Raw genomic sequence first — 72,089 nt, 5'->3', positions numbered from 1 at the left:
CCCCTTGCAGACTTTTAGGGATGTGCAGCAGGGACGGATTTGTCCCATTCAGTATTCGTATTCTTTGGGACACAAATCCCTTGCATCCGTTCTCGGGGGACCCTGATCTATTCATTAGTTACATATGTATTTGTTTCCCAAAAAAAACCCCATCACAACCCTTTAAATTTAATTAACTACAACCCCCACCCTCCTGACCCCCCAAGACTTGCCAAAAGTCCCTGGTGGTCCAGCGGGGGTCCTGAGCGATCTCCTGCACTTGGGCTGGCAACGGCCTGAGTGCAGGAGATTGCTGGCCATCCATTGCTCCTACCATGTGACAGGGGCCATCCAATGGCACTGGTAGACCCTGTGACATAGAAGGGCAAAGGCTATCAGCACCATTTTTAAATACCGGCAGCTGAAGGCCCGAGTGCAGGAGATCGCTCCAGGACCCCCGCTGGACCACCAGGGACTTTTGGCAAGTCTTGGGGGGGGGGGGTCAGGTGGGTGGGGATTTATTCGTTAGTGATACATTGTATTCGTGGGGGTTCATCATACGTTTCATGAGCCCCACGAATACAACAAATATGACATATACGTTGCAGATTGCCAATATGTTGCAAACGAATGCACACCCCTACAGTCTTTTCTTCATTTCCATCCTCTAGCCATTAGGCTTCCACAGTGTTTACCCCATGCCCCTTTGAATTCTTTCACTGCTTTTGTCATCACCACTTCCTCCAGAAGGACATTCCAGACATTCATCATTGTCTCGTGAAGAAAATATTTATTGGCATTTGTTCTGAGTAATCTTCCTTGTAGTTTCATTTCATGAATTACTGATTTCTTTCCAATGGATAGGATTTGACAATTGTGCATCATTAAATCTTTTCAGGTATCCGAAGGCATATATCATATCTCTCTTGCACCTCTTCTTATCCAGGGTGTACATACTCAGATCCTTCAGCCTCTCTTGATAAGTCTTCTAATGCCGACCCCACACAATTTTGGTTGCTTTTCTTTGGACCTCATCCATCCTGTCTGTATCATTTTTCAGATACGGGCACCTATACTGAATGTAGTACTCCAGGTGAGGTCTCAAAAGGACAATGCAGAAAAGCATTCCACCTCCTTTTTGTTACTGGTTATTCCTCTCTATATGCAGCCCAGCATTCTTCTAGCTTTAGCTATCACCTTGACACAGTGCTTCACCACCTTCAGATCACCAGACACTATCATCTCAAAGTCTCTTTCCCAGCCAGTGCACAACTGCACATCAGTCTTTCATCACCCATACAGCTCTTTTGGATTACCACAACACAGATGCATGACTCTGCAGTTCTTTGCATTGAATCCCAGCTGCCTAATCCTTGATCAGTCTTCAAGCTTTTTTAAATCACTTTTTATTTTCTCTACTCCTTCAGGTGTATCCACTCTATTGCAGATCTTAGTATCATCCACAAATAGACAAATTTTACCTTCTATCCCTTCCACAATGTTTCTCACAAAGATATTGAACAGAACCAGTCCCAAAGTCGATCCCTGTGGCACTCCATTTAACACCGTTCTTTCTTCAGTGTAGGTTCCATTTACCATTGCACTCAGTCTTCTATCATTCAACCAGTTTTAAATCCATGCCACTACCTTGGCACCCACTCCCAAGTTTCTCATTTGGTTCACGAGTCTTCTATGTGGGATTGTATGAAAAGGTTTACTAAAATCCAAGCAAATCATATCAAGCGTTCTTTTCTGATCCAATTCTCTAGTCACCCAATCAAAAAAATGTATCAGATTTGTCTGACAGGACCTTCCCCTGGTGAATCCATGCTGCTTTGAGTCAAGCAACCCACTGAATTGTAGATAGTTCACTATCCTTTAGGGATGTGCAGCCGGAAAGTATTCGATGGAATCTGGATTTGTATTCGTCGGGGTCCAGATACGTTGCATTCGTCCAATGGCACCCCCGATACGTTGATACGTGCATTCATTTTCCAATTCCCATTAAAGTCAATGGGGGAAGTATTTGCAGCCTATTTTTGGCTGCAGAATTGGGGTTTTATTATCAATTTTGATGAAACTTCTGGGGAGCAAACATCAGAACAACAAAACAGCTCCAAGGTACATAGACTGTGATAAAAAGTGGAACCAAAGTGGCATGAATAGCCTAAGGTACTTTAAGGGGGCAAAGGGGTACCAGGAGTGGCAAGAAGAATGCTTTAATAGAGGTGCAAAGCAGCAGCGAGACTGTCAAAAGCACACCACAGCTTCAAAAGAGAACACCGATAACAGATGCATGAACCCTCGAAGGCAGCATGACAGGCAAAGCGGCAAGACAAGAGGCATCAACATCCTACAGCACAATGAAGGAGGAACATACCAAGCAGAAAGACTAGCACCAACACACTGAGCAACTATGAAAGTGGCCAGAACACCACAAGGAGTTGAGTGAGTCATCTGGTGTATGGCAGCAAAGCACAGAGGCAGAGGGTAGATACAGGCTGGCTACACCCGGGGAGAGTTCCCTTTCCTTTGTGCAGAAAAGGGCTCCCTAGAATGGGTTCGCCCCTAGAGGGGGTGTTTCCATTGGCGTCTAGTGAGCTCTCACTGGTCTTTTAAAATCTGGTGGAGTTAGCAGATATACAAACAAGAATTTTCAAGGCCGAGGCGGAGGAGGGTGCATGTGAACAACGGTTCAACATGGGTCAGAGTGTAGATACAGGCTGGCTACACCCAGGGATAGGTCCCTTTCCTTTGAGCAGGAAAGGGCTCCGCAGAATGGGTTGGCCCCTAGAGTGGAGCACGAGCCTTCAAAGTGTGGTGACCTGGAGCAGGGTGCCATGTGAACAGTAGTTCAACATGGGTCAACAGGTACTAAGAGATAGGCTGCAATACCGGGGAGAGTTCCCTTTCCCAAGAGCAGGAAAGGACTTCCTTGGAATGGGTTGGCCCCTAGAGTGGAGCACGAGCCTTCAAAGTGTGGTGACCTGGAGCAGGGTGCCATGTGAACAGCGATTCAACATGGGTCAACAAGTACTAAGAGATAGGCTGCAACAGCGGGGAGTGTTTCTTCTTTGAGAAGGAGAGGGCTATGCGGAATGGTTTGGCCCCTAGAGTGGAGCACGAACCTTCAAACGTGGTGACCTGGAGCAGGGTGCCATGTGAACAGCGATTCAACATGGGTCAACAGGTACTAAGAGAGAGGCTGCAAACCTGGGGAGAGTTCCCTTTCTTTGAGCAGGAAAGGGCTCCGTGGAATGGATTGGCCCCTAGAGTGGAGCACGAGCCTTCAAAACGTGGCAACCTGTAGCAGGTTCTCACTGTGAGTATGGTCTCACTGTGTTTACCACAGTCTAAGTACCTTGGAGATCTTTTCTCGTTCTGAACATGGGTCAACAGGTACTAAGATAGGTTGCAACACTGGGGAGAGTTCCCTTTCCTTTGAGCAAGAAAGGGCTCCGCGGAATGGATTGGCCCCTAGAGTGGAGCACGAGCCTTCAAAGTGTGGTGACCTGTAGCAGGTTCTCACTGTGAGTATGGTCTCACTGTGTTTACCACAGTCTAAGTACCTTGGAGATCTTTTCTCATTCTGAACATGGGTCAACAGGTGCTAAGAGATAGGCTGCAACACTGGGAAGAGTTCCCTTTCCTTTCAGCAGGAAAGGGCTCCCTGGAATGGCCTGGCCCCTAGAGTGTATAATGGTACAAATTGTTAGGATTTAAGGATTTCCAAACAGATTATGACTTCATAAGCAAGACGGAGGAAGTTCTCTTCTCTGCCCTGAAAATAAAGAAAACTGTTTGTTTTATTTATGGATCTATGCTGTGAAGGATTACTAGTTTGAATTTCCAGAGACTGAGGTTTCCCTTTGCAACGAGGGTTCAGCCATTAGGACTGGACATAAGGCCTGGATGAACAGGCACAGCAGTCGAGGACAGAGGTCATGCGCCCACCTAGGGACATAAGGCCTGGACGGGCAGGTGCAGCAATCAAGGACAGAGGTCAAGCCTACCTAGGGACATAAGGCCTGGATGAACAGGCACAGCAGTCGAGGACAGAGGTCAATCCCACCTAGTGACATAAGGCCTGGACAAACAGGCAAAACAATCGAGGTCAAACCAGTGTAGGGACATAAGGCCTGGACAAACAGGCACAGCAGTTGAGGACAGAGGTCAAGCCCACCTAGGGACATAAGGCCTGGACGAACAGGCTCAGCATTCGAGGACAGAGGTCAAGCCCACCTAGGGACATAAGGCCTGGATGAACAGGCAAAGCAATCGAGGTCAAACCCTTGTAGGGTCATAAGGCCTGGATGAACAGGCACAGCAGCAAGGACAGAGGTCAAGCCCGTCTAGGTTCATAAGGCCTGGATGAACAGGCACAGCATTCGAAGACAGAGGTCAAGTCCACCTAGGGACATAAGGACTGGACGAACAGGCAAAGCAATCAAGGTCAAACCCTTGTAGGGCATAAGGCCTGGATAGACAGGCACAGCAGTCGAGGATTGAGGTGAATCCCACCTAGGGACATAAGGCCTGGATGAACAGGAAAAACAATCAAGGTCAAACCCTTGTAGGGCATAAGGCCTGGATAGACAGGCACAGCAGTGAAGGATAGACGTGAATCCCACCTAGGGACATAAGGCCTGGATGAACAGGCAAAGCAATCAAGGTCAAACCCTTGTAGGGACATAAGGCCTGGACAAACAGGCACAGCAGTCAAGGACAGAAGTCAAGCCCACCTAGGTTCATAAGGCCTGGATGAACAGGCACAGCATTCGAAAACAGAGGTCAAGTCCACCTAGGGACATAAGGACTGGATGAACAGGCAAAGCAATCAAGGTCAAACCCTTGTAGGGACATAAGGCCTGGACGGACAGACTCAGCAGTCGAGGACAGAGGTCAAGCCAACCTAGGGACATAAGGCCTGGATGGACAGGCACAGCATTCGAGGACAGAGGTCAATCCCACGTAGGGACATAAGGCCTCGATGAACAGGCAAAGCAATTGAGGTCCTACCCTTGTAGGGACATAAGGCCTGGACGGACAGGCATAGCAGTTGAGGACAGAGGGCAATCCCACCTTGGGACATAAGGCCTGGATGAACATTCACAGCAGTTGAGGACAGAGGTGAATCCCACCTAGGGACATATGGCCTAGACGAACAGGCACAGCAGTCGAGGACAGAGGTGAATCCCACCTAGGGACATAGGGACTGGACGGACAGGCACAGCAGTTGAGGACAGAGGGCAATCCCACCTAGGGACATAAGGCCTGGATGAACATTCACAGCAGTCGAGGACAGAGGTGAATCCCACCTAGGGACATATGGCCTGGATGAACAGGCACAGCAGTTGAGGACAGAGGTCAAGCTCACCTAGGGACATAAGCCCTGGACGGACTGGCACAGCAATTTATTTTTATTTATTTATTTATTTATTTATTTATATTACGCTTTTCCAGCACATCATAGTGGATTACATTCAGGTACTCTAGGTATTTCCCTATTCCCAGAGGGCTTACAATCTAAGTCAAACCCTTGTAGGGACATAAGGGTAACTATTTACAGGGAACCGTCGTTCCCTGTAAATAGTTACCCAGTTTCCTTTTGTTGATGTTTATCTCTTGTATGCAGAGTTTACTGTTCTATGTAATGGAGTGCCAAAAGTTCTATATAATGACACTGTCAAAAAGTTTTAAGTTATCTGTAAACCGATACGAGGTGAAAACGGTTGTCAGTATATAAAAAACCTATAAATATAAATAAATAAGGCCTGGACGGACAGACTCAGCAGTCGAGGACAGAGGTCAAGCCAACCTATGGACATAAGGCCTGGACGGACAGGCACAGCAGTAGAGGACAGAGGTCAAGCCCACATAGGGACATAAGACCTGGAAGGACAGGCACAGCATTTGAGGATAGAGGGCAATCCCACCTAGGGACATAAGGCCTGGACGAACAGGCACAGCATTCAAAGACAGAGGGCAATCTCAACGAGGGATATAAGGCTTGGACGGACAGGCAAAGCAATCGAGGTCAAACCCTTGTAGGGGCATAAGGCCTGGACGGACAGGCATAGCAGTCGAGGACAGAGATCAAGCCCACCTAGGGACATAAGGCCTGGACGAAGAGGCACAGCATTCAAGGATTTTCTTTGTGCAGGTATGTTGTGGTTTGACCTGTCACTTCTTCCTGAACTGGTTCACTGCCAGAAGAAAATGGCATCTTTTTCATTTCTGAAACACAATTCATCAGAGGATGCTTTTAGAGCAATATAGACTAAGGATGTGAATCGTGTGCCCGATCGTCTTAACGATCGTGTTTCACTAGACGGCGAAAAAAATCTGATCGGTGGTGATGTGAATCGGAATAGGTTCCGATTCACATCGTTATTTTTTTTTTAGTAAGGCCCGACACTTTAAAATTAACCCCTTACCTTCCCCCCCCCCCCCCAACCCCCCCCCCAAAAAAAAAAAATTTACGATTACCTGGTGGTCCAGTGGGGGCACGGGGACCGATCTCCCACTCTCGGGCCATCGGTGCCATTTTGGCTGCCACTCAAAAATGGCGCCGATGGCCCGATAAAAAAAAAAACCCACCGACCCTTTAAAAATGACCCCTTAGCTTCCCCCACCCTCCCGAGCCCCCCCAAAACATTTTTAAATTACCTGGTGGTCTAGAGGTGATCCCGGGAGCGATCTCCTGTTCTCGGGCCGTCGGCTGCCACTCATAAAGATGGCGCCGATGGCCCTTTGCCCTTACCATGTGAGAGGGTATCCGTGCCATTGGCCGGCTCCTGTCACATGGTAGGAGCACTGGATGGCCGGCGCCATCTTTAAAGATGGCAGCGGCCATCTTTACGATGGCGGCCATTTTGAGACGCAATCGCCTTTGCCCTTGCGTCTCAAAATGGCGCCGATCGCCTTTGCCCTCACTATGTGTGACATAGTGAGGGTAAAGGCGATCGGCGCCATTTTGAGTATTGGCATCGGACGGACGGCGTGCACGAGGTCGCTCCCGGACCCCTGCTGGACTTTTGGTAAGTCTTGGGTTCAGGAGGCCCTCCCAAGCTGGCCAAAAGTCCCAGTGGGTCCAACGGGGGTCCCGGAGCGACCTCGTGCATGCCGGCCGTCCGATGCCAGTACTCAAAATGGCGCCGATAGCGTTTGCCCATACTATGTCACAGGAGCTTCCGGTGCCATTGGTCAGCCCCTGTCACATGGTAGGAGCACAAGATGGCGCCGGTGACCATGTGACAGGGACTGACCAATGGCACCGGTAGCCCCTGTGACACAGGCTATCGGCGCCATGATGAAACTGGCAAACGAGAGTGTGAGAATGCAGGGATGGCCTTTGGACTCGCCGCTGGACCACCAGGGGGTTTTGGTAAGTCTTGGGGGGGTCAGGAGGGTGGGGGGTTTAAATTTTTATTTAGGAGGCCGAATAAAACAGAAATCTGTTTAATACGTGGGGAGTCACGATGCGTTTCGCCTCCCCACGTATTTAACAGATAGGACAAAATAAGTTGCGGATTACAAATACGTGGAAAACGGATGCACATCCCTATCTATTACCATTTGTTTGAACAGAGCCCCTTGCAGGGCATACACTATCTCTCTGCTTCTGGTAGATTCTGCAGAAGGGATTCGCCAATCTATATTCAGCAGATTAAAATCTCTAACATGCAACACTTCTCCCTTCTTTCCCACCTTATGGATGTCTTCAACCAGCTCTCTGTATAGTTCTTGGATCTGAGTCTGATGCCTATAGACCACACCAGTAAAAACGGAAATGCCATCTTCTTTTTTTAGGACTGTCCATCATGCTTCTCCTCTACCCCACATCCATTACAATTCAGTTGCTTGGATATTGTTTTTGACAAAAAGAGCTTCTCCTCCCTGTTTTCTATCTCGCTGTCCTTCCTTATCAAGTCATAGCCAGGAATGGCCACATCCCAATCATGAGACTCAGTGAACTAGGTCTCTGTAACAACAACTATGTGCAAGTTCGCTTCCACCATTAAGGCCTGCAGGTCTGCAATTTTATTGCCCAGACTACGAGCATTTGTAGTCATAACATTTTCCCTAGGATTGCTGCTCTTTTTAGTCATCTTTTATGCTATTTTGAGCTGATTGATTTTGTTGTTTTCTTCTCTCAGTTCCTGTATTGCTTAGCAATTTCATTGGCCACCTCCTGCCACCCCGCTTTCTAATTTAAATGTTTGATAGTGTATGCTCTGAATTTCTCACTTAGCATTCTCTTTCCAGCCACTGACAAATGTAGACCATCTTTACAGTGTAACCTTTCACTACTCCAAACATGGCCCCAGCTACCAATGTAACCAAAACTACTTGCTTTACACGTTTTGAGCCAAACATGGATGTATTCTTTATAGCAGGGTCTTTCCTTTCCCTTTCCATGACAAGAAATACTTCTGAAAAGGCAATGTTCTTTGCCATGTGTCTGATCTTCTTCCCAGCACTCACAAGACACATACACATTCTTGTAAATCTAGTGACAACCACTGATCCAAGTATTGCTTCCATTGTTTGGGTACCCTTTCAGACAGAAGGAAACCACCTTGATTTATTATTACTACTTTAATTTATTATAAGGAAAGTGGTTAATCAAAAATATATAATATTGTATAGGAGGTAGTAGGATATAAGATGTTTTATTTAATAAATAAATGATAACTAATAATAAAATCAAATAAACTAACAGACCTTCAAATAAAATTAATATGACATGACACTTAGACTTATGACAGAGACAATGATTTCCCTTTAAGCACCCTAGAAACTCTCCCTGTATTAAAACAAGCTGCTCACTCCACTCACTACTGATGCCAGCATGCCAAATACCAGGTCCAAAAATATAATGAAAGTTTGAATTTGGTGCATTAAATAGCAGGTGTAAAAATGTTTGCACATTCATAATGATTATTATGATGGGCCAGTCATGGGCCGGTCCTGCAACCATCCAACTCACCCCAAGTTGGCTGCCCCAACACCATGCTCCATCCTTTCAGCTTGTACATGCCCATAGTATAGCCACATTCTCTCTCTCTCGCTAAGGGCCCCGCAGTGGGAAACCTGACTCGGTGCCTCTTGATGATGTCATTACAGCTGGGGATGTAAACCCCAGTTGCACTTTCCACCCCACTTCAGTAACAGGTCCCTTTGTGTAGTGCAATGTATGTTTCTCTTTGCCTTGACTCATCCAGCCTTGCTTTGCCTCTTCCAGCCCTGCCTCGTCCAGTGTTACCTTTCCTTGCCAGCCTTGCCTCATCCAGCCTTGCTCCATACCATTCTGATGGCTACAGACGTTAGTCACTTTATCTACTCCCTTTCTTGCTCTCTGGATCTGACCTTGCCTCTAACCCTGACTATGTCATGCCTGCTGCCTTCCCTGTCTCTTGGCCCATCTTTGGTCTCTCTCTCTTGGACTGCCCTCAGGATCCACCTAAGTCCAGCCAGCCTCTGGAACCCAAGAGCTCAACCTGTGGGTAACAGGGATGGTTTTGATGAAGTTCCAGCTTCTCCCAGGCCAGGGCATGTTTGCCAGCTGTCAGCTTGGGCCTAGTAGATTTGCTTACCGGGCTGCCTCAACCTTCCCACAGCACAAAGGCTCACTATCCTCCTTACACATATGGGTTCATTTTAAAATAGCAAAGTATGCAAAAATGTCTATAGTACATCCTGACATATCCCAAACATGCCAACTTTATAGCGCTTACTTTCCAGTGCAATCACATGAGTTTGTGCATATTTTGCATGTTTTTTTAAAATTATTTGTACACTTGCATTTTAAACATATGTGCATGCAAGGTGTTTTTGCATGTGAAACCCCTTTGAAAATTCACTCCAGAATGCCTCCAATCTCTGTGACAGAGTTGCAGTATGTATCATCAGGGATAGCTACCAGTATAGCTGATCCTGTGCTGGTGAATGCAGGAAAGATACAGATAAAGAGATTGGCTGTCTTTTTCTTGCAGTGCTTAGAGTGTTTCTTCACACCATTGACTTAGAAGTACCCTGCTGCTTTCTCTGTGTAAAAGAGTTGGCTAACTTGTGTACTGATTTTTATATGTGTGACAGTAAATTAGACTTATTTTCTTAGTGAACATAGTCTCTCAGAAAGCACGAGCAGTTCATTGTGCTCTACCTGTAACAAAGGTGTCTTGGAGTGCATTTCCTTCTTCTGCTGATGCCATACTGCAAGTTTAATTAAAACTGGATAGCAAACCCCAATGCTTAAGTCCAAAATAAGATGAATTGCTTATCCCACTGTCTTTAATGGAAATGAAAGAAATGGCATAATGAAATAAACAAACGGACTCAGAAACTGAAACCAAACAAACACAAAATGAAACAGAGCCAACAAAACAAACTGAACGGGTTATGGTTTTTTCTATGCATATCACGACTCACTGCTTTTAGCATACAACCTTTAGGATTAGGGATGTGAATCGTTTTTCAACGATTAAAATTATCGTCCGATAATGTTTATATCGTCTTAAATCGTTATAGAACACGATACAATAGAAATTCTAACGATTTATCGTTAAAAATCGTTAAATCGTGTTAGTGCGCACTAACTCCCCGTTAGTGCGCACTAACTCGATTTAGTGCGCACTAACTGAAAATGATACAAATAAACACTTTCCAGGTCACTGAAGGTCAGTTAGGAATGAATATGTGTTCCTATTGGCTGGCTGCCCTCTTATCTATTGATGTTACCAAGGTTACCACTGAGGTGATGGTTGGGGGGATGGGAAATGGAACTGGAAACTAACGAACACCAACAGAAAATGAAACAAAGTGTTCACACTTCCCAGGTCAGTAAAGGTCACTTAGGAATGAATATGTATGTATGTATTCCTATTGGCTGGCTGTGCTCTTATCTATTGATGTTACCAAGGCTAACACTGAGGTAATGGTTGGAGGGATGTGAAATGGAAACAGTTGGAAGCTTGACAAAAAAAGTAATGTAATGATCAGCACTCACGTGACTAGAACTTGTTTGTTTATTATTTTTGTTAGCAGGCACCTGAAATGCTAGTGCATGTTGAATTTGCCAATCACTGTGCATTTTAGAAAGGTGGTCCTAGCTGGAACTGTACACAGTTCAAATATATGTAATTGATTGTTGGTAAGTGTATTTTTTAAGTAGCCACACTGGCACAAGTATGTTTACTTTTCCTCCTACTTAACTCACTAGCTCAGCTTTGTAAGAAGGGCTTCTCTGCTTGTGTGTTGTTTTTGTTTGGTGTGAGGAGAGCAGAAACATCAGATCTTTATTCAATCTACTACAGTCATCTCTTACAGTGCCCTATCCCTATTAATACCAGGAGTGTTGTGATCTTCCTGCACACAGTGCCCTAACCCTGATACCAGTCTGAGACAGCTCCCTCCCTGCATTACTAGTGAGAGGCTGGCTTCACAGACAGGGGGGAGCTGCCTGACCCTCACTCCTGACTTCCCCCATGTCCCAGCTAGTGAATGGTGTGTGGGTGAGGGGGGGGGGAGGATGGTGAAGTCTGAGACAGCTCCCTCCCTGCATTACTAGTGAGAGGCTGGCTTCACAGACAGGGGGGAGCTGCCTGACCCTCACTCCTGACTTCCCCCATGTCCCAGCTAGTGAATGGTGTGTGGGTGAGGGGGGGGGGAGAGGATGGTGAAGTCTGAGACAGCTCCCTCCCTGCATTACTAGTGAGAGGCTGGCTTCACAGACAGGGGGGAGCTGCCTGACCCTCACTCCTGACTTCCCCCATGTCCCAGCTAGTGAATGGTGTGTGGGTGAGGGGGGGGGGAGGATGGTGAAGTTTGAGACAGCTCCCTCCCTGCATTACTAGTGAGAGGCTGGCTTCACAGTCAGGGGGGAGCTGCCTGACCCTCACTCCTGACTTCCCCCATGTCCCAGCTAGTGAATGCTGTGTGGGTGAGGGGGGGGGGGGGAGGATGGTGAAGTCTGAGACAGCTCCCTCCCTGCATTACTAGTGAGAGGCTGGCTTCACAGACAGGGGGGAGCTGCCTGACCCTCACTCCTGACTTCCCCCATGTCCCAGCTAGTGAATGGTGTGTGGGTGAGGGGGGGGGGGAGGATGGTGAAGTCTGAGACAGCTCCCTCCCTGCATTACTAGTGAGAGGCTGGCTTCACAGACAGGGGGGAGCTGCCTGACCCTCACTCCTGACTTCCCCCATGTCCCAGCTAGTGAATGGTGTGTGGGTGAGGGGGGGGGGAGGATGGTGAAGTCTGAGACAGCTCCCTCCCTGCATTACTAGTGAGAGGCTGGCTTCACAGACAGGGGGGAGCTGCCTGACCCTCACTCCTGACTTCCCCCATGTCCCAGCTAGTGAATGGTGTGTGGGTGAGGGGGGGGGGGGGGAGGATGGTGAAGTCTGAGACAGCTCCCTCCCTGCATTACTAGTGAGAGGCTGGCTTCACAGACAGGGGGGAGCTGCCTGACCCTCACTCCTGACTTCCCCCATGTCCCAGCTAGTGAATGGTGTGTGGGTGAGGGGGGGAAGGAGGAGGATGGTGAAGTTTGAGACAGCTCCCTCCCTGCATTACTAGTGAGAGGCTGGCTTCACAGACAGGGGGGAGCTGCCTGACCCTCACTCCTGACTTCCCCCATGTCCCAGCTAGTGAATGGTGTGTGGGTGAGGGGGGGGGGGAGGATGGTGAAGTCTGAGACAGCTCCCTCCCTGCATTACTAGTGAGAGGCTGGCTTCACAGACAGGGGGGAGCTGCCTGACCCTCACTCCTGACTTCCCCCATGTCCCAGCTAGTGAATGGTGTGTGGGTGAGGGGGGGGGGGGAGGATGGTGAAGTCTGAGACAGCTCCCTCCCTGCATTACTAGTGAGAGGCTGGCTTCACAGACAGGGGGGAGCTGCCTGACCCTCACTCCTGACTTCCCCCATGTCCCAGCTAGTGAATGGTGTGTGGGTGAGGGGGGGAAGGAGGAGGATGGTGAAGTTTGAGACAGCTCCCTCCCTGCATTACTAGTGAGAGGCTGGCTTCACAGACAGGGGGGAGCTGCCTGACCCTCACTCCTGACTTCCCCCATGTCCCAGCTAGTGAATGGTGTGTGGGTGAGGGGGGGGGGAGGATGGTGAAGTCTGAGACAGCTCCCTCCCTGCATTACTAGTGAGAGGCTGGCTTCACAGACAGGGGGGAGCTGCCTGACCCTCACTCCTGACTTCCCCCATGTCCCAGCTAGTGAATGGTGTGTGGGTGAGGGGGGGGGAGGATGGTGAAGTCTGAGACAGCTCCCTCCCTGCATTACTAGTGAGAGGCTGGCTTCACAGACAGGGGGGAGCTGCCTGACCCTCACTCCTGACTTCCCCCATGTCCCAGCTAGTGAATGGTGTGTGGGTAAGGGGGGGGGGAGGATGGTGAAGTCTGAGACAGCTCCCTCCCTGCATTACTAGTGAGAGGCTGGCTTCACAGACAGGGGGGAGCTGCCTGACCCTCACTCCTGACTTCCCCCATGTCCCAGCTAGTGAATGGTGTGTGGGTGAGGGGGGGGGGAGGATGGTGAAGTCTGAGACAGCTCCCTCCCTGCATTACTAGTGAGAGGCTGGCTTCACAGACAGGGGGGAGCTGCCTGACCCTCACTCCTGACTTCCCCCATGTCCCAGCTAGTGAATGGTGTGTGGGTGAGGGGGGGGGGAGGATGGTGAAGTCTGAGACAGCTCCCTCCCTGCATTACTAGTGAGAGGCTGGCTTCACAGACAGGGAGGAGCTGCCTGACCCTCACTCCTGACTTCCCCCATGTCCCAGCTAGTGAATGGTGTGTGGGTGAGGGGTGGGGGGGGGGAGGATGGTGAAGTCTGAGACAGCTCCCTCCCTGCATTACTAGTGAGAGGCTGGCTTCACAGACAGGGGGGAGCTGCCTGACCCTCACTCCTGACTTCCCCCATGTCCCAGCTAGTGAATGGGTGTGTGGGTGAGGGGGGGGGGAGGATGGTGAAGTCTGAGACAGCTCCCTCCCTGCATTACTAGTGAGAGGCTGGCTTCACAGACAGGGGGGAGCTGCCTGACCCTCACTCCTGACTTCCCCCATGTCCCAGCTAGTGAATGGTGTGTGGGTGAGGGGGGGGGGGGGGGAGGATGGTGAAGTCTGAGACAGCTCCCTCCCTGCATTACTAGTGAGAGGCTGGCTTCACAGACAGGGGGGAGCTGCCTGACCCTCACTCCTGACTTCCCCCATGTCCCAGCTAGTGAATGGTGTGTGGGTGAGGGGGGGGGGGAGGAGGATGGTGAAGTCTGAGACAGCTCCCTCCCTGCATTACTAGTGAGAGGCTGGCTTCACAGACAGGGAGGAGCTGACTGACCCTCACTCCTGACTTCCCCCATGTCCCAGCTAGTGAATGGTGTGTGGGTGAGGGGGGGGGGAGGATGGTGAAGTCTGAGACAGCTCCCTCCCTGCATTACTAGTGAGAGGCTGGCTTCACAGACAGGGGGGAGCTGCCTGACCCTCACTCCTGACTTCCCCCATGTCCCAGCTAGTGAATGGTGTGTGGGTGAGGGGGGGGGGGAGGATGGTGAAGTCTGAGACAGCTCCCTCCCTGCATTACTAGTGAGAGGCTGGCTTCACAGACAGGGGGGAGCTGCCTGACCCTCACTCCTGACTTCCCCCATGTCCCAGCTAGTGAATGGTGTGTGGGTGAGGGGGGGGGGGAGTTGGTGAAGTCTGAGACAGCTCCCTCCCTGCATTACTAGTGAGAGGCTGGCTTCACAGACAGGGGGGAGCTGCCTGACCCTCACTCAAGCAGAGAAGCCCTTCTTACAAAGCTGAGCTAGTGAGTTAAGTAGGAGGAAAAGTAAACATACTTGTGCCAGTGTGGCTACTTAAAAAATACACTTACCAACAATCAATTACATATATTTGAACTGTGTACAGTTCCAGCCAGGACCACCTTTCTAAAATGCACAGTGATTGGCAAATTCAACATGTACTAGCATTTCAGGTGCCTGCTAACAAAAATAATAAACAAAGAAGTTCTAGTCACGTGAGTGCTGATCATCACATGTCAAGCTTCCAACTGTTTCCATTTCACATCCCCCAACCATTACCTCAGTGGTAACCTTGGTAACATCAATAGATAAGAGCACAGCCAGCCAATAGGAATACATATTCATTCCTAAGTGACCTTTACTGACCTGGGAAGTGTGAACACTTTGTTTCATTTTCTGTTGGTGTTCATGAGTTTCCAGTTCCATTTCCCATCCCCCCCAACCATCACCTCAGTGGAAACCTTGGTAACATCAATAGATAAGAGGGCTGCCAGCCAATAGGAACACATATTCATTCCTAACTGACCTTCAGTGACCTGGAAAGTGTTTATTTGTATCATTTTGAGTTAGTGTGCACTAACTCGAGTTAGTGCACACTAACGGGGAGTTAGTGCGCACTAACTCGAGTTAGTGCGCACTAATCGGAAAAAACGATTTTTAACGATTTTTCAATGAAATAATCGTGCCAAACACGATTTTCTTCTCCTGCCACACGATTTCTATCGTTAAGACGATATGGAAAACGATTCACATCCCTATTTAGGATGTCTTCCCTACTTTCAAAACTGCACATAATACCTGTGGCATGTCTTTTGAAAATAAATCTCTATATCATAATCATGCTTATTTGTTTTATATTACTCCTTTGAGTTTTCATCTTTCATAAAAGGCAAACATTTCCATATAAGCCTGAAAGGAACTCAGATGAAGAAACTGTACAGCCACTACTTTTGGGAAACATGATTTAAGAAAATTCAATCTATAGTAATGAAAGCTGTTTTCTGAGGTGCACCATCAGTATAAGACAATATATCAGTGCACTTGTGCAGATTGCTAGCATCATGATTTATTATAGAAGCTTTATTTGTCATTGCTGTAATCTACTGTACTAATGATTAAAAATGTGCATAATATACTCATAAAAATATGTGCAACAATTCATTACTTCTGGACACTTAGAGACCTATTTATGTCAATTATGGTAGGTTATATTAACAAAAAGTGCTAAGACCATTTAATATCACTCTTGGATAAATAAACCATAGTGCCACATACATGATGCTTTGTTGACTATGCAATGAATGACAAAAATAATAAGACAGCAACATTTAAATCATTAAATATTGTGCAAAAAATAACAATTTACTTTATAATACAGAACAAAATAATTTTATGCTATACTTTCATATAAAAGCATCTCAAACTTGTTCTATAATATATACAGATAATATGGTAAAATAGAGGAGATTAAGATCATATGATATTGACATGCTGGGTCAGACCAAAATCTATTGAGTACAGCAACCTCATCTCATCATCTTCATTGTTTATTTGTTACACACTGTTCCAGCAAGTAAGCTCAAAGCGATTTACGGAACAACAGGACACAGAGGCCAACTTATCAACTTACATAGAACTAGGAATGTGAATTCATTACAAACGAACTAGGAAATGACAATGATATTTCCTATTTCATTTTTTTTCAAATCTAAACAATTGAAAATCCGATGAAATTTCATGTATTTGTACATTTTGTTTAAAAATAAAATAACCCATTGGGCCTAAGTCCAGGCCTGAGGCTGAGGCCTCATTTAAGGATAGGCTGAGGACAAATCAGGGGCCACAGCATACCCCTGACTGAGACACTGGTACCTCAGCCTAAGCCTGGGTCTGACACTGGGGCCTCAGTTGAGATCAAAGCAAAGGCCCAGGCCTGAAAAATTTAACGGGATTGGAAAACTTTCCTACCCCTATTAACCTCATCTATCAGGGAACCAATGATGCAGAATGACACCAACACCTAGGAACAGACCCAAGCCCAGCCAGGAGGCACATTCCCAATGTCGTGTCCTTGGCCCAGGCCCAGACCCAGGCCCAATACTGGGGCCAGGCCTGGAGGTCTGGTCCTGATGCTGGACCTTGCAGGCCAAGGTCCAGACTCAGAGGCCATAACTGAAGCCACAGTGATCCACTTTGTTGTTCTTTGTTCTTTCTTCTTAAAATGACATCCTCTGCTGTTGATACGCTGGAGTAACTAAACACTGGTGTCTCTGCTCAGCAGAGGGCACCATTATGATATACAGCAGTTCATTTAATATGCCATATATCAAAATGGCACCCTCTGTTGAGGAGGAAGATGCTTGATTTAAATTACTCTGGTGCATCCCCAGCAGATAACATCATTTAAAGAAGACACAAAGAAAGAAGTGGATTACTATGGCCTGGTCTTTAGCCTCCAGGCCTAGGCCAGGAGCTGGGCTTAGGCTGAGATCTCAGCATCAGGACTGGGTGTCCAGGTTGTGCTCTGGTATTGGTACCCAGTCTGTGGGACAGGCCCCAACATTGGGCCTGGGCTGAGTTCTAGGCATCAGGACTTGTTCTCCGGGCTGGATCCTGGCATCAAGCCTGGTCCTATCCTTTTAGCTGATGTGCCAGCATCTGGCCTAGGTCCTGGTATTGGATCTAGACCTAGGTTTCAGGACCAGGCCTTCAAGCTAGACCTTTGTGCTATGTCCAAGGCCAAGATTGTGACAACTTCCCACTTCCTAGGCCTACACAAGGCCGATACGTCAGCCTGGACCTAGGCCTTTTCTTTGGATCCTATTACTATGGGGCCAGTGAGCTCTGGTCAATGGCTAAAAGCATCCAGGTACAGCCAGGTTTTTAATTTTTGAGAGAATGACAGGAGGTCTGATGCCAGTTTGATGTCCAGTGGCAAGAAGTTGCAGAAGGAAGAGACAGAGCCTCATTTCCTTGGGGACTGGTACTACCAGTCTGGTGTTGGACAGTGTACTGTGCAATGAAGATGAGCTGGAGAGTAAACAGAGAGATGGCTGTTTAGGTAGGTAGAAACCAAGCCCTTTATTGCCTGAGTTCTGCCTGATTAGGAAGATTGAAAGGGATGGGAGAGGTGATGGGAAGCCAATGATGAGATTTTAGGAGAGGGGTAATTCAAGTCCAGCATCCTTTCTTTGACTGTGGCCAATCCAAGTTTCAGTTTCTGGCAGATCCCATAAAGAATGTTAGGTCTAATTCATGTTACTCACAGAGATAGCAATAGCTTTCTTTAGTATACCTGTCTAATAATGTGCTATGGATTTTCCCCCCAGATACTTATCCAAATATTTTTTAAATCTTGCTATGCTAGTTGCTTTGATCACATTATCTGGCAAAAGATTATATAACTTGATACTCGAGTGAAAAAGCACTTTCTATGATTTGTTTTGAATGTTCTAGTTCTGAGTTTCATGGAGTATCCCTTTGTTTTAGTATTAATTGAAAGGATAAATAACAATCTTGTATTTACCCATATCAACCCACTCATGATTTTATAAACTTCACTCATATTTGCTCTCAACAATAAATATTGTATTTGTTTTTTTGAGTCACACAGCACACTGAGTCAACAATTTCAATGTATTATCCACTTTGACCCCCTACATCTTTTTCCTGAGTGGTAGCACCTAATATGGAACCTATCATCATGTAACTATAGCATGAGTTATTTTCCCCTATATGCATCACCTTGCACTTATACACATTAAATTTCATCTGCCATTTGGATGCCCAGTCTTCGAGTCTCACACAATTCTCCTGCAATTTATCACAATTCACTTGTGAATTAACTACTAGAGATGTGAATCGTTTGCCCGATCGTCTTAACGATCGGGTTTGGCTGGAGGGAGAAAAAAATCTGATCGCTGGAGATGTGAATCGGAATCGGTTCTGATTCACATCGTTAATTTTTTTTTAGTGAGGCCTGACCCTTTAAAATTGACCCCTTACCTTCCCCCACCCCCCGAACACCCCCAAAACTTTTTATGAGTACCTGGTGGTCCAGTGGGGGCACGGAGACCGATCTCCTGCTCTCGGGCCATCGGCGCCATTTTGACTGCCACTCAAAAATGGCGCCGATGGCCCGATTAAAAAAAACCCCACCTGACCCTTTAAAGATGACCCCTTAACTTCTCCCACCCTCCCGATCCCCCCAAAACATTTTAAAATTACCTGGTGCTCTAGTGGTGGTCCCGGGAGCGATCTCCCGTTCTCGGGCCGTCGGCTGCCAATCATAAAGATGGCGCCAATGGCCCTTTGCCCTTACCATGTGACAGGGTATCCGTGCCATTGGCCAGCCCCTGTCACATGATAGGAGCACTGGCTGGCTGGCGCCATCTTTAAAGATGGCTGCCGACCACCACCGGCCATCCAGTGCTCCTACCATCGTAAAGATGGCCGCTGCCATCTTTAAAGATGGCGCCGGCCATCCAGTGCTCCTACCATGTGACAGGAGCCGGCCAATGGCACGGATACCCTCTCACATGGTAAGGGCAAAGAGCCATCGGCGCCATCTTTATGATTGGCAGCCGACGGCCCGAGAACGGGAGATCGCTCCCAGGACCACTACTAGAGCACCAGGTAATTTAAAAATGTTTTGGGGGGATCGGGAGGGTGGGAGAAGTTAAGGGGTCATCTTTAAAGGGTCAGGTGGGTTTTTTTTTAATCGGGCCATCGGCGCCATTTTTGAGTGGCAGTCAAAATGGCGCCGATGGCCCGAGAGCAGGAGATCAGTCCCTGCGCCCCCACTGGACCACCAGGTACTCGTAAAAAGTTTTGGGGGGGTTTGGGGGGTGGGGAAAGGTAAGGGATTAGTTTTATAGGGTCAGGGTGGACTTAGGGGTTGTTTTGGTGTGCTGGTTTTCCCGCCCTCCCCCCAAATAACTCCCGTTAGTGGACACTAATGGGAGTAATGATTTTTCACGATAAATCGTGAAAATTTCTATTGTATCGCACACTGTACCGATTTTTGACGATTTTGACGATTTAAAAAATATCGGACGATTTTTTTAAATCGTCAAAAAACGATTCACATCCCTATTAACTACTCTGAATAATTTTGTATCATCTGCAAATTTGATTACTTCACTCATCGTATTCCTATCCAGATCATTTATAAATGTGTTGAAAAGCAGTGGTCCAAGCACAGATCCATGAGGCACTCCACTGTTTACACTTATCTACTGAGAAAATTGACCATTTAATCCTACTCTCTTTTCCTGTCTTTTAACCAGTTTGTAATCCATGAAAGAACATCGCCACCAATCCCATGATTTTTTAGTTTTCTCAAACTTGGGCTTGCAGCTACTAGACGCATGCCCAATGCTGCAGTCCAGCACAGTTTGGCCAGGTCCTGATGCTGGGGCTTCAGCCTGGACTCAGGCCAAATATCAGGGCCCATCAGGAGGCCGGGTCCCGACGCCTTGGCCTCAGTCTAGGTCAGGGCCTGGATGCAGGCCTGACACAGCACCACATCCAGAGGCTGGGATGGGACACTGGGGATTCGGCTTGGACCCAGGCCCAGTTGAGTTAGCTGCCATACATGAAAATTATGTCCTCTACTGGGGAAGATGATCCGGACTTAATTAACTGTGTTGCAATAACCCCAGAGGACAGCATCAGTTGGTGAAGAAGAGCCAAAGAAAAAAGACACAGAAGCGGAGCTCGGAAGACTAGGCTTTGGGCCCAAACTGAGGCCCGCACATCGGTACCCAAACTTTGGGCCTGGGACCCAGCCCTATCCTAGGCAAAGGCCCAGGTGTTGGGACCCAGCCTCCTGGCTGGGCCACTGTCATTGGGTCTGGGTCCATCCTGAGGCCCTGGTATCAGTACTGGGCCAGGATGTGGCATAATATTCGGTAAGTATGGTAGGGTGGGCTAGTTAGGAAATTTGCTTGGGTCTCGGTCTAGGCCTGGCATCGGGCCAAGGCCTAGACTGAAAACCCAGCATATCGCTTAGGTGTAGGTCATGGACCATTTGTCAGATCATATTCTATTTCTAGGCAAGGCCCAGACTTTGGACCTAGGCCTAGGCTGAGATACTGGTGTCAAGCTCAGGTGTAGGTGGGACTCCTGCTTTCGGTCTTGGCCTATTCCCTAGGCAAGGCCCTCGCTTTGGGCCTAGGCCTAGGCCTGACTTGTAACATTTTTTTTAATAAGTTTTCAAAATGAAATGAGATTCCAATGGAATTTAGCTTGTTCCATTTTAAAAACGATGCAAAACTAACAGTGTCATTTATCAAAATGCCGGTGATATCACCATAATGCATGCGTTAATGCCATAATACATGCAATATTTATGGTAACGCATGGTGCAAATGCAAATTTTTCAAAGGGGTGGGATAGTGAAGGGTTTTGGGTGGGATTAATGAGAACGAGGGGCATTATCACACTGTGCGATAGTGTAATGCACATATCACATGCTTTTAATGCTAGAAATAACTGCACCATTTTTTCCTGGCATTAAGCTGTGCGAAGTGCCCAAACCGGCCATAATACAATTCATGATAAAGATTGAAAATTGCATTTTGGGCATTTTTGTGTTTGGGGGGAAGGAGAGAGAAGTGGAGTGGAGTAGACAGAGAGTGCACGTATTGTATCAGATCACGTAAAAATTTGGAAGCACAACATGTGAAGTTCTCTGACCCTAATACATTGTGAGATGTGAGCCACTTCAATTACTGTTTAAACTTTCAATATTTTAACGGCTCAGCCGATGTTGCGTTTTTGGAGGTGGTGCTGATCAGCGCTGAAAATTTATGCGGGTTAACGGCTATATGTATCTGGTTGAAGTGGTGTGTATACAGAAGGTAATTACACTCTGGCTACAATTGTATCGCGGTGTGGTATAGAGAGATACTTTATATGAGTGTGTGGATACATTGTGAAAGAATTATGAGACACAGTTAATCAACAAATAAAAGCTTTTGTGCAAGATATATATATTATAATGAAGGCTCCGCGATATGAATAAAGTGGTCCACTGTGTGACTAATTAATCCCTGAGGAAGCCTAATCAATAGGCGAAACGAAGACGTCTTTCGTTGGACAATGATGTTAAAAAGAGCTTTAGTTCAATGAGAGTTAACACACCTAAATACGGTATTGATATTGATATTGGTGTACACATATTGAGATATTTAATTGAATGTATTTAATTGAAAATTTACATAGAGTGCTTTTTGTGTAGAAATGTTTTTAAATAATGGGATGTGTGTGAGTGTGGAATGAATGGGTTAGTTTAGTTTTTAATATGTTTATGTAGGTATGTGCTGTGAACTTTAATAAATGGTTATACATTATATGATGATGTGATCTCTCTGTTGTGTGATATGTTTACAAGGATAATCAGAGAGTTTTTGTTAACAATTTACCCTCTGTATTGATTTACCGTGTTAGTTTTACGGAGAAGCATCTGTTAGCCAGGTAGGATCTGAACAATAGGAGGGCGGTGTCGGAGATACCGATGTTTATGAGGCTGGAGATGAGGAGATTGTGGCTTATCGTGTCAAAGGCAGCTGAGATGTCTAGGAAGGCAAAGAGAAAAGTGTGTCCCTGGTCCAGGCCAATGAGTAGGGTGTCTGTAAGGGAGAGTAGGAGCGCCTCTGTGCTCAGGTTCTTGCGGAAGCCAAATTGGGATGCGTGAAGGATGCAGTTGTCTTCTAGGTATTCCATAAGTTGGGCGTTTACGACTTTCTCCATAATTTTGGCGATGAAGGGGAGGTTTGAAATGGGACGGTAGTTGGAAGGGTCTGTGGGGTCTAATGTAGGTTTCTTGATGAGGGGTTTGACTACTGTGTGTTTTAGTGTATCAGGGACTGTGCCAGCGGATAAGGAGCAGTTTATAATGTCTGCTAGGGGTTGAGCAATGATGTTGGGAATGGAGAGGAGCGCTTTGGTGGGGATAGTATCGGAGGGGTGGGAAGCAGGCTTACTTCTTTTGAGGATGGACTATATTTCCTTAGGGGAAGTAGGGTCCAAGGTGTGTAGCGTGTGCTTATAGGGGGGCGGGTGTTCATTGGTCTTGCAATTACTGGGCGAAGGAGTCATGGGCATAGGGGTGAACACGGGAGGAAACCTGCGGAGTAAGTTGGCAATTTTGTTTTGGAAATAGTGAGCTAGCTCTTCACATTTAGCGCCGGTGTCCACATTAGAAGTGGCTGGGGTGGTAGGTTTTGTCAGAGCTGCAACATAGGTGAAGAGGGTCTTTGGGTTGAATGAGTATTGGTGTATTTTGGCGGCGTAGTAGTCCCGCTTAGTTTTTTGGATAGCAAGGCGGTAGGTGTGAAGGTAGGATTTGTAGGAGGAGGCGTTCGAGGATGTGGGGTCTTTGCACCATATTCTTTCTTTGAGTCTGAGGTCGAGTTTCATACGACGCAGCTCAGGGTTGTACCAGGGTTTTTTACTTGAGGGGGTGGGGTGTTGGCTGCGAGTGACGAGGAGGCACAGGTTGTCGGCTATGTCTCAGGTGAGGAATTCCCAGGAATTAAGAGTGGATTCGGGTGTGGAGTGATCAAGCTTATCAAGGGATTCTATAAGTGCTGCTGAGAGTTCCTCGGATGAACAGGATTTGCGGAAGGAGAAGGAGTTGTTTTGAGGGGGGATGTTGGTGGAGGTGGCGCTAAGGGTGAGGTTTGTTTCAATGAGGGAGTGATCGGACCAAGGTACAGGCGTGCATGAGGCTGTAGTGGGGGTCTGTATGTAGGAGTTGACGAAAAGGAGGTCCAGTGTATGCCCTGCTTTGTGAGTGGGGGTAGAGATAATTTGGACAAAGCCAAGAGCCTGCAGGGTGGTTAAGAGGGTTTCACAAGAGGGTGATAGGGGTCGGGAGTCAACATGGAGATTGAAGTCTCCTAGAAGAATGGCTGGTCTTTCATTGTTGATGTTGTTGGTTATCAGTTCAATGAGAGGGGAGGGATTGAGTTCCAGCAGGCCTGGGGGACGCGTAGATCAGGCAAATTTGAAGTTTAGCAGACTTGAAAAGGCCCACTTCTAGCCTAGGTGGGGGGCTGATGTTCAGTGGCCTGAGGTTGAGGGTTTTTTTGGCGACTAGGAGTAAGCCACCACCTTTTCTTTTTGGCCTGGGCAGCGAGAAAATGTCGTGTGTTTGTGTAGGGAGCTGGTTTAGGATCACTGTGTCTGTATCCTTAAGCCAGGTTTCAGTAACTGCACATATATCAGGATTGTGGTCGTGAAGGAGGTCATCAAGGATGTGAGATTTTTTGGTAAGGGACTGGGCATTGAACAGCATAAGGGATAGGGTGGTTAGACCAAGGAGCTGGGTTAGGGGAGAGATGAGGATGGGGAGGAGGGATTTACGCTGTACTTGGGGGGTTGCATAGTTGAGGGAGGGTGGTCTAAGTGAGGGGTAGGGTAAGCGGGGGATGGGGAAGGGTTTAGATGGAATGCAGGCGTGGGGAGGCATTGTGGGGCGGGGGGGGGGGGTAGCCTGTGTGGGATACGTGAGATGAGGGGGTGGTGAGGGAAGGTGTGGGAGGGGTTGGACGCTACGACTTCTCTGGGATTAGAGTAGGTGCGGAAATGTGCACTGTAGTGGGAAATTAGCAGTATGCAGGTGGATACTATACAAGTACAAAAAATGCAGTATACTTGAGCTGAGTTATAAGGGTGCAACCAACACCAACACAATTCATGGTTAATGGGAGAGAGCATATAGGGGTGGACCCCTGTGGTGGGAGCACTTATCTGTCTATGCGAGTCTTAGAAAGTTGAAGTCCAAAACTTCCGATTGGTTCTGTGGGGTGGAATTTGCACACACTTGCGCACACCTACTTAAAATTTGGTGCACAAATGCGTACTGCCAGGCTATTTTATAACATGCTTGCATATGTTATAAAATGGCTGCACCCCTGGGAATGAACTTTCAAGAGATTTGAAAGTTATCATCTCTTTTTATACTTGTGGCAATGGATGGTAAAGTGATTTGCCCACGGTCAGAAGGAGCAGCAGTGGGAGTCATACCCTTGTTTTTCTGGTTTTTAGCCTACTACTTTAATCACTAGGGTATTCCCCCATGCCTGTGAAGGTAATATATGTGCATTCTACAAAATACACATCTCTATACCACAACATACACATGTTCTTTGGCTTACACATTAATACAGGCAATGCATTGAAACAACATATTTATTTATTTAAAATCATTTATTACCTGTCCTTCCTATGCTCAGAGCAGGGGACAATATGAACAAACACAATCAAACGAACAGGAGAACATAGAACATGTGTAATTTCCCTACCAATTTTAAATAACATAACATAGATTAGTTTCAGTTTTTAGTTTCCCATATCCCAGTTTCTTGTATTCCCTGTTCCATGTACTGCCTCCTTGCGAATTCTTTGTTCTCAGTTTCAATGTAAACCGATGTGATTTGTATGTCATACAGGAACACCGGTATATAAAAATTAAAAATAACGGCAACTCCTATCTCTTAGCTATGCTCAACAGCAGTAGAGGAGGACCGGAAGGCTCATCTACATACTTCTCCCAGCATCCCCTGGGAGAGGAGTCCAAAAGTCACCACAAGCGATCCAGGAATCTCAAACCCTTCCATTAACTGAGTGAAGATTGATTTAACTGTGGTTAAAAAGGATTGGTAAGTATAGCTTTCAGAAATTTTTGCACTTATAAAGGTTTGGTGAAAGGTGAAATTAAGGGATATATTCTTTAGAGTTTGTGTGTCTGAGGTAATAAGCAAGCCAGAGATAGTTAATTCTAGTGTCTGTCTTTCCCACCCACTCAACCCTTGATTTTTAGGCACGAGACACTTTCTCATTAAAAATCAATCAGGGTCTTATCTAAATCATACTATTGTACCAGCCCTTATTGAAAGTTTAATTATCCCCTTGTAGGACAGTAGCTGATTAATTAGTAAATTATCTTGTAAATTTAAACTACTCTCAATCCAACTCCCTTATAATCCTAAACTTAACTAGGAACTCAATAAAACTAAGATGAAGGCAGCAGTCCAGCAGCAAGGGGGGGGGGGGGATTTCCAGTCTTTTGCATTGAGTGCCACATGTATAATTTTTTACCCGCCGGTGAGAGATTGTATTTGTGCACTCAGTGCAAAGAGCTCCTGGCTCTCAGGGAACAAGTCCAATCTCAGGAGGCTATAGTAGCAGACTTGGAGTAGCTGAGGGAGACAGAGAGGTACATTGATGATATCTTCAGGGACATAGTAGCCAAGTCCCAAATCCAGTCTGGCAGCCCCAGTGCTGCCTTGGATCAGAAAGGTCTCCCAGTAGGAGAACATCACACTGGTGTAGCAGGAAGTGATCCTGTAGCAAGGACCTGCTCTCCAGGTGATGTATTGTCCTCTCGCACTGAGGTCAAGTCTCCCAGGGCTACTGCCCAGGAAGGAAGGGTTAGGCTGGCCATCATAGTTGGTGATTCGATTATTAGAAATGTAGATAGCAGGGTGGCTGGTGGACGTGAGGACCGCTTGGTAACTTGACTGCCTGGTGCGAAGGTGGCAGACCTCACGCATCACCTAGATAGGATTATAGACAGTGCTGGAGAGGAGCCGGCTGTCATGGTACATGTGGGAACCAATGACATAGGAAAATGTGGGAGAGAGGTTCTGGAAGCCAAATTTAGGATTTTAGGTAGGAAGCTGAAATCCAGAACCTCCAGGGTGACATTTTCTGAAATGCTTCCTTTTCCACGTGCAGGTCCCCAGAGGCAGGCAGAGATCCAGAGTTTCAATGCGTGGATGAGACGATGGTGCAGGGAAGAGGGATTCAGCTTTGTAAGGAACTGGGGAAACCTTTGAGGAAAGGGGAGACTTTTCCAAAAGGATGGGCTCCATCTTAACCAGAGTGGAACCAAGCTGCTGGCACTAACTTTCAAAAAGAAGATAGAGCAGCTTTTAAACTAGAACAAGGGGGAAAGCCAACAGTCACTCAGCAGAGCATGGTTCGGAAAAATGTATCCTTGAAGGAAACTAATGAAACACGAGAGTTAGGGCATCCCAACAGAGAGGTTCTATTAAAAGCAAACATAGTCCATATGCCTATATGTAAAAAATCACCAAAGCTAATGATTTCCGAATTATCCCAAACAACTGAAAAGCAGGTTGTTAAAACAAACAAAAAACACACTTTGAAATGTCTGTATGCCAATGCCAGAAGTCTAAGAAGTAAGATGGGAGAGTAAGAGTGTATCGCAGCAAATGATGAGATTGAAATAATTGGCATCAGAGAAACTTGGTGGAAGGAGGATAACCAATGGGACAGTGCTATATCAGGGTACAAATTATATCACAATGATAGGGAGGATCTTGGCGGGGGTGTGGAACTTTATGTCCGGGAGGGTATAGAGTCCAACAGGATAAAGATCATACAAGAGACTAAATGCTCATTAGAATCTATATGGGTAGAAATCCCATGTGTGTTGTGTAAGAGTATAGTGATAGGAGTATACTACTGTCCACCTGGACAAAATGGTCAGACAGATGATGAAATGCTAAGAGAAATCAGGGAAGCAAACCAATTTGGCAGTGCAATAATAATGGGAGATTTCAATTACCGCAAAGTACACACAGTGCAGGTGAATATTCAATCCTGACAAGATACTTTGAAAGTCATATAAAACATAAAATGTTTTATTATTTCAGTAAGGCAACTCCACAAGTTTATACACACACCGACTTAATGGCGTCGGTGTGGAGTTGCCTTACTGAAATAATAAAACATTTTGGGGTAGATTTTCAGACGAGCGCGAACAGCCTACTTTTGTTTGCGCTCCAGGCGCAAACAAAAGTACGCTGGATTTTAGTAGATACACGCGTAGTCGCACATATCGGCTAAAATCCTGGATCGGCGCGCGCAAGGCTATCGATTTCGTATAGCCTGCGCGCGCCGAGCCGCGCAGCCTACCCCCGTTCCCTCCTAGGCCGCTCCGAAATTGGAGCGGCCTAGAAGGGAACTTTCTTTTGCCCTCCCCTCACCTTCCCCTCCCTTCCCCTACCTAACCCACTCGCCCGGCCCTGTCTAAACCCCCATCCTACCTTTGTCGGGGGATTTACGCCTCCCGGAGGGAGGCGTAAATCCCCGCGCGCCAGCGGGCCTCCTGCGAGCCGGGCCGCGACCTGGGGGCGGGTACGGAGGGCGCGGCCACGCCCCCGTAGCCGCCCCCAAAACGCTGCCGACACGCCCCCGCAACGCCGCACGCTCCGGCCCCGCCCCCGACACGCCTCCCAACACGCCCACTCCGAAAACCCCGGGACTTACACGAGTCCCGGGGTTCTGCGCGCGCCGGTGAGCCTATGTAAAATAGGCTCACCGGCGCGCAGGGCCCTGCTCGCGTAAATCCGCCCAGTTTTGGGCGGATTTACGCGAGCAGGGCTCTGAAAATCTGCCCCTTTATGTTTTATATGACTTTCAAAGTATCTTGTCAGGATTGAATATTCACCTGCACTGTGTGTACTTTGCGATTTTGCTTGAGGTGCAGTACTTGCTCATTGTTGCTTCTTGGTCTCAGATTTCAATTACCCCAATATTGACTGGGTAAATGTAACATCGGGACTTGATAGCGACATAAAGTTCCTGGATGTAATAAATGATTGCTTCATGGAGCAATTGGTTCAGGAACCAACAAGAGAAGGAGCTATTTTAGATTTAATTCTTAGTGGAATGCAGGATTTGGTGAGGGAGATAGTGGTGGTGGCGCCACTTGGCAACAGTGATCATAACATGATCAAATTTAAACTAATAACTGGAAGGGGGACAATAAGTAAATCTGCAGCTCAAACACTAAACTTTCAAAAGGGAAACTTTGATAAAATGAGGAAAATAGAAAAAAACTGAAAGGTGCAGCTGCAAAGGTTAAAAGTGTTCAACAGGCATGGACATTATTTAAAAATACAATCCTAGAGGTGCAGTCCATATGTATTCCACACATTAAGAAAGGTGGAAGGAAGGCAAAACGATTACCGTCATGGTTAAAAGGTGAGGTGAAAGAGGCTATTTTAGCCAAAAATACATCCTTCAAAAATTGGAAGAAGGATCCTTCTGAAGAAAATAGGATAAAACATAACCATTGTCAGGTTAAGTGTAAAACACTGATAAGACAGGCGAAGACAGAATTTGAATTGAAGTTGGCCATAAGGCAAAAACTCATAATAAAAACTTTTTTAAATATATCCAAAGCAAGAAACCTGTGAGGGAGTCGGTTGGACCATTAGATGACAGAGTGGTTAAAAGGGCTCTTAGGGAATATAAGGCCATTGCAGAAAGACTAAATGATTTCTTTGCTTCTGTGTTTACTAATGAGGATGTTGGGGAGATACCAGTTCCAGAGATGGTTTTCAGGGATGATATGTCAGATGAACTGAATGAAATAACTGTGAACCTGGAAGATGTAGTAGGCCAGATTGACAAACTAAAGAGTAGCAAATCACCTGGACCGGATGGTATGCATCCTAGGGTACTGAAGGAACTCAAAATTGAAATTTCTGATCTATTAGTTAAAATTTGTAACCTATCATTAAAATCATCCATTGTACCTGAAGGCTGGAGGGTGGCCAATGTAAGCCCAATTTTAAAAAAGGCTCCAGGGGCGATCCGGGTAACTATAGATCAGTGAGCCTAACTTCAGTGCTGGGAAAAATAGTGGAAACTATTCTTAAGATCAAAATCATAGAGCATATAGAAAGACATGATTTAATGGAACACAGTCAACATGGATTTCCCCAAGGGAAGTCGTGCCTAACAAATCTGTTTCATTTTTTTGAAGGGTTTAATAAACATGTGGATAAAGGTGAACCAGGAGATGCAGTATATTTGGATTTTCAGAAGGCGTTTGACAAAGTCCCTCATGAGAGGCTTCTACGAAAACTAAAATGTCATGTGATAGGAGGCGATGTCCTTTCATGGCTTACAAACTGGTTAAAAGACAGGAAACAGAGAGTAGGATTAAATGGTCAATTTTCTCAGTAGAAAGGTAAACAGTGGAGTGCCTCATGGATCTGTACTTGGACTGGTGCTTTTCAATATATATATATATATATCAATGATCTGGAAAGGAATACAATGAGTGAGGTTATCAAATTTGCAGATGATACAAAATTATTTAGAGTAGCTAAATCACAAGCAGACTGTGATACATTACAGGAGGACCTTGCAAGACTGGAAGATTGGGCATCCAAATGGCAGATGAAATTTAATGTGGACAAGTGCAAGGTGTTGCATATAGGGACAAATAATCCTTGCTGTAGTTACACTATGTGAGGTTCCATATTAGGAGCTACTACCCAGGAAAAAGATCTAGGCATCATAGTGGATAATACTTTAAAATTGTCGGCTCAGTGTGCTGCAGCAGTCAAAAAAGCAAACAAAATGTTAGGAATTATTAGGAAGGTTAATAAAATGGAAAATGTCATAATGCCTCTATATTGCTCCATGGTGAGACCGCACCTTGATTACTGTGTACAATTCTGGTCGCCGCATCTCAAAAAAGATATAGTTGTGATGGAGAAGGTACAAGGAAGGGCAACCAAAAGGATAAAGGGGATGGAACAGCTCCCCTATGAGAAAAGGCTGAAGAAGTTAGGGCTGTTCAGCTTGGAGAAGAGACGGCTGAGGGGGGATATGATAGAGGTTTTTAAGATCATCAGGGGTCTTGAACGAGTAGATGTGACTCGGTTATTTATACTTTCGAATAACAGAAGGACTAGGGGGCATTCCATGAAGTTAGCAAGTAGCACATTTAAGACTAATCGGAGAAAATTATTTTTCACTCAACACACAATAAAGCTCTAAAATGTGTTGGCAGAGGATGTGGTTAGTGCTGTTAGTGTAGCTGGGTTCAAAAAGGTTTTGGATAAGTTCTTGGAGGAGAAGTCCATTAACGGCTATTAATCAAGTTTACTTAGAGAATAGCCACTGCTATTAATTGCATCAGTAGCATGGGATCTTCTTTATGTTTGGATAATTGCCAGGTTCTTGTGGCCTGGTTTGGCCTCTGTTGGAAACAGGATGCTGGACTTGATGGACCCTTGGTCTGACCCAGTATGGCAATTTCTTATGTTCTTATGACATTTCAACTGCCTTCAGTACAGTCAACCATAATCCCCTCATTAATCTCCTCACAGACATCAGCGTCACTGGAATAGCACTACTTTGGCTACAATCCTTCTTGAAAAACAGACACTATAAGCTCACCCTAGGCAATCATGAATCTGACCCTATTTCCCTTAACCACGGCATCCCCCAAGGCTCCTAATTATCCTCCACCCTGTTTAATATCTACCTGTTACTCCTCTCCAAACTCCTCTCAAACCGGAATCACCCACTACATATACACGGATGATGTTCAAATTCTCATCCCTTTCACGTACTCGCCCCAAAAAGCCCTCCAGACATGGGATACCTGCCTCACCTCCATCAATTAACTCTTCACAAAAATGAACCTTGCCCTTAACCCCTTCAAAACTGAATTACTTGTCATTTCCCCTAACCCCCTCATCTACTCTAACCCCCCCTGCCTCCCAATCCCCTCGCCCCACATAAACGAAACCTTGGTATCATGATTGACAATCAACTATCCTTAAAACCATTCATCAAAGCCACCCTAAAAGACTGTTACTTCAAACTCCACGTTCTGAAGAAATTAAGACCCCTATTACACCTTTCTGAATTCCGCACTGTGCTCCAAACCATCATCTTCTCCAAAATTGATTACTGCAACTCCCTCTTCCTCGGCCTCCCCACCTCCACCATAAAACCCTTACAACTCCTACAGAATGCCACAGTCCGAGTCCTAACCAATACTCGCAAGAATGATCACATTACGCCTATACTGAAAGACCTACACTGGCTTCCTATCACCTCGAGAATACAATACAAAACCTTGTCCCTAATACATAAGTCCCTATTGAACGAAAACAACCAATGGCTTCAAGAGCCCCTCCAGCCCCACTCCTCCAAAAGACCTACTTGAACGGCCTACCAAGGAACCTGCCCCTAAGCTTACAAATCTTGCATCTACCAAAAAAAGAGCTTTCTCAGTAGTGGGTCCCTCGATGTGGAATGCCATGTTCCCCGACCTCCACACAGAACTTTGCACAACAAAATAAAAATAAAAAAAATTAAAAACATGGCTATTCCAACAGGCCTTCCCCTAGCCTACATGCACCCTCCACCAAAGAAATTGTAACATCTTCTACCTTCCTCCTGCCACTAATTTGTACTTAATCCAGCTTTCCCTCTAATCTGTACTTAGGCTATCTTTTTCCTCCCCCCCTTCTCCCCCCCCCCTTAACATATTTATTTATCTACCTGGTTATTATGCTTTCCTTATATTTAGTATTATTACATCTCCAGTACTTATGCTATTTGTTACTACGTTACCTGTACATCTACTTAAAGTTATAACTTTTCCAGTACATGTATTTATTACTATTATTTAACAAAGTAATTTCTTGACAAAGTTGCGTTTCTAATTCGCATACTCGCTGTAATTGGATTTCCATATATCTAGGCTTGTTTTTTGTTCCCTGTAAACCCATACGATGTGAAAACGGTTATCGGTATATAAAAACCATTAAATAAATAAAATAAATAAATAAAATAATGTTTCTCCATGTAGAGATCTAATGGGAGAATTGCAGTGAAGTGGGGCTTGATATTGAAAGTCTGTCTATCTGGAATGCTCAAATCTTATTTCCTTAGGTGCTGAAGATTTAAAGGCTCTAATTTGCCTAAGTGGGCTGTTTGAATATTGCCCCCCCCCAAAAAAAAAATGTCACTTTACTCCATTGTTACATAATTCATCAGTTGCTGACATCAAACATGAGGAAGAAAGATTCATTCAAAATCTGAAGTTGATGCTTAGGCAGACTGAGTCTGTTACTATACATTTGTTAAATTATTTGAATTTGTTAATGGGGTTTAATGCAAGGTTTTATATGCAACAGGTGCAGGTAACTTAAAATGCATTTTTTGTCATATATTATAAAGTACTTCTACAGGAGCAATTTACATCGGCATGCAGTGTTTTATTTTCTTTCCATGATATGTTTACCATGATTAAAATACCTAATGTAAAAGGTTCACCGGAGATAATTATCTTACAATTTTATTTAGCTTCTTTTGTTTCCCTTTTAAGCTCCTAATTAAGAATGAACCTAGAATTTCTCTCCATTGCTAAAATCTCTAAAAAAGCAGTCAAATAAGGGTTCTGAAACCATCTGACAACATGTACTGTAGAATGATGTTATTCATATAGGCTGAAGACAGTGAAAATCAAAACAGATGATTTCTTTGGTGACTTTGAACCTCTGCTACATTAATTAGGATGCCTGTAGTCTAGACCTAACTGACCTGCGGTATGTGAAAGCTAAAATAAATGTGGAGAAAAAGAATTGATTCAGCAGGAGGATTCTTTTAAACTCTAACATTTAAGTTTTGTAAAAAAAAATAATCCTTGTCACTTTAGGCAACATAACGGCTTCATGAAGTTGGCAGTATGCAGAACGAAAACACATTCCTTTCATACCTGTCACAGTATTTTCTCAGGGCTTTTTCTGCTAGTTTCTTTTCAGATGTTTTTCCTTTGTTGTATTAACTCAGAAGTATAGCATATAAGGAACATTTGTTACTCAATGCCTTACTGAATTTGTTTTCATGTTAAAACAACTTGTTCTATTTTTGTTTTAGAATTGCCCAAATATGTAGCAGTAAACTGGAACAGCCTAAAACAGATGCTATACTGTATGTGTGTATATAGATAGATAGATAGAGAGAGAGAGAGATAGTTAGAGAGATATAGATATATAGCTATCCAAAAGAAAGGTAAAAGAACACTAAGGTATTCTATCCATCAATTAAAAAAATATCTTAATTAGACAAATTTCATAAAACAGAAATTAAAATATGCAAAATAAAAACTGAAGTTAATCCTTCTTGTAATCTGTAATGCATCACCTTAAAGCTGCATTAATCTACTTACAATTAGAAATGATTTGATGCAGCCGTCAGCTATGTAGCTAAATTCAGGATATTATCAAGTCTAGATCACAACACACGTTGGAAACAGGTAAAGTACAAAACTAATAGTGTGGAATATGGGATAACTATGATCTCAGAAAGCCATGCCGCAGTTCAATCTACCTGAAACTACCACGTTATGTGATCAATGCAACTAAAGTGGCTGTAAAAACCATGCCAACACTTATAACTGAACAGCAAACGTACAGGATCTCTTTGAATGGAAAAAGACTTCCCAAAAGTTAACTATTCCACATTGTAGGTGCAGTCTTTATATTCCAAAATGATTTAAAACTAGAAAATGAAAGAAAACACAACAAAAAATTCAACAAAATTTCCTGATGGAAAAAATGTTTTCTAAAGCACAAGTGATCCGGAACAATTCAAAACCAATCAATATTGTGTTTCTGGAATGTGCAGCTAATCACTGACTTTATCTGTACAAGTGCCAGGCTCACAAAGGGCTTTCTTTTGTAGGGTCATAATGTAAAATGCTATTGGTTTTTATTTTACATTTTTTAATTGATTGGCAGTTTACATTAGTGCTCTTTTTCCTTTCTTTTGGAGTTTTCTCGAATTTGAGTCCTTTAGATAGTATTTAAATTTCTAATATCTAGTGATCTCTCTCTCTCTCTCTCTCTATATATATATATATATATAGACAGATAGATAGATATCCACCAAAGCAAAGGATTCCCCCTCTTCAGCAAGCAACCTGGTCCTTCAAAGCCCCCAACGCTCAATATAATGATGGCTTCCATGGCACCTAACCTCTGAAAAAGCAAGGGTCTCCAGTTCATCCCCAGAAGGAATCAGAGACCTCTTGGACCCTTGTTCCAAAAGAATAAGAGACACCTGTCTCCCCTTCCAACAAAAACATTATGATCTTCAAGAGGGCTATAGTAAGCACCGTCAAGGATGGCTACATCAGAGATCGTTTCCTGAGATCATGTTAGCAACATTTGATTCTTCACATTTTAGAGCCCTCATGTTTTTGATGATTTCCTTTTATTCTTATTTTTGGCAATAGCAGTGAGTAAATCTGCTAGAGGAGACCTCTTTCTGACACTGCTGCAGGGAATGAAACAAGCTAAACAGGACTCACTGTCCCCAGCCAAGATGGTGGGTGGCAAAGCAGAAGCAGGATGTTTCTCTCCAATCGATAATGAACAAAGCTGCTGCAAGTAAAAGATTTGTTAAAAGTTAACTTGGACTCATTGTCAGAAATACAGGCAGATTTGTCAGAGCTGAAGGACAGATAAGGACCAGAAACAACTAAGCAGACATTGAAGGTGCATTCCCAGTTAATACTGGATCTTAAAAAGCAAGTTAGAAAGATTTCATTGTTCAAAAGAATTTGGAAAACCTCAATAATAGATCCTGTCAGAACAACATTTATTTCTTAGAGATACCCAAGAAAATGGATGGTAAAGATCCCATTGGTTTCATACAATCATTTTTGCCAAATTTGCTAGACCTTTAATTTACTCAACCCTTTGAAATAGAAGGCCCACAGAACACCCTCATCTCAATCTATTGAGCCAAATTTCCAAAAGCTTTATTCTTCATATTTGTTGTGCTTGTGGGTGGACCCTTGTCCTGCGGCAGTGGAGAACTGCCTCCTGGTTGGGACCAGGAAGCAACTGTCCCCCGGGGGTGGAGCACTGGAGGAGACAGAGGCTAGGAAGAGCTTCACCACTGGAAGCCCGAGGTCCCTCCAGGAGGAGCCTGTAGGGACCTGGGCTGCTTGGACTTAGGTGGGCCTTGCAGGGTCCCCTGGGAGAATGGAAATCCGGCATGCCCACAAGCAGAAGGGGAGCGCGGTCATGTTCGAGACTGGAGGACAGATGGAACAAGGAGGACCAGAAGAGCGTAGATGATAACAAGGCTAGGAACAGAGCCAGAATCTAGAGACATGGTCAAGCAGGCAGAGGTCAAAGTCCGGGAGTCAGTCCGAGGGATCTATCTAGCTATATACCAATTTTATGTATTTTTTTAAATCTAATTTTAATTTGTTTGTTTTTATACTTTGTAAACTGTTTTGACAAAATCTATTTTAAAAGCGGTATATAAATACTTCTAAATAAATAAATAAATAAATAAATAAATAAATAGGCAGCAAAGCAGAGGTCAGGTACTGGAGGTCAGACGAGGTCACAGGTAGACCGAGGTCAGCAGGCAGGCAGCAGGCAGGCAAGTTGAGGAACAGACTGGAGTCAGAAGGCAAGCAGCAGGCAGGCAGGTCAAGGAGCAAGCCGAGGTCAGTACCAGTGAGACAGACCGGAGATGGACAGACGAACAGGAACAGAAGGACGCTGGAGTACTAGGATGCAGGAACAAGGCAGGAACAGAACTGGAACAGAAGGATCCTGGAACAAGACTTGGAACAAGACTGGAGCAAGAAACAAACACAGTGACAATCTAGCACAAACGCCGACCCGATTGCAAAGACAAGGAAGTGCTAGCAGGAACTTCCTTATAACAGAGAATCAATCAGGGTGTGCCACGAAGCTAGGACCCGCCCTTGGCCCTACAAGAGGCCGGGCGGTCCACGCGCACGCGTGTAGGGGCATGGCCAACACAACCAAGGATGCCGAGCCTCGGCGTGAGGCCTGGTACGCAGTAGAAGGCACGGCGACCGCCGCTGCGGGACGCCAGGGCCTGGAAGCGCTTGCAGCTGCCACTAGGGAGGCCAACCCGGGACCTGCCGTGGATCCATGAAGGTGAGCAGGCCCGTGAGCGGGCCAGATGTGGACGGGATGCGTTACAATATTTTGGGACATTCTCAGGTTTAGGAGATCTTGCAAAAGGCAATACTGAGAGCTCCCCTGGACTTTGAGGGCAGAAGATCATTATCATTCTTGGTCTCAATAAGTTGATAGTTCAGATTAGAAAATAGGTTTTGCTTTTGAGGGAACAACTCAACGCTGTAAACATGTGTAATGGTCTGTTTTTCCCAGCCTGACTGAGAGTGATGGTAAATAATGTGAACAGAATTTTCAAGGACCTGGCTGCTTTACACATATTCATTAGGGATCTATCAGAAGTGGAGAATAATGTACTGTAGACCTGGACACTTTTGCTGTGAGAAAGTGGGATGTGTTTTGCAGTTGCACACTCATACTTTTGAAGTCAGTGGCTGAGATAGAAGGTATATAAAGTTCAGCATGCTGCTCTCCTTTTGACCTTGTTGTGCCATTGGTATAGGTGTTGTCAAGTTAGAGTGCATTTGCTGATTCACAGTATTGGAGACCACCATGGAAGCATTGAAGAGTTCTGGAAGATGGACTGGGTTAAATTAGGGAATGCTTTGTATGTGGACTTAATTTGGAAGGAATATTTTTCTTTAAAACATTTTTTTTCTTTGATAGGTATGTGCATTTCTGGTTAAAATGTTTGGATTAGCTAACAGTGTACATATGAGATAAGGGAGGGGAAAATATTGAATGGTTGAGTTGGTTTCCTGATACATAAGACGTCGTCTGTTATGCATGGAACTGATGGGTAAATGTGTACTAGTGGTCTAAGGGCTGTGGGTGGTAGTATTTCCAGTTATATATTATAGTACAGCTTGAGCTTGGGTAAATTGCTAGTTGTGGAAGCACTATGGAAGGGATTGTATAGTGGATTATTGCAATCGTTATTAGGCAGCTATAAAGGCCTTTTTTTAAGGAAGTTGAGCTCCTCTCTGAGGACTGGCTGCAATTTAAAATGCCCTTGCAGACAGCTCAGGGTACATAAATATATGTATGTGAGTGTGTGTTTTTAAGTAAGGAGTGTGGGTAAAGAAATGAGTTAGAAAAAAGGAGATACTGTATTTGATGTTAATTGGAGTATAGTGAGGAATGATGGATCATTTAATTTCATTATTTTTCTCTTGGGTGGTAAATGGATGGAGTTTGCTAGAATGCAGGTATGTTTTTTATTCAAGTGGTTTGTTATTTTTTTTAGATTGTTAGTGAGCTTATATTTTGCATGCATTTGTAGATACTGATCGCTTTGTTATACTTTATGTGAATGGTAAAGAAAATTACTATGGGTACACTGCCAATAAAGCTGATTGACAGGTGAGTTAAGGATGGAGTCAGCCAATTAGCATTCACTTCCAGTCTAGGCTCCCACCCATGCCCAATCGATAAATCTGCCCATGCACCGCTCACTTCCATACAAGTAAATGGGTGCAACCTAGCGCTATGTCCTGCCCCCAAAGTCATGCCCCTCTTGTCCCAAACCATGCCCCTGCCTGCTCCAAATAATACCCCTATGATGTCATAATAAATGGCTCCTGACCATCTTTTGATGATGTCACTGGAAGTCCAACCCAACCCCTCCCTCAAAATATGCCCCTACAATATAATTAGAAATAACAATAAAATTAATGGACCTTGTCTGCTTTCTGATGATATCACCAGAAGTCCAAACAACTGCTACCGGGGTGGTGACACTGTCAGAAAGAAACAGGAGTTCTTGACCCTGGATATCCAAGTTAATATCTGTGACATAGCAGGAAGCTCGGTATCTTTTTGTGCACAGTGACTGGGAAAAATTTCCCTTCCCTCTTCATCCTGAGAAAGCTACAATTTAAATTCACACGCAGAATGATCCTGTCTTTCCAGCATTCAGATCAAAGTTTGTGCAGATCTTTTGAAGTATACAAAAAGAATGATTAATAGCAAGATATTGGGGGGGGGGGGGGGGGGGGCTAAAAATTCAGCAAATACAAGTGAATAAAAGATACCTTGCGTTTTTTTAAATACAGACCACTGTGTTTACAGCCACACAAAAAAAACATGCCTGAGCAGCTGTTAAAGAAAATACATTATGATCCAGGCACAATAGGGAGTTTGGGTGAGATAAATCGTCTTTTTCTAGCTGCTAAAAAATATAATGAAAGCATGACCAGAAAACAAATAACCAAATTGCTTATGACCAAGATGCTTATTCTTTACTCCGGCCTGCAAAGATATATTTTAAAAGAAACTAAACAATTTTGTCAGACATGGATCCACAATGACAGACTGACTTGTTTGATGTCTGCCTTAATTGTTTACAACAGTGCCTAATATTAGGGGTGTACATTTGTTTGAAATGAAATAGAAAATGGCAATGATATTTTGTATTTTGTTTCATTTCATGATTTAAAAAAAATGATGGGAAAAAAAAAACATTTTTTGTGTTTTTTCTTTTTTTTTTTCAAAGAAGCACTATTTTATATATAAAAAACAAATACTCAGTGGGGTAGATTTTATAAATTTGCGCACACGTGTACTTTTGTTTGTGCACCACAAGTGAACAAGAGTACACGGGATTTCAATAGATACACGCATAGCTGCGCGTATCCATTAAAATCCGGGGTCGGCGTGCGCAAGGCTGCCCAAAATCGGCAGCCTGTGCGCGCCGAGCCGCGCAGCTTGCCGATATTTCCTTTGGCCTCCTCCACCTTCCCCTCCCTTCCCCTACCTAACCCATCCCCCCAGCTCTATCTAACCCCCCTACCTTTGCTGTACAAATTACGCCTGCTCGAAGCAGGCGTAACTTGTGCGCATTAGGCCGGCCGCCGGCGCGTCAGGGTCCGATCCAGGGGCTGGTCCGGAGGCTGCAGTGACTCCCCCAGAACGCACCCGATGACGCACCAGCTGTGACACGCCCCCCAGAACGCCCCCCCAAGGAAATCCCCGGGACTTATGCGTGTCCCGGGGCTTGCGCGCATGGCATAGCCTACTCAACATAGGTTCGACGCGCGCAGGGGGAGTTTGGGCCAGGGTTTTGGGGGGTACGTGCATATCTTACGTGCATACCCCTTTGAAAATCTGGCCCATAGGACCCACCCCCAATACTTTCCCTTTATTAAAGTATTCACCCCAACCAGATGGCCCACCCAAGCCCACCAGGACTCACCAAAATATCCCTGGTAGTCTAGTAGGGGCCCGGGAATGACCTCCCACTTCCAGGTGTGGCAGCTGCTATTATTCAAAATGGCGCTGGCCGTCCTTTGCCCCTTCATGTAATAGGGGCTACTGGAGCCATTATATAGGGATAGCCCCTGTCACATGACAGGGGCAATGGGCCACCCATTGCTCCTATCTTATAACATGGTGTGTTTTGCAGCTATCGGGATTCCCCCATGAGCCACACTATTCATCCTGTTGCTGCCATCACTACCAGCATGGCAGGACATCACCAACTTCCTTTAGCATGTGCGCACATGCCGACACCCAGCTTCTTAAAGGGCCTCAGCAGGTAAACCCCACGATACCCTTAGATGATGTCAGTACCTCCCCTAATAAAAGGCTGGTACAGACACCCTTCCAGATACTTTGTAGTGCATGTTGCTAGCCTGTTTCTGCCTCATCTGCTTAGCATGTTCCAGCCTCATCCACCCAGCCTGAACCTACCTCATCAGCCCTGCTTGACCCAGTTCCTGCTTCGCCTCCCACTCTCCTAGTTCCATGGATGTATACCCAGTACTGACCCCTGCTTGGATCCTCATCTTGCCTGATAGCTGCTTGACACCAGCCACTGCTTGGATTCTTATCTCACCTGATAGCCACCTGTCACAACCTCCGCCTGAAGCCTCACCTTGACTGTTAGCTGCCCAGAATTGATTCTAGTCTGTTCCTAGACTCCACTACCTTGCTTATTCCCAGAGTCCCTTGACTAAATACTGTCAGTCCCAGAAACCAAAGGCTCATTCTGATGGGAATGAGACTGGTATAGGTGAAGCCTCACTTTTCTCTCTGTCACACCAGGGTCTGCCTGCTGGAGGTAAGAACCTGCAGGGCCCCTCTCCACAGGATGAGTCAATCTTGCCACAGTACAAGGGTTCACAGATGCAACAGTTTGCTGAGGCCATAGACTCTTTGGACTTGTTGTTGCTCCAAGTGATTCCAGGCTTGGGCCTCAATTTTCAAGAGCAATAGGCTTTCTTGGGATAACTCTCAGCAAGCATGAACCACCTTAATCTTTGACTGGATGCTCTGACTTTGGCCTCTGCCCTGTCTTCATCTGTGGCCATGCCTATACTTCCTGCATTGGTTAACCGGCCAGGTCCTCAGCTCCCAGAGCATCTATGCTACTCTGGGGACCCGAAGTGATGTCAGGGATTCCTCCACCAATACAGAATGCACTTCTTGCTTCAGGCAGCTATTTTCCACGATGATTAGTGCAAGATAACATACATCCTCTCCTTGCTGGATGGCCCTGCTCTGGCATGGATGATGTTGGGGAGATACCAGTTCCGGAGATGGTTTTCAAGAGTGATGAGTCAGACGAACTGAACCAAATCACAGTGAACCTGGAATATGTAGTAGGCCAGATTGACAAATTAAAGAGTAGCAAATCACCTGGACTGGATGGTATACATCCTAGGGTACTGAAGGAACTCAAAAATGAAATTTCTGAACTATTAGTTAAAATTTGTAATGTATCATTAAAATCATGTATTGTACCTGAAGACTGGAGAGTTGCCAATGTAACCCCAATATTTAAAAAGGGCTCTGGGGTGATCTGGGTAAATATATACCAGTGAGCCTTATTCAGTGCCAGGAAAAATAGTGGAAAATATTCTAAAGATAAAAATCGTAGAGCATATAGAAAGACATAGTTAAATGGAACACAGTAAACATAGATTACCTCATGGGAAGCCTTGCCTAACAAATCTGCTCCATTTTTTTGAAGGGGTTAATAAACATGAGCATAAAGGTGAACCAGTAGATGTAGTGTATTTTGATTTTCAGAAGGTGTTTGACAAAGTTCCTCATGAGAGGTTTCTAAGAAAACTAAAAAGTCATGGGATAGGAGGTGATGTCCTTTTGTGGATTACAGCAAACAAACAACGAGGTGGAATCGGTATAAAATGGACTTTATTGAATCTTGCCCAACTATGGCCAAGTTTCGCTCAACGAGCTGCCTCAGGGGCTTTAGAGCCACTTGAATTGGCTCAGATTAGCACAGCATTTGTTTGAGCGATGAGTATGTGAGTGCTGTTTCTACTAATGTCAGTTTGCTGATTAATGATTCTTGGATTACGGTATATGTGAAGTCCGTGCTAATCTGAGCCAATTCAAGTGGCTCTAAAGCCCATGAGGCAGCTCGTTGAGCGAAACCCGGCCAGAGTCAGGCAAGATTCAATAAAGTCCATTTTATACCGATTCCACCTCGTTGTTCTTTTGTGGATTACAAACTGGTTAAAAGACAGGAAACAGAGAGTAGGATTGAATGGTCACTTTTCTCAGTGGAAAAGTGTAAACAGTGGAGTGCCTCAGGGATCTGTACTTGGATCGGTGCTTTTCAATATATTTATAAATGATCTGGAAAGGAATATGACGAGTGAGGTTATCAAATTTGCGGATGATACAAAATTATTCAGATTAGTTAAATCACAAGCGGATTGTGATGCATTACAGGAGGACCTTGCAAGACTGGAAGATTGGGCATCCAAATGGCAGATGAAATTTAATGTGGACAAGTGCAAGGTGTTGCATATAGGGAAAAATAACCCTTGCTGTATTTACACAATGTTAGGTTCCATACTAGGAGCTACCACCCTGGAAAAAGAGGTAGGCATCATAGTGGATAATACATTGAAATTGTCAGCTCAGTGTGCTGCAGCAGTCAAAATAGCAAACAGAATATTAGGAATTATTAGGAAGGGGTTGGTTAATAAAACAAAAAATGTCATAATGCCTCTGTATCGCTCCATGGTGAGACCACACCTTGAATACTGTATACAATTCTGGTTGCCGCATCTCAAAAAAGATATAGTTGCGATGGAGAAAGTACAGAGAAGGGCAACGGAAATGAAAAAGGAAATAGAACAGCTTCCCTATGAGGAAAGGCTGAAGAAGTTAGGGCTGTTCAGCTTGGAGAAGAGATGGCTGAGGGGGGATATGATAGAGGTTTTAAGATCATGAGAGGTCTTGAACAAGTAGATGTGAATGGGTTATTTACACTTTCAGATAATAGAAGGACCAGGAGGCATTCCATGAAGTTAGAAAGTAGCACATTTAAGACTAATCGTAGAAAATTCTTTTTCACTCAGCACACAATAAAGCTCTGGAATATGTTGCCAGAGGATGTGATTAGCGCAGTTAGTGTGGCTGGGTTCAAAAAAGGTTTTGATAAGTTCTTGCAGGAGAAGTCCATTAACTTCTATTAATCAAGTTTACTTAGGGAATAGCCACTGCTATTAATTGCATCAGTAGCATGGGATCTTCTTAGTGTTTGGGTAGTTGCCAGGTTCTTGTGACCTGGTTTGGTCTCTGTTGGAAACAGGATGCTGGGCTTGATGGACCCTGGGTCTGACCCAGCATGGCAATTTCTTATGTTCTTATGTTCTCTACTCTGGGAGTGAATGGTTCCCAATTTATTAGACCTCCCTGCCTTATTGCAGCAATTTCATTTTGTATTTGAAGAACCCAGTTGAGTGACTTCACTGGTTTCATAATCACTCCACAGTTGCCAATGATCTCGTACCTTGGATGAATTTACTATGGAATTCTAAACCCTGGCCTCAGAGCTCAATTGGCATGATGATAGTCTGCTCACCATTTTCTTGGAAGGTCTCTCAGGGAGGATAAAGGTTGAACTAGCAAGCAGAAAATTAATGGCTTTCCTGGAGGCTCTCATTAATTTTACTGGCAAGATTGATGGTTGCCTGCAGGGGTGGACTTTCTAGACTCATATAATACGCAAGCCCTTCATCCAAGTTCTGCATTTTCAATGCCCGCCTATGCCAGCTCCCACTCTGCCAGCAGAGTCTGCAGTCGTTTAAGAGCCCATGTAGCTGGGTCATTGTAAACTCACTCCCGAGGAGAGCATCTGTTGCAGACATCAGGGGATCTGTTTGTATTGTGCAGTCAGAGGTCACTTCATTGCTTGATGTCCAGAAAGACTGGAAAACTTAAATGCTTAAGCTCTATTGGGGAGGCAATCCTAGGTCTCACTGTTCCCACTCCTTAACTTCTAGTACCTGTTACCCTGGAAATTGGCTTGACCTCTTTCTCATCACAGGTTTTCATTAACTCTGGTGCCAGAGAGAACTTCATCCTCCAGGACCTTGTACAACAGCTCCAGATACCTAAGAACATAAGAACATAAGAAAATGTCATACTGGGTCAGACCAAGGGTCCATCAAGCCCAGCATCCTGTTTCCAACAATGGCCAATCCAGGCCATAAGACCTGGCAAGTACCCAAAAACTAAGTCTATTCCATATTACCATTGCTAATAGCAGTGGCTATTCTCTAAGTGAACTTAATAGCAGGTAATGGACTTCTCTTCCAAGAACTTATCCAATCCTTTTTTAAACACAGCTATACTAACTGCACTAACCAATATGGAACCCAACATTGTGTAATTATAGCATGGGTTATTTTTCCCTATATGCATCACCTTGCACTTATCCACATTAAATTTCATCTGCTATTTGGATGCCCAATTTTCCAATCTCACAAGGTCTTCCTGCAATTTATCACAATCTGCTTGTGATTTAACTACTCTGAACAATTATGTGTCATCTGCCAATTTGATTATCTCACTTGTCGTATTTCTTGAAAAGTAAGGGTCCCAATACAGATCCCTGAGGCACTCCATTGTAGGGATGTGAATCGTGTCCTCGATCGTCTTAACGATCTTCGGCTGGGAGGGGGAGGGAATCGTATTGTTGCCGTTTGGGGGGGTAAAATATCGTGAAAAATCGTTAAAAATCGTTAAAAATCGAAAAATCGAAAAACCGGCACATTAAAACCCCCTAAAACCCACCCCGACCCTTTAAATTAAATCCCCCACCCTCCCGAACCCCCCCCCAAATAACTTAAATAACCTGCGGGTCCAGCGGCGGTCCGGAACGGGCTCCTGCTCCTGAATCTTGTCGTCTTCAGCCGGCGCCATTTTCCAAAATGGCGCCGAAAAATGGCGGCGGCCATAGACGAAAAAGATTGGACGGCAGGAGGTCCTTCCGGACCCCCGCTGGACTTTTGGCAAGTCTCGTGGGGGTCAGGAGGCCCCCCACAAGCTGGCCAAAAGTTCCTGGAGGTCCAGCGGGGGTCAGGGAGCGATTTCCCGCCGCGAATCGTTTTCGTACGGAAAATGGCGCTGGCAGGAGATCGACTGCAGGAGGTCGTTCAGCGAGGCGCCGGAACCCTCGCTGAACGACCTCCTGCAGTCGATCTCCTGCCGGCGCCATTTTCCGTACGAAAACGATTCGCGGCGGGAAATCGCTCCCTGACCCCCGCTGGACCTCCAGGAACTTTTGGCCAGCTTGTGGGGGGCCTCCTGACCCCCACGAGACTTGCCAAAAGTCCAGCGGGGGTCCGGAAGGACCTCCTGCCATCCAATCTTTTTCGTCTATGGCCGCCGCCATTTTTCGGCGCCATTTTGGAAAATGGCGCCGGCTGAAGACGACAAGATTCAGGAGCAGGAGCCCGTTCCGGACCGCTGCCGTTCCGGACCGCCGCTGGACCCGCAGGTTATTTAAGTTATTGGGGGGGGGGGTTCGGGAGGGTGGGGGATTTAATTTAAAGGGTCGGGGGTGGGTTTTAGGGGGTTTTAGTGTGCCGGCTCACGATTCTAACGATTTATAACGATAAATCGTTAGAATCTGTATTGTATTGTGTTCCATAACGGTTTAAGACAATATTAAAATTATCGGACGATAATTTTAATCGTCCTAAAACGATTCACATCCCTACTCCATTGTCCACTCCCTTCCACTGAGAAAATTGTCCATTTAATCCTACTCTCTGTTTCCTGTCTTTTAGCCAGTTTGCAATCCATGAAAGGACATCGCCACCTATCCCATGACTTTTTACTATTCTTAGAAGCCTCTCATGAGGAACTTTGTCAAACACCTTCTGAAAATCCAAGTATACTACATCTACCGGTTAACCTTTATCCACATGTTTATTAACTCCTTCAAAAAAGTGAAGCAGATTTGTGAGGCAAGACTTGCCCTGGGTAAAGCCATGCTGACTTTGTTCCATTAAACCATGTCTTTCTATATGTTCTGTAATTTTGATGTTTAGAACACTTTCCACTTTTTTTCCTGGCACTAAAGTCAGGCTAACCAGTCTGTAGTTTCCCGGATCGCCCCTGGTGCCCTTTTTAAATATTGGGGTTACATTTGCTATCCTCCAGTCTTCAGGTACAATGGATGATTTTAATGATAGGTTACAAATTTTTACTAATAGGTCTGAAATTTCATTTTTTAGTTCCTTCAGAACTCTGGGGTGTATACCATCCGGTCCAGGTGATTTACTACTCTTCAGTTTGTCAGTCAGGCCTACCACATCTTCTAGGTTCACCGTGATTTGATTCAGTCCATCTGAATAATTACCCATGCAAACCTTCTCCATTACGGGTACCTCCCCAACATCCTCTTCAGTAAACACCAAAGCAAAGAAATAATTTAATCTTTCTGTGATGACCTTATCTTCTCTAAGTGCCCCTTTAACCCCTCGATCATCTAACGGTCGAAATGACTGCCTCACAGGCTTTCTGCTTCAGATATATTTTAAAAAGTTTTTACTGTGAGTTTTTGCCTCTGCAGCCAACTTCTTTTCAAATTCTCTCTTAGCCTGTCTTATCAATGTCTTACATTTAACTTGCCAACATTTATGCTTTATCCCATTTTCTTCTGTTGGATCCTTCTTCCAATTTTTGAATGAAGATCTTTTGGCTAAAATAGCTTCTTTCACCTCACCTTTTAACCATGCCGGTAATCGTTTTGCCTTCTTTCCACCTTTCTTAATGTGTGGAATACATCTAGACTGTGCTTCTAGAATGGTATTTTTTAACAATGACCACGCCTCTTGGACATTTTTTACTTTTGTAGCTGCTCCTTTCAGTTTTTTTCTAACAATTTTTCTCATTTTATCAAAGTTTCCCTTTTGAAAGTTTAGCACGAGAGCTTTGGATTTGCACACTGTTCCTCTTCCAGTCATTAAATCAAATTTTATCATATTATGATCACTTTTCCCAAGCGGCCCCACCACCGTTACCTCTCTCACCAAGTCCTGTGCTCCACTGAGAATTAGATCTAAAATTGCTCCCTCTCTCATTGGTTCCTGAACCAATTGCTCCATAAAGCTGTCATTTATTCCATCCAGGAACTTTATCTCTCTTATGTGTCCCAATGATACATTTACCCAGTCAATATTGGGGTAATTGAAGTCTCCCATTATTACTGCACTACCAATTTGGTTAGCTTCCCTAATTTCTCTTAGCATTTCACTGTCCATCTCACCATCTTGACCAGGTGGACGGGAGTATACCCCTATCACTGTAGTCTTCCCCGGCACACAAGGGATTTCTACCCATAAAGATTCAATTTTGTATTTAGTCTCATGCAGGATGTTTATCCTGTTGGACTCTATGCCATTCTGGACATAAAGCACCACACTTCCTCCCGGGTGCTCCTCCTCTGCCATGAATAAACCTCCTATAACAAAACATTAGGGGTGTGCATTCGGATTGACCGCATTAGTAAAACGCAACTCATATTTTTTTTTTACTTAAAAAATTGATTCGACATAAACGATCGGATTTCCCACATATCGAACATAGATATGTTCGATATGTGGGAAATCGCGATTGTTGAGCCAAAATAAAAATATAAACCCCCTCACCCTCCTTAATCCCCCCCTCCGACTTACCACAACTCCCTGGTGATGGAGCGAGGAGTGAGGACGCCATTTTCTGCAATCCTTGGCGAGAAGCATGTGACGTCGGCGGCACGTCGAGTGACGCCGGCGTCACGTGATTCCCGGCTCGTTCGCGCCGGACGGCTCGCTCGGCCCAAAAGTTCTTTTTGGGCCGAACGAGCCGTCCGGCGCGAACGAGCCGGGAATCACGTGACGCCGCATCACTCGACGTGCCACCGACGTCACATGCTTCTCGCCAAGGATTGCAGAAATGACGTCCTCACTCCTCGCTCGATCACCAGGGAGTTGTGGTAAGTCTGGGGGGGGGATTAAGGAGGGTGAGGGGGTTTAATTTTTTTTTTTGCACATATGTACATATACCCAACTCATTGGATTTTTTTTATGTCCATATTGGCCGCAAGTGGGACCCCCTTTCGGACATAAAAAATATGAACATAAAATTTTGCTCTGCACATCCCTACAAAACATCACTAACTGCCAGCACTCAAACAGTGACAAACCAACCTGTGTATGGTAACATTGCAAATAGTATATCAGGCTCTAAAACATCAATATACCTCCTATTAATTGAAACCTAGAAACATGACAACAGAAAAAGACCATATGGCCAGTCTAGTCTGCCCATCCACCCAATACATTTATCTTTATAATCCCCCTTATACTCTTAAAGATCTCCTGTATTCAATGGAAACATAGAAAACAGAAAAATAAATGGAAAGTCAGGCTGGTTAAAAATACATCTGCCTAAAAATATTGTACAAGAGCTTTGAAAACTATATAGGTTCCTTTCCAGATATCACATCAGAAATATTCACATCTAAAGACAGGTCCTGTAGACCCCATACACAGAAACTATTCACTAGCAGATCTGCTTACTTCGGTCACACATACAGATCATAGATGAACTCTACCAAAGACAGAAGAAGGGACCAATAAACAATAAAATCAATAAATATAAACATCAATTATAACAGTTACATCATTCTAAAAAAAGAATAAATATTTCAAAACAACTGATGATTTTAAATTTCCTAAAAAATCCAATATATTTCAAAACAGCAGACATATCAAATAACATCCAATACTAGGGATGTGCAATCGTTTAGGATGAATTAGGCAATTTCAACAAAATTGCTTAATTCATCCTGGTTTGGAGAACCCAAAAACCCAAACAAATTTTCCCAAAATTTTGGGAAAATTCAGTTTTTGGATTAGTGCACATGAATGTTAAAATGTTAGTGCGCACCACACCGAAATTCGGGCCCCCCCGAATTAGAAAGTTCCGAACAGCGGGAAATATGAAATTTCCTGCGGTGGGCCGAAAACGAAGCCCAAACTGCAAGGTTCGGTCTTTGCACATCTCTATCCAATACCCGTTCCCCATACCTGAGATTTTTTTATTTCCAGCCACAGTGACATTGTTATGGATTGGGGAGGTGTGCTCCCTCTTTCTCACACACAGACAGACTCTCATACAAAATAACCCACTATCTCACACACCATAGGCTCTCTTTCATATACATGCACGTGCTCACACACAGGCTCTCTCTCTCTCTTTCTCTCTCTCTTTCACACACACACACACTCCCTTACATACACACTCTTACACACAAGCTCTCATACTCATACACAGGCTCTCATCCTCATATACACAGTCACAGGGTCTCACATTCTCTTCTTGCTCTTTCTTTCTAAGCCATGCTGAGCCTCTTTTTACTCTCTTTGGCCAAAACAGGAGGGAGATCTGTTGCAGCCTGCTGGGCTTCCGTCCCTGTCTTTAGCCACCATAGGATGGGCTCCACAGTGTGCTATTGGGCTTCTGTTGTTCTTGTTATGTTTTGGGAGTGCAATGCCTCCCTCAAAACTCCACCTATAAAAGCAACTGCAGCTGAAATAAAAACTAAAATCAACCTTTCAATCAATTGTTGAATTCAATGAATCCTTTGAATGCCCTGTCGACATTGTACTGCAACATACAGTACATACGAGGTTTTAATGATGGCCTAGAATTTGGGACGAACCTACATGTAAAACCTGAGGTACACAACACAATTGGTGTTCCTTCTAGCCACAGGGAATGAACTGTGCTGTAATTGTGAAGTAAAAGACTTGGAGAAGGAATACAATCACTATTTTTTTAAAGCATTGCTTGGCTGTGCAGTTGTTTCAGACATTCTGCTGGATGTCCAGAACAAGTTATGAGCAGTGACCTGTCACAAATACATCAAATAAGAGCTATTACCTAAGTGTGAAGGTAGGTGACATATAAATTGTTCCATAGGTGATAAGAATGTTAGATGTGTGTGCTTGTTTTTCTGACCTGCTGATTATGCTTTATTTTCCTCTTTTTCCGCTGCTGTTCTTTTAAAGAAGTTTCATGATAAGGCAAGTAGGGGCAGATAGTGAACCTTTCAACATTACCTCTACTTTTCTGATGCTGCTTTGATTTAGTTTCAGCCTATCTGGGCTGTCAGATCAGGCAAGCACTGGAAAATTGGAGTGCTGCTTCTGACCATAACTGATATTCATCAGTTAAGGGAAAGATAGACTGCGGATTTGGAAAAAAATATTTTCTTTTTTGTATATTATATCTTTCACCCTCCCAGGATTGCAATTTTTCATGTTTTGTGCCTTACTAAGACATTGCAGGGTGATATTTTACTGTATCAAGAGGATTTTTTATGTATGTCTTCTGCTGCTTCTCTCTCTACCCCCTTATTTCATTAGTAGTCAGGCCATATAAAAGTTTCAGAGTATATTTAAATAACACTGTGACCTAACGGAGATGTGGGCATGTCCTTTATGCTCCTTCTTCATTGATTTCACCAATGATATGTTGTGAGAATGCTCTCCACAGTTTCCCTACTGATTTGAGATGTTGCATGTGTGAAATGAGATAAGCTTCATGAACATTGTAACAAAGCTGATAATTTTAGATATGTTGAAGAATGGAAAAAGGCCAAAACTCATGGAAAAAATAGTTAAATAAAAGTAAAGAGTTACTGAGATGGTCAGAAATTTGTTAACTGAGAATATGATTACATTTATGTGTTTCTAATTACAAATACATTAAGGCTATGCAGGCAAAATTATTTTGATTTGATTCGTATTTTGTTTTCAGCTTAATTTTTGACCAAATTTTATTTTGAATAGGGCCTTTTTGATTCTTTTTTTTAGGAGGAGAGCATTTTTCCAAATAGCTTTATTTGTAAATAGCATAAGCTATTTCCTGAAATGTAAAATTAGAATATTTTTTTGTTTTTGGAAGGCAACATGCATTTATTTTATGGAAAACAAACTAAACTGAAAATGGGCTGTTTAGGTTCAAATTTTCTATTTATTTAAACAAATGTCCACCCTAAAATACATTTTTGCATAGAATTTTTATGAGTTTCTAGGGAGGGTGTATCAACTCCACAGAGTACTCTGTATTAGAGACGTGCAAAGCCTGAACCTTCATTTTTGGCTCGCCATGGGAAATTTCATATTTTCCGAGGTTCAGGCCTTTGACATTTTGGGAAAATTTGGTTTGGTTTTCAGGTTCCCCGAACTAGGACAAATTAGGCAATTTTGTTGAAATTGCTAATTCATCCTAAACTATTGCACATCCCTACTCTGTACAAGCTTCCCTGGTAATGATATCTAAAATGAAATCCTTCTATGAGGGACACTAGGCTAATTAGAACAAATAATTAGAAACAAGGTGCCATTATCAGTATCTTTCCCAATAAACCTTAGCATCAGACATAAACAATGCTTCCTGTAAACTATACAAGTGTAAGTGCACACAGTTTGTGAAACAAGCACATACAAGAAAAGGAAAATAGAATAGTATTTCAAAGAATACTACACACACATTTGTACATTATGTTGCACTTGAGAGCTTTTTTGTACACAAAAACTGCAAAATATTTGAGGGGACATTTGACATACGTATGAAACTGGAAATGGCTCTAGTAGTGTAAAATGTAACCCCCCCCCTCCCTTCACAGAAAAGGGGAAAGGAGTAAAGAAAGCATATTACCACTGAAATGAATTGCAATAGAAAAAGGCAGTATAGTATGAACTGTCAGCCTAGGAAAGCCAACCAGGCTAAAAAGATGATCAGACCTTTACAAAGAAGGTGATCATGCTCATATTGTACAGGTTGCAAGTTAGGGATTTCCATAGAATCAGCCTCAGGATTCTTCCTGCTGAGCTGAATTAGAGTCAGACAGTACTTCACAAACAAATAATGGCAACATCCTCAATCGCAAGACTTTGACTAAAAGAAGAATTTGTGTTGAAAACGTATTGAAAGACAGTCTTATCAAAAAGATTTTTATCCTGAAACACAAGGGGTATCAAATCCCTTGGGCATCTGGCTTTTAAGACAGTGAAAAATAGGCCAGGCAGGCCACTAGTGCTTGCAGTTTCTCTTCATATGTCCTACTTGGGTCTCAGCCTTGAGGCTGAGGGGAGGATTCCAGTTCTCCAATTTGGACAGCGGCTATACAGCAGGACATAGGCTTAGCTGAGCTATAGTTATCATTACTAAAAGCTATAACTAACGAGGAATGGGCAAACCTTGAGCCCAGCTGAGCTTTAAACCCTAGCAATGTAAACTCCTTCTACAGAGGAAGAATGCCTCAGACTTGAATTCAGGTGCCCAGTTGGGTGTGGATCCCCGTGAATAAATGGGAGGTGGGGTTTCATCCCCCAGGAAGATGTAGACTCTATTAGCTGATCTAAAGTCAGAGTTGGCTTCCCTAGAAGAGCACATACCCTAGTAGCTGATTCAAAAGCGAAGTTGGCTTCCCTAGGAGGGTGTGTACACAACAGCAGATAATCAGGATACAGAGTCATATCCCCAGGAGATTGGAGACCCCAGCGACAGATCAAGAGATAGAGTCAAAACCCCCCAGGAGAGCATGGACTCCAGATCAACAGGCAGACTTTGGTTCCCAGGAGGATGGGGACATAGTAGTAGAGTGGAACTGGAAAAGAGGAGATTGTAGTAGCAGTCTGGATAGAATGGATTCCCTCCTTATGACTGAAAGTACCCATCATTCCAGTTGTATTATTTTCTTCACATTGTTGAGAATTGGAGTAAGTTAGGAAGGAAACAAAGGGGGAGAGAAACCATATTGAATCAAACTAAACACAAGAAGTTATTTCTTTTATCTATGATGCTTCCTTGAGAGGATTAATATCCCAAGTACCGTAGTTAAATGTGCTATTTGATGCCTTGTCAAAATGTATATAATCATGTAGTCTAATAAAATTTGTATATACTTATAAAGACTTCCAGGAAGGGAAATTTCACCCTCTAAAACCTTCTTCCCAGCGGAGATTCCAGGTACCAAGCATCCAAGGATCATTAGAGTTTGCTCAAGGGGAGGGGAACTTCCACCAGGTCAGTCAGGGATCCAGGAATCCCCTCACAAGCTAATAGGACATGAGTGTGTTATACATGTTTCCATGTGATCAGAAAATACATGATTTTCCTTGTTAGTTTTGTAGGATTCATGAATCCTACAAAGGCATCTAATAAAGTCCCTGAAAAATACAACTATGAAGGGTTAATTTTTTGTGCCCATTCATGACCTATTAAAAGCATTGAGATTAGATTTAACTTGTACCAACACAATCTCAAGAATACATTTGATTAAAATGATAGGAGAAAAAAAAGTATTTTTTTTCCGAAAGCTCATGGTAAAATATTTGAATGATATGACACTTAAATCTGGTAGTTGAATTGCATCACAATTATTCAGGTGGCTGTACCTTATGCTTGTATACACAAACATAAATTCCCAGCAAAAGTGTATTTGGAATCATAAGCAAATAAACGTAATGATGTTGTGAATTAGTAAACTGATGATCAAATCAGAAACTCTAAACTCATTTTTCATGAGTTTTATCCATTTTCCATTCTTCAACATATAACACATTATCAGCTTCATGACAATATTCCTGGAACAGTAGCTGTGGGTGGTATGCCCAAAACATAGGCAGTATGGAATTAAGGCACATAGCCAAGTAATCCCTGTACCACTTCTCTCATGTAAACTTAACTAACATCCCCTCCCACAAAAGGATGAATTATTTCAAATTTTAGTATTACAATATTAACATTTATAATAACTTTAGTTTGCTCCTAATATTCACATTTGATTCACATCCCCCTTTCCACCAGGACAAAAGTTCAGAATTTAGGACTGGTTACATAATAGCCTAAAAAAAGAACTAGGGATGGGCATTTGGGAGAAGCAAAATAGGAAATGAAACAAAATGTCCTATTTCATTTCAGAACATTGTCAGAATGGAATGAGTTACATTCCGAAAAATTTTCATTGGGATCTTATTTAATTTTGTAAACCAATAAAAAAAGAAGTCACCAGTCGGGCCTAGGCCTGAAGCCAGGGTCTTACCTGGGGAATAGGCTGAGAACCAGAGCAGGAGCCAAGACTTATGCCCAAGTATGACTCCAGCTCCTTGACCTATGCTTAAGCTTGAAGCACACAGGTATAGGCCCACACAGGCCTATACCTGTGTGGGCCTCACACAGGTATAGGCCACAACCTTTCAAAGGAGCTGTGGCCTACACACAGGTGAGATGCCAGAGTCTTGGCCTAGATCCTGGCCTGATACTGGGGCCTCAGCCAAGATTAGAACAAAGGCTCAGACCCAAAAATCCCTCCCACCCTCCCCCATTCTAAAAATCCAACCCCTCATCTTGGCCCGGTCCTGACACCTAGGCCTTGGCTCAGACCCAGGCCAAGGCATCATTACCCATCTCCTCACACCTAGGCTCTGGCCAAAATCTCGGCCTTGTGTAGGCCTAGGCCACAGTTGCTCACTGTGATTTCAGCCTAGGCTCTTCGCAAGGCATAGGCTTCGGCCTAGGCATAGATCCCCCCTGGACTAGGTAAGTGAGACCTGGGGAGGATCTTGGCCCAGCCATTTTTCCAGATGGGAGGGAGGGGTGTGAGTATGGGAGGCCTCAGGATGCCCCATTATTATTTTTTTAAATGTTTATATTGATGTTTTTTAAATTAAAGAATCTAAACATTACATAAAACAAAAGCTATGGGGAACCCCCCTCCCCAAAACAATCAAATGAAAAGCAGAACAACATTTTTTCCCACCCTTTCAAGCATGCAAGAATGTAGGTAATGAAAACATTTGGTTTGGTATGCCACCTATGCTGTTCAGCGTTCAAAAACTTGGCTGGGTTACATTGTCTTAGGATGGAATATTGCTTCTGCCCTGAATTTGGAGCATATACTGCCCTCTTCAAAGTCACCCTCACTTTCAGCAATTTGGATATGATAAAGGTGGCAAAGCCTATGCTATCCTGTCTGTAGCAGTTCTTCTTTGAAAAGCATCTTCAGTCCCGCACAATGAACAGAAAAGCAGGTGAGTAGCCTGTGAAAGAAAGAGCCTGATAAAAATCACCTCGACCTGAGAAAGAGAAGATGCCATTAGAAGCCTAGCCTTAAAGAGAGAGATTGATACCAGAAACTCCAGCCTGAGAGATTACTGGGTTCATCTTCAAGGGAGAGGAACCTCTATTCAGACTCAGACCCTTTTTCTGCCCACATCATATGCTTCTGAATGTCTCCTTTCCTATATAGTGGACAGCTGCCATGATAGCTGATTCCTGCAGCACATTTTTATTTAAATAAAGCAATCAGACTCTTTTTGGGTCTTGTCATCTACTATGATACTGCCTTCACTTATCCCCTGCTCTTACCATTTTCTGTCCTCCCTGGCACAAATCTTTGAGGTGCTCATTAGCTTGTTGTTATTGTTGGAGACGGAGGCAATAACTGTGGCACTACCCCACGAGAGGCAGAGTTAGGACAGGCTTGTATTGTGATTTAGGAGAAAAGTGAAACAGATGCTTCAAAGTGCTGCTCACTATATGGACCCACACAGCAGCAGGGAGAGGGACCGGGGCAAGGTGTCGACTTGTGCAGGGCCGGTGAAAGGGGATTTGGCGCCCTAGGCGAGCCTTCTCCATTGTGCCCCCCCCCCCCCCCCCCCCGGGTCGCGCCGCCACCCCCGGTCTCGGCCCCGACTCCTACCTCATTCTCGATCACACCCACTGACTGTGTGGTTTTCTGGGTTGTGAGCAGGTTGGGCATTGCTCGCGGCCTGCCATTCTCCACTCCTCTTTGCCACCGCTTTCGGCCCCATATGGCTCACACCCAGTGACACACCAAGGGTCTACGGCACCCGGGGGCCAATGCATTTGTGTGCTTCTCCAGCATCCCCCCCTTAATCCTTCTTGTACTAATGCTTAAGGTCACAGAAAATCAGTAGCATCTCTAGACAGAATTGTTGGGGGAGGGGAGTCAAAATGACATTTCTTCATCACACCCACCTCTATAGCATGGATCCTGCTTTAAAATTGGTTATAAAAAAATAAAGTGTTAATAAAAAAGTCCAAAGGGTCTTCTGCGTAATTTTAAAAAGCTGGCCAATTTCACACTTCTAGTAAAGATACTATAAAATTATTTGATAGCCTCATTCAACTAATTCTATATGGCTATGAGAGTAAAGTCTGGAATATATAGGAAGGGACAAAATGTCAATACAAATCCTGCACCTCCAGTTCTGTAACTCTGTGCATCCACTGAAATTCCCCCAAACAATGGAGCTTGGATGTTTCCCTTATAGCTCATCATAGTAAAAGATATTTTCAAATTCTGGTGTGACCTCACAGTAACAGCAGCACAGACATCTTCCACTGTCAGGCACACTGTGAACTAACACAAAACCCTGCAAAAAAGACACTCAAAATCTATATTGCAATCCCATCATAACATAACAGCAATAATACCAAGGACTCAAACAACAATAACCCTACCTGTGAAAAAGCAAGGGTAAATATTACACTGGGTCCTAGAATACCAATACACCACCAACGGAGGAAACTATATGCTAGGAGAATCTCTCATCATGGTCACACACACAGAGCAGAGACAGACCCTCACCAAATACAGAATAAAGAACATAAGAACATAAGAAAATGCCATACTGGGTCAGACCAAGGGTCCATCAAGCCCAGCATCCTGTTTCCAACAGTGGCCAATCCAGGCCATAAGAACCTGGCAAGTACCCAAAAACTAAGTCTATTCCATGTAACCATTGCTAATGGCAGTGGCTATTCTCTAAGTGAACTTAATAGCAGGTAATGGACTTCTCCTCCAATAATTTATCCAATGCTTTTTTAAACACAGCTATACTAACTGCACTAACCACATCCTCTGGCAACAAATTCCAGAGTTTAATTGTGCGTTGAGTAAAAAAGAACTTTCTCCGATTAGTTTTAAATGTGCCCCATTCTAACTTCATGGAGTGCCCCCTAGTCTTTCCATTATCCGAAAGAGTAAATAACCGATTCACATCTACCCATTCTAGACTTCTCATGATTTTAAATACCTCTATCATATCCCCCCTCAGCCGCCTCTTCTCCAAGCTGAAAAGTCCTAACCTCTTTAGTCTTTCCTCATAGGGGAGCTGTTCCATTCCCCTTATCATTTTGGTAGCCCTTCTCTGTACCTTCTCCATCGCAATTATATCTTTTTTGAGATGCGGCGACCAGAATTGTACACAGTATTCAAGGTGCAGTCTCACCATGGAGCGATACAGAGGCATTATGACATTTTCCGTTTTATTCACCATTCCTTTTCTAATAATTCCCAACATCCTGTTTGCTTTTTTGACTGCTACAGCACACTGAACTGACAATTTCAATGTGTTATCCACTATGATGCCTAGATCTCTTTCTTGGGTTGTAGCACCTAATATGGAACCCAACATTGTGTAATTATAGCATGGGTTATTTTTCCCTATAAGCATCACCTTGCACTTATTTATTTATTTATTTATTTATTTATTTATTTGACAGTTTTTCTATACCGACATTAAAATACACATCATGTCGGTTTACATGATAACAAAAAGGTGGAAATTACAAATAACAGGGGGGGGGGGAGGTGGGACATTAAGAATAACTGGGGGTCGGAAAGGGGACCCCAACAAAATAGAAGAAGGAATGAAATGAGAGGAACAATAACAACTAGGTAACACAGATTAACAATGGTTCAAGTGAAAAATAAATTGTTAATTAAGGTGTAGCAGGGTAAATATACAAGGGGTGGAAAAATGCATGGGAAAAGAAGCGTACCGGGGTAGAGAAGTGGCTGGGGATCAGGATAATTAATCCGGGAAGGCTTGATGAAAGCCTTATACTTATCCACATTAAATTTCCACATTATCCACACTTATATTTCCACATTATCCACACTTATATTTCCACATTATCCACACTTAAATTTCCACATTATCCACACTTATACTTATCCACATTAAATTTCATCTGTCATTTGGATGTCCAATTTTCCAGTCTCACAAGGTCTTCCTGCAATTTATCACAATCTGCTTGTGATTTAACTACTCTGAACAATTTTGTGTCATCTGCAAATTTGATTATCTCACTCGTCGTATTTCTTTCCAGATCATTTATAAATATATTGAAAAGTAAGGGTCCCAATACAGATCCCTGAGGTACTCCACTGTCCACTCCCTTCCACTGAGAAAGTTGTCCATTTAATCCTACTCTCTGTTTCCTGTCTTTTAGCCAGTTTGCAATCCATGAAAGGACATCGCCACCTATCCCATGAATTTTTACTTTTCCTAGAAGCCTCTCATGAGGAACTTTGTCAAATGCCTTCTGAAAATCCAAGTATACTACATCTACCGGTTCACCTTTATCCACATGTTTATTAACTCCTTCAAAAAAGTGAAGCAGATTTGTGAGGCAAGACTTGCCTTGGGTAAAGCCATGCTGACTTTGTTCCATTAAACCATGTCTTTCTAAATGTTCTGTGATTTTGATGTTTAGAACACTTTCCACTATTTTTCCTGGCACTGAAGTCAGGCTAACCAGTCTGTAGTTTCCCGGATCGCCCCTAGTGCCCTTTTTAAATATTGGGTTACATTTGCTATCCTCCAGTCTTCAGGTACAATGGATGATTTTAATGATAGGTTACAAATTTTTACTAATAGGTCTGAAATTTCATTTTTTAGTTCCTTCAGAACTCTGGGGTGTATACCATCCGGTCCAGGTGATTTACTACTCTTCAGTTTGTCAATCAGGCCTACCACATCTTCTAGGTTCACCGTGATTTGATTCAGTCCATCTGAATCATTACCCATGAAAACCTTCTCCATTACGGGTACCTCCCCAACATCCTCTTCAGTAAACACCGAAGCAAATAGAAATGTGCAGACAAAAACTGAACTGTAAAACGCATCACGCCAGACTCTATACAGTGTAACAATGGAAAAACAGAAATCCCATCATTCCTCGTGAACCAAATCAATAAAATCAAGATATATAAATGATTAATCATAATTATAAAATCATATAAATAAAATAATTTCAAAACAGCTGATGAATAGAATATCCAATAATTAAAGACTCATGCAAATTTTGAAAGCTGTACCAAACACCAATAAAATATTTCAAACAGCAGTCACATCACATACTACCCAATAATTAAAATGGTAGTCAATCAAGAAAAATGAACTTAAAAAGCCACCTTTACTTACCCTCTCCAGCAGTTCTCCTACTCCTTTCCCTTGCAGGCCACACCAGAAGCAGCAGTAGCTGCTGAAGCTGTCCTCACAGTCCTCTTCCTTAGGGACCACAACCAGTATCTTCTCTCTCTCTCACACACACACACACACACACACACACACACACACCAGTCACACCCTCAGGACCAGTTTCTGTCTCTCACACCAATCATCTTCCCAACCAGTCTCTCTCTCTCTCTTTCACACACACACAAGCACACCCATACCAGTCATCTCCCTGATCAGTTTCTCTCACACATACACACCTCTCTGGCCAGTCTCTCTCAATCACACAATGCTCTCGCTCTCTCTTACTTATACACAGGCTTTCAATCACACACATGCTCTCTCTATTTCACTTACACACAAGCTCTCAATCACACACATGTTCTATCTCACTTACAAACAGGCTCAATCACACACATGCCCTCTCTCACAGCCACAAGCCAGCCAAAAACATGCTCTATCTCTCTCGCACACACACATATTGACACACACAAGCACCCTCCCTGAATCACATTTACACCACACACACATACAGAAGCACAATCCCTGTCTCAGATACACATTACACTCTTACAGAAGCACTTTGCTTTTAGACTTGCAGCACTTTTCACTTTTACTAAAAGTGAAAGTGATGCTCCCAACCATTAAATAAGAAAACCACATTCCTATCTGAAGGCAAAATGACACCCTTCCTTCAGGTTCTGTCCTCCCAAGGGACAGCCACCCACACCATACAGCTTCTCTTGTTTTACGGTTTTAGGCAATAAAGCAAGAGTTGTATGATTATTCATGTGGGAGATATGGAACAGAAAGACATCCTTAGTCAGCTTCCCTTTTAAATGGGAAGATTCCAGTCTTAGTCATTTAACAATATACATTTTCTAAAGGCTTTAAAAAAAAAAAGCAAAACCGTTTCAAATTGGAACTATTCTAGTCTTCATGCTTAAATTATGCTTAAAAAAAAACAACCAAAACCCACCTGGCATCAGTATCTTAAATTTGTGATTTTGCTGAGATGAACATTTTAAATACTTTATTTTTATTTATTTTTTTTGCTTTAGTATTTGTCTCTACCCACTTTGTTAAATTTTATTTTCCAGAAGAGGGATGCTTAAAATTCAGTAATTTCATCTTTCATCCAACTTTTCAAAAGTTGCGCTACCAGCACAAAAGTTGAGGTATATGTATTATCACATTTCATTTTTTTAAACTGGCAGATTCCTTTCTCACATACATACCGCATACACACACACAGAAGCACCATTCCTTTCTCACATACACATCACATACACACACACAAACAGAAGCACCATTGCTTTCTCACATATACATCACACAAAATGGCGGAGGGCCCGGGAGTGGCAGCGGAGGGCCTGGGAGTGATCTGTCGCTCTCAGGCCCTCGGCTGCCACTAAGCGAAATGCGCCGATGGCCTTCAGCCCCTACCATGTGACAGGGGCTACCAGTGCCATAGGTTGGCCCCTGTCACATGGTAGGGGCTAAAAGTCACCATTGTCATTTTGCTTAGTGACAGCCGAGGCTCCGGGAGCGGAAGATCACTCCCGGGCCCTCCGCTGGACCACCAGGGGGGACGTCGGGAGGGTGGCACTGGGGGAGAGGCAGGGCGAGCCTGCTGCGGCACTCCCTAAGTCTCGGCGCTCTAGGCACAGGCCTAGCTCGCCTAGTGGTTCCTCAGACCCTGGACTTGTGGCGCAAGGAGAAATTAGGGATTGAACAGAGACTTGTGAAGAGACCAACCAGTTACACAGTAATCACAGACATGAGGAAATGGCAGCTATGTTTCATTTGAGAGCATTTTTACTTTTTAATTGTATTATTTTTGATCATTTGATATTTGTTATAAAATCATTTGTCTGATTGCTAAACTATAGTAACATGCAATTCATCCAGTCATGGACCCACATATACCCTGTTTTGTTTGTCTGGCACCCAATATTTTACAAGTAGATGCTATACTATGGGGAGTTAGGGGGTGATGAGGTTTACAAAAAGATTACTGAGCCTTGACTCAGAAGAAGTTAACTGTGATTCACAAAGTCATGACCTCAGCAAAAAAGAGGGGACTGCATAGGAAAGAAATAAAAGATGTGAATCATTTTTTGTGTTTGTTTCATTCTTCATTTTTTGGCTGCTGCGGGAAATGTCGTTTTTTTGCGGTTCAGGTTTTTTTTCCACGAAAATCATGTTTTGGGCTGGTGCGCACTAACGGGAGTTAGCGTGCGCTATCTTCCCGTCAGTGCACGCTAACTCCCCGTTAGTGCGCACTAACAAAAACCGTTAGATTTTGTTTCTTTTTGTTAGGTTTTTTTATGCGTACTAACGGGGAGTTAGGGCGCACTAATCCAAAAAATGAATTTTTGCGAAAAAATGGGAAAATAACGATCGTTTTTTGGGCTCCCTGAAACATGCCGAATTGGACAATTTCATTGAAATATTCCAGTTCGGCAAAAATGAATGCATATCTCTATAAAAGACACAAACTTACTTCATAAACAAGTCTGGTTTGTTTGTTTTTCAGTTATCAATAACTGTTATAAACATTTCTTCTCATTTAAAATCCTTGCCTCTTCTTTAGATATATAATAGGAGTATGCACAGACTTATTTTTTTAATTTTAATTTTATTTTGCATGTTTCTTTTTTCAGTTTAAAGAAAGGAAACAAATGAAATAAAACAAGAAAAAAATGACAAAAATAAAAAGTGTTGCTCCCACCCCTCTGAATCCTTTTACTATCCAGGTATTCTTCATAAAGCAGGAGAGATTCCTGCTCAATCCTGCCCTGCTGGTGGAATGAGTAAACTTTGGTGCTGGTGGAACGAGGCCAGTGGCTTTGTTAATTTCTTCTATACAAAATGGTGCGGCCCTGGCTGCTGCCTTTAAAAATGGCATCAGCTTAGGTTCTCCAGCACCATTTTTAATTGTAGAAGCACTGGGACAGGAACCCCAATGGGTCACTTCTGCCCCCTGAAAAACATCAACCTAGTAAGAAGGTTCAGTTGTAGGAGAATTAGGAGGGGGGTTTCATGAGTGATTTTTCTTTTCTTTATACTTTTTTTTCCTGTATACTTTTTAAATTTAACTTAAAAGAACAAACATTAATGGAATTTAATTTTTTTCTTTCATCAAAAAAAAATAAATTGAAAAGAAAAGAAATGTTATTGAAACTTCCTTTTTCATTTCAAACTAATACACATCCCTGTATAAACCAGTTGTTCAGGGGCACTGCCTAAATGGTGTTCAGGTTCTTAGAAGATCAGGTCGAAAAGATGGTGTTGTGAACCTCAGATGCAATGAACTAAAAAAAAGAAAAAAAAAAAAAAAGAATTTTAGCTTTCTGTGGCATATATACAAATCCTATTATCCAGTTTGAAATAACAACAGATTACTCAAAGGATGTGATTCCAAAGTTACCAGAATAAATTCATTTGCAAGGCAATAGATACATAAGATTTCTTTCCATAGGAAACATTGAGTTGTTATATTTTTCAATGTCATTTTAGAGCAGTTGAACTATTGTAACTTGTACTCACTCTGTTTCACTAAGTCTTTAGATTGACTAGGGATACTCGCCCTTGTGCTAATGAAAGATTCCCCTCTATCTCTGTATTGTGTATTGCTACAGTGTTGCTCGGTAGCAAGTACTAAATGCACATGATGGGGCCCAAACTATTTTGTTTATTTCACCAACTTAAAACACAAACTCCACAGTCCAGAGACAGCAGAAAGGGGCTGTGAATTCTGATATATTTACAGATATTAAACTCCAAACTACAGATGCACCTGATAAATGACACTGAATTCTTGGCACCCAGTTAATTTGCTCTCACTCTTGCTTTCACTGTTGAGGTTTATTGCCTAATCATGCAGAATGTGGTTGCTCATGAAACTCACTTCTGAAAATTAGTATGTGGACTTCCAGTTTATGAGGATCCCATCAAGATTTCTGTCATAATTTCGCTAGAGCTTATAATTGCCCTCCTCAGAGCCTGCATAAAGAAGGGAGAGCTTTCAACGGAGACAAATACAACCCCTTTGTTGTGTCCGTCGCTGTCCGACGTCTCTGCTCTGCTCACCTTACCTCATTGGCGACTCTCTCCAGGGTTGATGGAAGGCTAGCTGCTGCAGTGTCTCCAGGCCATCCTCCTCCGGCGTCCCCGGACCGGCTCGACGCTGCAAGCCGCCCTGTTGACCAGATGCCTAAGGGCGCTCGCGCACAGCCCAACTGATGTACCGGCATTGGCGCGAACCTCAGGGGCGTCCCCCTGAGATGATGTCATCAGCTCTAGATATTTAAGGTCTCAGTTTTCGCTAACAAATCCAGTTAGCAAGGGTTCGCTTCCTCCAGATCGCTGTGGATGGGATTCGCTCTCCGCAAACCTAGCTACTCTGCCTCCTTGGACTTCACTAGAGGTACCCGCTCCTCGGGGGCCTCGCTCTCTCTTTTTCTTTTCAGGTCGCAGTCCGGAACCGGCACTCGCTCCTCGAGGGCCCACGTCCCGGACCAGCTCCTGAATACCACTTCTGCTAAGAAGTCATCGCTGCTTACAACTTTAGTGAGTTTCCATCTATCTCTCAGAGCTTTCCCTGGGACCAGGTACTCGCTCCAGGTACTGAATTCCAACTCCTGGGCTGCCTCAAGAGACTATGGTGTGAGTGTTATCACCAAGGACTTGTTCCAGAACTCTGCATATCCTATCTACTCACTTTCTTAGGTTCTCTACAGCTTAGCCACCTTGGGATCGCTGTTCCAATACCTGAGGGACTACAGCCCAGCCAGGCGCTTCCATCTCACTACTGCCACCTTTGGTGGTTTAATATACAGCTTACTAAGAAGTCTTTGTTGCTTATAACATCAGTGAGTTTCTATCTATCTCTCAGAGCTTTCCCTGGAACCAGGTACTCGATCCTTGAGGGTCTAATGCATACCAACTCCTGGGCTGCCTCAAGAGACTATTGAGTGAGTGTTACCATCAAGGACTTGTTCCTGAACTCTGCATGTCTTGCCTACTCACTTTCTTAGTTTCTCTACAGCTCAGCCACCTTGGGATCGCTGTTCCAATACCTGAGGGACTACAGCCCAGCAGGCCGCTTCCAGCTCACTACTGCCACCTCTGGTGGTTTAATATATTGTCTAATAAAACAACTAGTGTATGTCTGTCTCCTACACTAAGGGGCGGATTTTAAAAGCCCTGCTCGCGTAAATCCGCCCAGATTTACGCGAGCAGGGCCCTCGCGCGCTGGCGCGCCTATTTTGCATAGGCCGCCGGCGCGCGCAGAGCCCCGGGACGCACGTAAGTCCCGGGGTTTTTTGAAGGGGGCATGTCGGGGGCGTGTCTGGGCGGGGCCGAACGACGTGGCATTTTGGGGGCGGGACGCAGCACTTTGGGGACGGGACCGGGGGCGTGGCGCCAGCCTGGGGGCGAGGTCGAGGCCTCCGGACCAGCCCTCGGGTCAGATGACGACGCGCCAGCAGTCCGCTGGCACGCGTGGATTTACGTCTGCTTCTCGCAGGCGTAAATCTAGGGACAAAGGTAAGGGGGGGTTTAGATAGGGCCGGGGGGAGTAGGTTAGGTAGGGGAAGGTGAGGGAAGGGCGAAAGAAAGCTCCCTCCGTGGCCGCTCCGTTTTCAGAGCGGCCTCGGAGGGAACTGAGGCAGGCTGCGTGGCTCGGCGAGTGCAGGCTGCCCAAAATTGGCAGCCTTGCGCGCGCCGATCCAGGATTTTATAAGATACGCGTGGCTATGCGCGTATCTTATAAAATCCTGCGTACTTTTGTTTGCGCCTGCTGCATGAACAAAAGTACGCGATCGCGCTTTTTAAAAAAATCTACCCTTAAGCCTGACCAGTGGTCCCTCTTGGGAGCTCCCCAGAGCGTGGTCACCTGCCACTGGTCCAAGGATCCACCCACAACTATTCTAAATAATAACAGATTGCTATCTCCAGCAACTCCGTTAATAATAGATTGCTATCTCTCAGCTTTAACAACAGAGCTCTAATAACAGATTGCTAATTCCCAGCTTTAACAACAGAGCTTTAATAACACCCATCCACATTTTACCAGAGAACATTCTAGAAAGACAAACCCACTGTACTGCCAAAACCACACCTGGCTAAATTATTAATGAATACAGTGCAGGGGAATCTGGAATCTGCCAGTCTGATTAGTAACTGGGGGTTATTGTCGAGGATACGTGCAAGGATTGCATCTCTCTCCTTCGCGGCTCATACTTCTTTGACTTCATCCACTCTGCAGAAATTGGATGTACATTTATGCCTGGAATAACTTCTACTGCTCAGTAATGTTTCAGTTTTCTCCTGCCTCTACACAATTAGGACCACAATTAGTTTAGTCTCCATTCTCCAACCATGGGGACAGTAAGAAATAAAAAAATAAAAATTAAGTCCCCATTATTTGGTTCATTCTGGACTACTGTAACCCTGATTTAATGTTCAGAAAGGTAATTTATCAAATGTAATAAACTAAACTAAACTAAACTCTTGTGGCTGTTCTGACACAAGCAAATAAATAAGAAAACAAACATTTTTCTTTAGGTATTCAGTCTACTGCAGCTCATTGTCAACATTCAGGCTAAGTCTATCAGAAAGAGATTAACCAACTTTACAAATGAGGTTTTCTATGGACCCCAAATGTCACAACTCTCTAACAGTAGTTGGGCTCCATTTTTAGACAGGAAAATGTAGAATTAATGGTCAAAATACAAGTTGTAGATAATAACTTTTTATTGGACTAGCAAAATATCTGTGATTAACTTTTGAGAGTTATGACCTCTAGGGATGTGAATCATTTTTCTGATGAATTGAAATATCGTACGATATTTCTAAATTTGTTAATATATCGGGTAAAAAAAGAAATGATCACTTTTCCCCCAAAATTTTTGTAAAAATTGTTTTTTGGATTAGTGCGTGCTAACGGGAGTTAGCGCGCACTAACCCGAAAAATGATTTTTCACTAAAAAAAACAGGGATCCACGGGAAAACGAGATTTTTCCGCGGCCAGATGATCCCAAAAGCGGGAACGATTGGGCACCCGATTCACATCCCTAATGACCTCTTCATCAGGAGAGTGAAGAAACAGCTCAGTTACACTGGATTGAAATTATATGGAGTTAGCAAGGTCTTAGGTCCTGTTGTCACGAGGATAACTTTCAAAAGTTAGTTACTGATCTATTAAGTTAGTCCAATAAACTTGTTTGTGACCCTTAATTCTACAAATTCAAGTGAATTAACATAGCAACTACAATTTGATCAGAAAGGAAAACAAATAATTCAAAACCTTGCCCTTACTTGGGCACCATCTTCTGAGGCATTCTGCCAGCACTCTAGTTGTATTTGGCATAAGGAAAACAAACCATTCAAACGGCAGTTTTCTTTGGGCACTACTCACTTCTGTTCTCTGTCAGCATATTTACTAGATATGGCAGAAGGGAAAAAATGAAGAAAAAACAAAACACATTTCCAGTGGCTAATTATAGGTCCCAGTCCCTGCTTCCATTCTGTCAGTATTTATTTATTAGATTTATATTCTGCTTTTTCAGATACTTCAAAGCTGATTACATTCAGGTACTGTAGGTATTTTTCTATCCCCAGAGGCATACAACTACTACTACTTAATATTTCTATAGTACTTTCTATAGTACTACACAATGTATAAACAGTGTATAAACACTCACAGTGTATAAACACTCACAAAAGACTCAATAGAGCTTATAATCTAATAAGACAAACATACAGGACAAGATACTTGGGGCATTTCAAAAAGCAACATAATGGTTAAAAAAGAAAAGAAATTTAGTTAATAAGGCTAAAAACAGACAATTAGGCTTAAGATTTAGAAGCAGCTTAAAAAAGGTGGGTCTTTAGATAGGATTTAAACACGGTGAGAAAAAGAGTATGATGAACCAGTTCAAGAAGACTATTCCAAGCACATGATGCAGCCAGATGGAAAGCATGGAATCAGGAACTGGCAGTAGAGAGGAAGGTCACAGATAGGAGTGACTTGTCTGATGAGTGAAGTGCATGAGTAGGGCTGTAGAGAGAGATAAGAGAAGAGAGGAAGTAAGTTGCTGCACAGTGAAGGCATTTGTAGATGAGAAAGAGAAGCTTACACTGTATGCTGGAGCAGATCAGGAGTCAATGCAGTGATTTCAGAAGAGGGGTTATGTGAGTGTAGGCTTTAGCAAAAGATAATTTAGGACAGATTGCAGTGGAGAGAGATGGCTTGCCAGGAGACCTGTGAGCAGCAGATTGCAATAATCTAAGTGGGAGGAGAAAAGAGAATGGATAAGAGTTCTGATAGTGAGCTTAGAAAGGATGGGACAATTTATGGCAATGTTATGGAGAAAGAAATGGCACATTTTGGCAGAGTTTTGGACATGTATAGAGAATGAGAGAGAGGAGTCAAAGAAGCCCTCTAAGTTATGGACTGAGGGGACCTGGAGGATGACTGTGTTATCTACGGTAATAGAGAAAGGAAGAAAAAGGGAGGTGGGCTTGGGGGGAATGATAAGGAGCTCAGTCTTGGTCATGTTGAGTTTAAGATGGTGGTGGGACATCCAGGCAACAATGTCAGACAAGCAGGCTGTCACGCCCGTCAGTCACAGATGGCTGCAACCTCTCATGTTCACCTCTTTTCTTGCTACTTTGTCAATTCTCAGAAGAGTGGCGGTTTCCGCCAGTGAATTCTGACCTCCCTGGAGTCCACGGGATGGCGCGGGCAATGCTGACCACCATCTTGTTCCTGGAGTCACCTAGCGCGCGTACACGCATGGACCATCTTTAATACACGTCATGGCGGGAACCTCAGGGGCGACCCCTCTGCATGGCATCACCGCCTCACTGTATTTAAACTGACTGGCCCTACACTCAGACGAGTTAGAAAATAATTTTTCTCGTTGCTGAATCTGCTTCTCCTTGGACTTCCTGTTCCTGTCTCGGTTGGGGAAAGCTTTGAGTAGCCGCTCCTCGGGGGATCTTCCGCATTCCTAGGCTATCCGCTCCTCGGAGGGCCTTCCTGCCTAGTCCTTCTGGAACCAAGCCTTGTGAGCTCATCTCGCTTCATCTCTGCCAAGCCTTGCTGGGATCCTCTCTGCAGTGTACCCCTAGCCTTGGGCCACTACTGCATTCTCACCAGCAGGATTTGCTACACCTACCCTGAGCTACAGGAAGATTGCTATTTCTTTTTCAAGTACTTCTAGGCTCCAGGACCTCAGACCTCCTCTTCACCATCTGCCTCATACAGTCATCCTCAGCATACCCCGTGCTGCGGGCCACTACCGGATCTGCACACCAGAGGTATTTACTACTCGATTGGGAAAACTGTCTGGCATACCCCACGCTGCAGACCACTACCGGATTGTCTCATCTGAGGTACCTTCCTGAGTTACCCCTCATCTAAGAACTGTACTTTGATTGCAGTACTCGCTCCACGGGTTCTGCTCAAGAACTGCATCTTTACTACATTCCCACTCCATGGGTTATGCTCTCTCTTTCTCCCATAATAAAGTCTATCTAGGGATGTGAATCGTTTTTTGACGATTTAAAATATCGTCCGATATATTTTAAATCGTCAAAAATCGTTAGAAGCGCGATACAATAGGAATTCCCCCGATTTATCGTCAAAAATCGTAAATCGGAGGAAGGGGGAGGGGAAGGGGGAGGGGAAGGGGGAGGGTGGAAAAACCGGCACACTAAAACAACCCTAAAACCCACCCCAACCCTTTAAAATAAATCCCCCACCCTCCCGACCCCCCCAAAATGCCTTAAATTACCTGGGGTCCAGAGCCGGGGTCCCGGTGTGATCTTTTACTCTCGGGCCTGCGGTGCATTGTAGAAATGGCGCCGGCGCTACCTTTGCCTTGTCATATGACAGGGCAAAGGTAGCGCCGGCGCCATTTTGTTTTTTGTCCCCCGACGTCAGGAGCGTAGGAGATCGCTCCCGGACCCCCGCTGGACCCCCAGGGACTTTTAGCCAGCTTGGGGGGGCCTCCTGACCCCCACAAGACTTGCCAAAAGTCCAGCGGGGGTCCGGGAGCGACCTCCTGCACTCGAATCGTTTTGCCGTACGGCCGGCGCCATTTTGCGCAAAATGGCGCCGGCCGTACGGCAACACGATTCGACTGCAGGAGGTCGTTCCCGGACCCCCGCTGGACCCCCAGGGACTTTTGGCCAGCTTGGGGGGCCTCCTGACCCCCACAAGACTTGCCAAAAGTCCAGCGGGTGTCCGGAACGACCTCCTGCAGTCGAATCGTGTTGCCATACGGCCGGCGCCATATTGCACAAAATGGCGCCGGCCGTACGGCAAAAAGATTTGAGTGCAAGAGGTCGCTCCCGGACCCCCACTGGACTTTTGGCAAGTCTTGTGAGGGTCAGGAGGCCCCCCCCAAGCTGGCCAAAAGTCCCTGGGGGTCCAGCGGAGGTCCGGGAGCGATCTCCTACGCTCCTGACATCGGGGGACAAAAAACAATATGGCGCCGGCACTACCTTTGCCCTGTCATGACAGGGCAAAGGTAGCGCCGGCGCCATTTCTACAACGCACCGCAGGCCCGAGAGTAAAAGATCACACCGGGACCCCCGCTCTGGACCCCAGGTAATTTAAGGCATTTTGGGGGGGTTCGGGAGGGTGGGGGATTTATTTTAAAGGGTCGGGGTGGGTTTTAGGGATGTTTTAGTGTGCCGGTTTTCCCGCCCTCCCCCGATTTACGATTTACACGATATTTACAAAAACAAAACCGCGACGATCCGATTCCCTCCCCCCCCCCCCAGCCGAACTCGATCGTTAAGACAATCGATCACACGATTCACATCTCTAGTCTATACTACAGCTGTGTACTAGCTACTGAGAACATGCCTTCTGGCAGTGAGACCCACGAGGCTCCTCCCTGTGGGCAGTGACACCTCTCACTCTGGCCCAGGGTACACATCCATACCAAAACATAACACAGGTTGAGATTCAGGACTAGATTTCTGGTGAAATTTCTGGTGTAGAATGGTAGATCTTGGAGTCATCAGCATAAAAATGGTATTGAAAGCCATGAGTGGAAATCAGAGTACCAAGGGAATTAGTATATAGTGAGAAGAGAAGAGGGCTCTGGACAGAACCCTGAGGCACACCAATTTATAATGGAATGGCAGTAGAGGAGGAACCACCTTAGGAAATGTTAAAAGTGTGATGGGAGCCTCCACGAGAGAAAAGAGAACTTTTGCAGCAGTGTGAGTGGGACAGAAGGCCTAACCTGGGGTGAGACAGGCTTGGACCGGCCCTGACGGTGGTCTCAGTTGGGAACACTCACTGTGACGTCAGTGGTAAGCGACGCTGAGGGTGTATAAAACCTGCCCTACTGCGGCGAGCAGTCATCACCGGTGCGCTGCCGAAGCCACGCACTCCAAAGGGGCGGTGGCTTTGTTATATTTCTTGGTATAATTAGGTTAAGTTCTATTTATTTTTTGCTGTTTAGCTCTTTTGTTTTTGGTCCTTTTTTATTTTGAATTATTTCTCTTTAACTCCTGGGAACCTCCATTGGATCCAAGTACGTATTGGGTTATAGATAGCATGGGAAATGTGGTGCATTATTTATTTTTCTTATATATAGATTAGTTTCCTTGGTCCTTAGAAATGAAATGCCCCATTCAGCTAGGAAAATACAGGCTTGGGAGAAAGCCAACACTGGGGCAACTCCCGACCCATCAAGGACTGGCCCAATGGATAGCCACGTGATCCGTGCGGTTTACGCATCGGATGTGGAGTCGCAGAGGTAGGGAACTATAGAGAAGGGGTTGTGTTCCCTACCTGACTTGGAAACAACATTATCCCCGATGTTAAGGGAAGCACCAGTTAACCCTGCCAAGCTAAGAAACCCGGTTGGGAAACAGGAGGCGACATCAGCCGAAGTTGCAGATGTTGGGAGCCTGACAGGGATCCTGTCCCCGTGTGGAGAGAGCTTGGGATTGAGAACTGATAGGCATAAACTGAGTAATGGTAGCTCAGATGAAGGAATATTCAGATTAATAACATCTGGTATTACCTCAACACCTTCCAAATTAAGTACAAAATTTTATTTAATGAAACCTGCTCAAATAACATTAGAAACATTATGGGAAGCATTTGAGGGTTTGGGAAACCTGTTTATAAAGCAATTGGAACCTGTAACTACTAAACTAGAAGATCATGAAGTGAGGATAAAAACTTTGGAAAGTACAACTAAGGACTTGAACCAACAAAGCTCTGAATTGAGACTATCATTGAAAGCTAATAAGGATAAACATGATCTCTTGGTCAAAGTTAATGTGGTATTATTAAATAAATTGGAAAATATGGAGAATATCTTGAAAGGGAGAAATCTCCGCTTGATTAATTTTCCTAGACTTCCACATATTCTACCGAGAGAGATGTTTAACAGATATGTGACTGAAGTGTTGAAGGTTAAAGAAGACCTTATTCCACCACTGACACGGGCATTTTATATATCTGTAAAAAAAAAAAGATAGAAGGGGTCCTAGATGGGGTAAAACAAAGTAATGGTAATGGTAAAGAGATTATCGATGCCCCTACAAGGGAAATAGTAGCAGAGGAAGGTTTAAATATTACTGGGATACTCGAAACATCGAATGAGGATTTAGCTCAACCGGTACCTTTAGTTATCACGCTGGCCCTAGAATCAGATAAGGAATGGTTATTAAAGCTATTTTTTAAACATCGTATGGTGCCTTTTCTGAAAATGAAAATCAGGATATATCCGGACGTTTCTAAAACAACACAAAAGAAAAGGAACAGTTTTTCTTACTTAGACCCACGGTCTTAAAGATTGGAGCCAGTTTTAGACTCATTTTTCCCTTTAAATGTTATATTAAACATAAAGGGAATTCTTTCCTTTTCTATTGCCCCTCCCAATTATAGCAGT

The sequence above is a fragment of the Rhinatrema bivittatum genome, chromosome 2, assembly GCF_901001135.1.
Source record: "Rhinatrema bivittatum chromosome 2, aRhiBiv1.1, whole genome shotgun sequence".
NCBI lineage: Eukaryota > Metazoa > Chordata > Amphibia > Gymnophiona > Rhinatrematidae > Rhinatrema > Rhinatrema bivittatum.
The sequence above is the reverse complement of the archived record's forward strand: the minus strand, read 5'-3'. Positions refer to the sequence as shown.